Source organism: Eriocheir sinensis, chromosome 43, assembly GCF_024679095.1.
Source record: "Eriocheir sinensis breed Jianghai 21 chromosome 43, ASM2467909v1, whole genome shotgun sequence".
In the NCBI taxonomy this organism is placed as follows: domain Eukaryota; kingdom Metazoa; phylum Arthropoda; class Malacostraca; order Decapoda; family Varunidae; genus Eriocheir; species Eriocheir sinensis.
Genome location: NC_066551.1, coordinates 8,545,251 through 8,617,339, shown reverse-complemented (window position 1 = coordinate 8,617,339; position 72,089 = coordinate 8,545,251). Strand labels below are relative to the sequence as shown.

At 40.7% G+C, this 72,089-nt stretch overlaps 3 protein-coding genes across 5 annotated transcripts in view; 2 read left to right on the top strand and 1 right to left on the bottom strand.

Annotated features, from left to right (window-relative positions):
• Positions 1 to 21,710, top strand: part of LOC127010439 (PRL-1 phosphatase-like) — a 24,906-nt gene extending 3,196 nt beyond the window's left edge. For both annotated transcript variants that reach the window (XM_050884591.1, XM_050884592.1), the window contains exons 3-5: positions 895 to 1,026; positions 12,482 to 12,648; positions 13,165 to 21,710. In XM_050884591.1, coding sequence (XP_050740548.1) covers positions 895 to 1,026; positions 12,482 to 12,648; positions 13,165 to 13,279 — 414 coding nt within the window. In that variant the 3' untranslated portion in view covers positions 13,280 to 21,710. The remainder of the gene's footprint in view (positions 1 to 894; positions 1,027 to 12,481; positions 12,649 to 13,164) is intronic.
• A 10,758-nt stretch (positions 21,711 to 32,468) lies between these two features.
• Positions 32,469 to 44,131, top strand: LOC127010436 (F-box/WD repeat-containing protein 2-like). The gene is made up of 5 exons (XM_050884587.1): positions 32,469 to 32,921; positions 36,010 to 36,162; positions 36,259 to 36,485; positions 36,753 to 37,635; positions 41,444 to 44,131. The coding sequence occupies exons 1-5, from the start codon at positions 32,788 to 32,790 to the stop codon at positions 42,024 to 42,026; spliced, it is 1,980 nt and encodes a 659-aa protein (XP_050740544.1). The 5' UTR covers positions 32,469 to 32,787; the 3' UTR covers positions 42,027 to 44,131.
• A 487-nt stretch (positions 44,132 to 44,618) lies between these two features.
• On the bottom strand, positions 44,619 to 53,710 carry LOC127010437 (phenoloxidase-activating factor 2-like). 2 transcript variants are annotated; one of them, XM_050884588.1, is made up of 7 exons: positions 53,618 to 53,710; positions 50,897 to 51,210; positions 48,865 to 49,052; positions 48,596 to 48,744; positions 48,015 to 48,309; positions 47,709 to 47,909; positions 44,619 to 45,126 (listed from the first exon to the last, which is right to left on the bottom strand). In XM_050884588.1, exons 2-7 carry the CDS (start codon positions 51,162 to 51,164, stop codon positions 45,013 to 45,015), a joined length of 1,215 nt encoding a protein of 404 aa, XP_050740545.1. In that variant the 5' UTR covers positions 51,165 to 51,210; positions 53,618 to 53,710; the 3' UTR covers positions 44,619 to 45,012. The 2 variants fall into 2 exon arrangements, with proteins under 2 accessions (XP_050740545.1, XP_050740546.1); XM_050884589.1 differs by lacking the exon at positions 53,618 to 53,710 and adding an exon at positions 53,479 to 53,603.
• Positions 53,711 to 72,089: the final 18,379 nt, after the last annotated feature.

Here is a 72,089-nt window from a genome sequence, read left to right as displayed (position 1 = left end):
TATCAATGGTTAATAGTCACAATGTCCTGAATATTATTCTTTTTGCAATTAATGATATGAAATATGAATATACAAATTTGTTTTACTTCCATAAATTACAATAGACCAATCTCTTGATTATTGACTGGGTTGAACATGTAAGTAACTTGAAACTGATGCTGCATATCAGTATTAGAATCCTCACCAATGTAGATTGAACGTAGGAGACTTATCTCATTCAGTAATGGCTGTTTCTATGGTACCGGTAGTGGTGATGAGCCAGCTATTGCTTCTGCAGAATGATTTACCAGAGTAACATTGTTACATAATTATAACATGATTTTCATATTGTGGGCATTTTAGCCACTGAAGGCTTCATGATTATTTTTTGTAATATTAATTTTGGATTTCATTCTTATTGAAATTGATACTCAAATCTTTCTTCATGAAACAAATGAGTACTTTTTGCATGTGAGTTACTATTAATAATATTTAAAGTCGGCATCATTATCTCTTTCCTGATGAGGATGAAGGCACCAATCTCTCGAAATCCTTCATAAGAATTTTCTTAGAAGTAAATTAATTATCATTAGTGTATTATTTGCATTTTAATTTCATTAATACACCAGCTCTTGTATTTTACCAAAAATACAGTATTCCTCTGCATTCCCTGCCCATGCAGAGCCATTCTCACCTTTGCTCAGTTATTAGGTTATAAAGAATTCATTAGTTACTAATGCTCTGAAAGGAGCATGATCAGTTACACTTGAATCACAGCACACTCAGCTCTCCCTCCCCCCATCAGCTGACTCATTATGTATGTGTGTTATGCACCAGCCTTGGTGCTCTGCACATAATTGGTAAGAAATAAAATAGTTATTGTCATAAGCTTACTTCCGTCCCTCTTTCCCACAGGAATTGATGAAGCATGGGGTGCATGATGTGGTGCGGGTCTGTGAACCCACCTACAAGACTGATGAGCTCAAGAAAGCTGGTATTTCTGTGATCGATCTGGTATTTGACGATGGAACCTTCCCACCAGCGGAGGTGAGGGTGCTTTTCCTTTGTTTTCTTTGTTTTGCCTCTGTAAAGGTACACATAATGTGATAGAAGTGGTGGAGTACAGCCAAGCCTCGGTTTATGAGTTTAATTTGTTCCGGAATTATGCTCGCACACCAAAACGCTCGTAAACCAAAATGAATTTTCCCATTGAAACTAATGTAAATCTCATTAATGCATCCCATATCCTGAATGGTTAAGCAGATAAAATTCTGTATTTTAAAAATGTAGTGAGCACATTTTTTGGTGAACCACAAAACCAGTCCATAAAATTATGTTTGTCAAGGGTCGTCCTGAAATTTGTGTAAAATACGCGTCGTAACATCACTCCCCCTTCCTCTTGACCAGCAGCGGGCAGCGGCTGTCAGTCATGGCAGGCCAGAGAAATTTTCGGGTTGCCATCCATTTCTTAAAATATGGATTCATTGTGTATTGGAGGATGGGATGTTTCATTGCTTATTTGTTTTAGATCAAAGTGGCAGCCCTAACTGAGACTGTATTCCCAGTATTTTCTGCTTTGAGCACTCTCGTCTTGCTGCGAACAAAGGGAACCCACGGTCATGTCTTTGACTTGTACAAAGGGACACGCCAGTCCTTGTCGAAAGACTGACTTCATGAGCTGTCACCCGGCAAGTGTTTGTGGTCATGCCTCGAAGGGATGTACGTGCTTGACCATGACGGCCTCCATATAGCCTGTGTCCCCACCCGGGTGGGGTGGCAACAAAAAAAAAAAAAAGGAACAAAAAGGATGCTCGTATACTAAGTCACTGCTCGTAAACCAAGGCATTTTTTGTGGGATTTTTTTGCTCGTAAATCAGAACACTTGTAAACCGAGGTTTGACTGTTTTGAGGATTACAGTTAAAGCTTGTTAATCCAGTTTCCACTGACCTGAGCATCTCGGTAGAATTTTGTTGGTAATAAATTGCACTCTGAAAGAAACACCCGTTCATATTTTTAAGACGAAATAATCATCAAGGATATTACCAAGGAGTAGGTGATCCTCAGGCAGTATATACAATTCAAATTTTCTGTGTTGCTTTTTGGCTCGGTATAAGTATCAATTTTTGAAACTATTAGAACCAGGGATATTGATGTATGCAAAGCAGTATAGCTTAAGGGAGATAACTGGTTTGGGCTACTCCATTCCACTCCACCCTGCACTTGATACTTGCTCATGGCAATTTCTGTTGGAAAACTTCCATTTTTCATAATTCTTGCATTCAGGAAATTGTGTCTTTGTACAAGAGGATTTTGCCAATGATGTCAAATTCGTGTTTTAAAAGATGCCATTAATTTAAAGGAACATGCATGACATTTGTATACAAGTATAAATGGTTAATTTGCCTCTCCATCCCAGGACATTAACTCAATTTTCTTGTTTGAAACCCTTCTATCAAAACCTGTTTGTAGGTGAAATAATGAACCTCGATATTGAATCAACATGAGTAATATAAAATTCACGGTAAAGATGTTAATGGACTGTTTGGTATGATGGTTGTTCCAAGGCTTGCACATAGTGGGTACTGTGGCATATGTACTGCTTGCCCTGGCTCCACGCTGGCCCCTCTCACCTGGCTTACCAACTTCCAGCAACATGCCATAAAACCTGTCAAAGCTGATCCTTACAGCTTCTGTTTGGTTATAGAGGCAAAACTATTATACAGGAATGCACAAACAACTCTAAACAGTAGATTATGAAAATTTTTGAGCTAGTGTGTGACCTGGGCTCAATCAAGAATAAGAACTAATTCAATGCATCAGGTGTCATTTGTGACTGCCAATCCACATGTAAACGGAGCATTGATGGGTACTATGAATGAAAGTGCAAGGTGGCCAAACTGTGACAACAGTCATATGCAGACTAGTGCACTCAACTCGCCTGTGTGCTTTCATTTTGATCAGGAGTCACAGACGACACGTGATGCATTGTGGCTAGGTCACCCATAGCTCAAAAGTTCTCACTCTTTGTGGTTGAAAGTGATGTGTGATATTTTTGCTTCTGTAACCAATAGGTTGGGTCAGACTGGGTTGATGTATAAACAGAAGTGTGTATGTAAACCAGGCGCGAGAAACCAGAGTGGGGGGTTCTGCTGTCTACGGCAGAACACCACTGTAGCCTCCATGCACAAACCTCAAATCATTTATCACATCAAATACTTCATTAACTCTTTTGAGGTGAGCTTTATATAACTCAGTTGACTCAGTAACAACTGATGTTATTCCATCTAAAAAAAAAGAAGATAATACAGTAATAGGAGGGGTTGAAATGAGAAAAATGGTTGAAAGTCCAGGGGTGACATCACCAAAAATCCCTTTATATTGGCAACTACTACATCGTAAGATGACAGCAAACAAATGCTATCCAATATGTGTCCAGACCCTTCCTTCCAGCAAAAGATTCATGAATTCAGAGAATCCAGTTGTTATTGGAGAAACTTGGTATCTTAACTTACCATTATCACTGCAATTGTCATTTTGGAAATCATTATTGGCGAGATCCTGCTGTAGCTCTATACCTTGAGCCTTGGTAGCTTCAAGGGATGACTATTGAAGTTTTGGAGGAAGTGGCCATCCCTAAGTGCATCTATAACATGGATGATCTTGTTATTTCTTGTTTGATTGGATCATGTGCTCACATTTCCTTGTTTACTTCTGTCTTGTTAGGCAACCTCTCCTTGAAAGCTAGATCGGACAACTTTAGGACTAGTACTGTGGCTCTGTTGCACTACTTTCATTTGTTGACATCTCTTTGGATGTGGGGACCACGCTTGGTATCCTTTCTTGGATATTGAATTTGAGATAAGTTTGACTCAGATTTGCATTACGGAAGAAACATCTCTGTATTCAAGTTCATTTATGTTTTCTTTAAAAGTCCTTCTGCCGAGTTGCTGGTGGCAACTTTTACTATTGGTTATAAGTCCAGGGTGATATATACACCTAGGTCTTTCTTTTCAGTGGATAAAGGAGTGTTTGCCATGTAATATTGATAATTAGGGTTCCTCCTTATACTTTGACTCCCTGATTTTAGAAGCTATTTTCTACTCCACTTTTGATGCCTGGTGATGTCCTTCTGTAATCTGGATTTGGATCTGGATGAGTAATGTGCAGGGCACCTGCGCAGGTGCATAACACGCATATTTGTGTTGGCTGTTGGGGGGACGAGGGAGCTGAATGCAGGGGAGGGAAGTGAATCAAGTGTAATTGTTAGTGTTGGTGTGTTGTGGTGACAAGTGAGTGTGTATTTGTTTTCTGAATGAGTCTATTGTACCGCAGTCTAAAATCTGATGAGGGAGGCTGTTCCAGTTACGTATGGTGCATGGAAAGTATGAGTGCTTGTGTGTGTTGGTGTTAGTGTGATATGTTTGGTATTTATGGATGTGTGTTACGAGTACGTTGACTGTTTGCGTTGTGTAGGTATGTTTGTGGGTCAGTGTCAATGCGAGTGTTTGTGATCTTATACATGTGTGTGTGTGCTTGTCTGCGTAAGTGAAGAGGTTCCATGTTTATCTGTTGTTTTATCCAAGTTGTGATGCCAGGTGTTCGAGAGTAATTGTTTGTAATGAACCTAGCTGTCTTGGTGTTGATTTGTTCTAACCTATCAATGTTTCTGTGTGTGTAAGAATCCCACACTGTGGAGCAGTATTCAAGTGTTGGTCTCACAAGTGTGTCATAAACTATGTGTTTTATGTCAGGTGTGCAGAATGTAAATTCCTCCTCAGGAACCCCAGAGTTCGGTTGGCTGTGGCACTGATGTTGTCTATGTGGGTGTTGAACTTTAGATTAGTGGAGAGGTGGACACCAAGATACTTGTGTGTGTGGTCTGATTCTAGTTCTGAATTATGGAGAGTGTAAGTGTGATGGATGGGGTTGTGAGCTTTGGTGAATCTTAACAGTTTGCACTTGTCAGGATGGAAATGCATCTGCCAGGTGCGCTCCCACTGCTGGAGTGCGTCCAAGTCTTTTCGTAGCATTCTGCAGTCGTCAGTAGTCTTTACTGCACTAAACAGCAAACTATCGTCGGCAAATAGTCTAGTGGAAGAGTTAAGCGTTGAGAGTGGAAGATCATTATGTACAGGAGGAAAAGAAGGTGGCCTAGAACGGTGCCTTGTGGGACACCTGAAGAAACAAGGAGTGTCAAATGAAGATCCGTCAAGAAGAACACGTTGAGTTCGGTTAGTAAGAATTGTAGCGATCCAGTGAAGAATAGGTCCTGAAATACCATAGTATTTCAACTTTAACCCGTTAGCAGTGGGGATCATGTTTTTTAATGGTCCCTCCAAGCGAGAAAAATGAGAAAAAATCACCCTCACACAAACCATTTCATAATATATATCAAAGCATTTGTGACCATCTATTTTGTGGGGTTTATACCATGACACAAATTTGGCCCGTCGCTGCTACACGGTAAAGCCACAAATTTGGCCTGTCACTGCTACCAGGTTAATGTCAGTCTTTTGTGCGGGACTTTGTCGAAGGCTTTGGCAAAATCTAAAATAATAGCGTCAACTTGATTGATGTCATGTTGGTCAATTAGCCTCGTAATGTCGTGAAATGTAGTAATGAGTTGCAATTCACATGAGCGTTTAGGTCGAAAGCCGTGTTGTGAGTCAGTAAGGATGTTGTTTGTGTCAAGGTGATTCATTATGTGTTTGTGTATTATGTGTTCGAAAATTTTTCATGGAATCGATGTTAGTGAGATGGGGTGATAATTGGCTGGGTCAGTCCGGTCACTTGTCTTAAATAAAGGGTTAATATTTGCCAAAAGCCAGTCAGAGGGTAATGAGGTGGATGATAGTGATTGAGTGAATATGGCCTGAAGGATGGGGGCAAAGGATTTAAGGATGAAGGTGGGAATGTTGTTGGGGCCAGTGGATTTAGTTGTGTCAAGTCCTTCCAGTAATTTCTGTATTCCATTAGTCGTAATGATAAGGGGGCCTATCGGGGGGAAGAGGCTGTGTGGCATGTTTGGTGTTAGGTTGTGTTCTTGTGTGTACACTGATTGGAACTGTGTGTTGAGTATTTGTGCTTTGTGTTGTGGGCTGGTTACTAATGTGTTATTGTTGTCTTTTAGTGATGTAGTCATGTTAGTGTCATGTTTGCGCGCCTTAAAGAATTTGAAAAAGTTTCTTTTGTTATTTGTTACATTGTCTGCGAGGTTGCTGTGTTTGCGTTCTGCTACTTTGATGTTTTTGGCAAATGTCTTTTGGTGGTTTTTGTAGGCGGTCCAATTATCTGATGTGTTGTATGTTTGTGTGCATCTGTAGAGTCTTTGTTTCTTGCGATGTTGTCTGTGTAGATCCCTGGAAAGCCAGGGAAGTGTGTACCTTCTAGAAAGTGTTTTTTGTTGTGTATGGCGTGCTTCAGTTTGTTCCAGTTGGCGGAAGGAGGTCTTGTGTGTGGGTCTGTCACAAGAAGTCAGTGCTGAAGGCAGTTAGGTCTTGTTTGATCATGTCTAAGTCAGCTCTTGAATAAAGGAATATCTGTCTGGGTCTCTGTTTATGTTTAATCGATCGGAGGTCAGCGTCAATAATAAGCATGTCATGGTCACTAAGTCCTGGGACAACCTGAGTGTTTGTTATGTTAAGAATGTTGTTGGTGAGAAAAGGGTCAAGTGTGTGTGCTGTGGCCAAAGGGTCACCGTGGCCAGCAGGGCGTGTTACAGTATGTGTTCGTGTTGGAGTACTGTTTGTGAACGTGAAAATGTATGAATGATGTCAATGAATGTGTCTTGTAGTTGGCGTCTGTTTGTGTGAGGAATAATGGGGTTGGGGACATCGGCATCGGGAGGGTCAAAAGGGGAAATTGCAGTCCAGTCAATGTCAGGGAGGTTGAAATCACATGTGATTCAGATGTGTTTGTCTGCCTGTATGCGTGAAAGAGAAATTTGAAGATTGTGTAAATAGTCTGTATTAGTAGAAGGTGGTCTGTAAAAAGCAGCAATAAGAAGAGATTTACAGTTGAAGGTTTGTAACTGGACCCAGGTGATTTTGCTGTCTGTGTCAAGGTCAGGCCTATGCTTAACACAAAGACCTGGCTTGGTGGTGATGATGACACTGCCACCTTTGCCGAGGTCTGTCGGGCAGTCTTTATGGAAAATGGTCATACTGAAAGGGGGAGGGAAAAGCTCACTACTGTCAATATCAGGAGTCAACCAAGTCTCAATCCCTACTATTATGTCAGGGTTATGTGTGGTGATTAGATGGTGTAATTGGGCTATTTTGTTTTTAACCCCTAAAGGGCCGGAGGCGGCTATAGCCGCTTTTCCACGGAAGGGCCGGGGGCGGTTATAGCCGCTTTGCTTTTTTCGCGCTAAATTTATTTACTTTTCGGTAATTTTCGATGACCATTCGTTGGCAACACTGCCAGAGATATGTTTAGGCTACTGCTTCAGAATCTTGCCCGCTCTCACGATGGACAGGCGTACTGACACGGATTCTGACGCGTCCGATTTCCTGCCAGACCCTGCCGAGCCCAGCAGAGCAACACGAGAATGAGAAGAGTATGCTACAATGACTCCCAAACCACACATCACAAGACTGTGTTACATAGAGAAAGCTTAGAGTATTGACTATATATAAGAATTAGAGCATGGGGGCATCCGTTTTCATTACGCACTAGTCAAGGCCACACAAGCGAAACGAACGCAGAGCGGGCAAGAGCCTCGCTAACTCCAAAAGTCTCTCCTCTTCAACTCAATATTTCTCCAAAACCACAGCACATAGAAACGTTTTCATGCAATAATTAAAAAGAAGAAGAGTTGATGATGACTATGACGACAAAGTAATTTGTTATTGCATTGTAGTTCAGCAGAATCAAGTGTGTGAATATAGGCTATTTTCGGTGTTTGGTGCTGAGGTGCCGGTCCTGTGGATGTTGTAGATGACCACCCAGGCCGGCCCTTTAGGGGTTAATGCTACGGAAATTAATTGTTTAAAGTTGGAGGGAAGTGTGGCTATGACGTGGTGGTTGTTGAAGTAAAGGGATAGGTGAAGTTGGTGATGATGAAGAAGAAGGAACGTAAAGGAGTGAAGAAGTAGAGGAGGGAGGTGAAATGGAAGGCGATGAGCGAAGGGAGGAAAAGGAAATCGGAAATAGGGGCTGGGGAAAGTGGAATGGTAGAATAGGGTGAGGGTGATAGGGCAGGCCTAGGATTGTTAGTAACGGAAGTGAGAGGTGAGTGACGAGTTGAGTCTGGCGTACGGAGGGAACGCACCGATCTGTGTGGGTTGATGGGAGTGGATGGAGCCGGGTTATGAGAGGAGAGAGGTGTTGAGTGTTTGGGGTTCAGGAGGTGAGTGTGTTGTGTGTCAGGGTTGTATGTGTTGTGTTGACAAAGCGTGTTGAAGGAGTTGAATAGTGGAATAGGATTAGCTGAGAAGAACGAGGATGAGAAATTAGGAATGCCGCTCTAATGAAGATCCCCGAGATGCTATTGTCAATCAATCCAGCGTAAGTCTCCGTGAAAGACCCGATACAGCTGACGTCGTGGTACCAGCCAGCACGCTCGGATCTATCACGACACGAATCACACTGGATGGCCCTCTGCCCCCACCTCACCGCCTTGCCACAAAGTTGGCAAGGGTACTTGGGGCAATAAGGGCCAGGGTTGACCATTGCGCCTGTGTCTCCACAGAAGCAGCAAGAGAAGGATGGTGTGCCATTTGTGTACCTTTGTGTCGTTGTTGGTGTGCCGATTGAAACACTGAACCATGGTGTGCGAAAACGATTGTTGAGTACGAGTGCTTGTTTATGACTGTTGTGGGATTGTTGTTTGTGTCCTCGAATGTGTTAGTGAGTTTATATCCTGCTTTCTTGCCGATCTCAAGCACTTTTACCCATCTTCAAACTCATCAATGCCTATATCACTCTTTGGAGCTTCAACCAGAAGCATAATGTCATGAGTAATTCATATGAACTCCCTAAAACATGTATTTGGGATACTTGTCACGAAATATGTGTACACGCACAGATGATGAGTCTACATAGACTGGAGGCATAAGCACTGAATTGACAATTCTATTTACTCGTATTATCAACTAAGTGGTGCACTTTTTCTTTGTTAGTGGCACTGTTGTGCGGTGGTAGGAGAGGGAGAAGGATGATTGGTAAGAATTGATACTCTGTTCAAAATTGTCCTATGAAAAACATTAGATTATTTTGCCATTTGTTTAGCGAGTGTTGGGTAGAAAAACATGATGTACCCTTTGGTGATTTTTCGTTGTGTGAACATTTGTAAAGTGAAGTTTGTCTGCATGAGAAAACTGTGTCGGCAAAACATTAATTGATCACCATATCAATGTCTTCTGCTTACCTATTGACACATATTTGTACATGTGGATTTGCTCAACTCCTCAGAACCGTGGCACTCGACAAAAAGTGTTCACAGCCACGACGACTAGCTAAACTCAAGTGTAAAGTGCCTTGTCTGCTGCTGAGCACTTCCATAAGGAACTTTTATATTTCTATGTCAATTTTATAACGATTTTTAATATTTTGGCTAAGAAAAGTAGTGTTAGGAGGACTTCAAATGGGAAAAATGGGTGAAGGTCCTGAAGTGGCAGCACCCATAAACCCTTTATACACGTATTTTATTGCCAAGTGAATAATGTAACTCATTACTTAATTGGGAAAATCAGGACAATAAATGAGAAGAAAGAGGAAGACTTACAGTTAATGAATAAAACATGAAAACGTAAGGAGTCTGCAAGAGGCTGGTGGGCCTGTACAAGGCAGCTCCTGTGAACCAAACCCCATCTAACATGAATCTATCTAATCTGTTTTTGAATGTGACTGTTGTGTTGTCACTCAAAAGACACAACATGTCTACAAACCCTACTACTCTGTTGGTAAACCAATTTTTGCCAATGTTCTTGTTGAATTTGAATTTATCCAGTTTAATCCCATTACTCTATGTCCTACCTGGCTCTTTTACCATCAGAACCTTATTAATATCCCCATTATTAAAGCCCTTCATCCATTTATAAAATTTTACCAAGTCTCCTGACACCCTTCGCCTTTCTAGAGATTGCCAGTTTAATTGTTTAAGTCTTTCCTCATATGGCAAGTTTCTTAACCCTTTCAATACAGTGACGCAGACATCGGCGTCACAGTATGGAAAGGGTTAAGATGAAATGGAAGAGGGGTAATCCTCTTCAAAACATCTTAATCCTCTTCCATTTCCTCTTTAGAGATTTAGACGAGGAGGTTTAGAAGAGGATTAATCCTCTTCCATTTCCTCTTAACCCTTTCCATACTGTGACGCCGACGTCTGCGTCACATATTGAAAGGGTTAACCTGTGAATCATCTTTGTCATTCTCCTCTGTTCTGATTCTAACATTTTTATATCCATTTTATAGTAACGTGACCAGAACTGAACTGCATAATCAAGATGAGGTCTAACTAATGCTAAATATAGCTTGAGGATGACTTTGGCGCTTCTGTTGAAATGACTTCGGTGCTTCTGTTCAGATGACTTTGGCTCTTCTGTTGGATGACTTCGGCACAAAGGAGTGCCTCCATGATGTAGGAGTTAGTATGCTTAGTTATGAATCCATGGGCCAAAGAAACGGACATGAGCACTGAGGCTACTTGCAGTTTATCGTATGCCCCCAACTTTTACTTTTACATAAAAAAGTGCAATTGAAGAATTACTGAACATTTCATGTATAGGACAATAGATGTCTCTTTGGGATGATTACCTCTAGGCTTTCTTGGCATTATTGCTGACCTGTTGGTGACTCCTTATTGAAACTACTGAATGTTGATTAGGTGGCCAGGGTTTGGGAACTTCTTGCCCACCTCAGACCCAAGGGCCAGTGCAATGGCGATGAGCAACGCAGCCATGCGCAGCCATAGCATATGACCCCCAACTTTACCTCACCTTCTACTTATAAATACAGCTCTTTCTGTGACTGTTTTATGGCACCCATGCTGTCATCTCATTTTGTAATATCCTATTGCAAAGGCAGGCAAACTTTTTAGAGCTAGGGCCAGGTGAGACTTTCGGGAGCAGCCTGCAGGCCTGAGTGCCAAATAAGAACTGAAAAGTGACTATATACAAGAATTTTATTGAAAAACGTTCATATCCTTTCAGTGGTGGTTTTCATTCTGGTTTCATTCATCAGTCATGTGTGTGATAATCACCAAAACGGGTCCACACTGAGGAACATTACATTGGGTGCATCTGCTGGCTGCATGTGGCTGGCAGATGCTATTTAGCAGATTTTGGGGGAGGCTGAGGTGTTTACATTATCCTTTGTTGGACTCGTTTGCCATGGTGCATGCATTAAATTTTCAAAGAATGGTGTAATAAGAACTAAAATATTTGAAGCGCAGAGAAAAGTAACAGCATTGCACACAGGCAAACACAATATAAAAGACTATATATAATAGCAGCACAGCATTGATGCAGCATCACCAATCATTATATAGGTGAACAACTGTTCTATACATGCCTAATTAGTGTCTGAATACAGTCACACCCCACTTTACATCATTAATTGGTTCCAAAAGCTGTGACAAAATTGTTTATACAGAAACTGAACATACTGCCTTGAAATGACTATAAACACTAACACATCATAAAACTAGTGTGTATATGTGTAGTATATACCATACAATACACACATTTACCATGCTGTAACAAGAGCACCATGTGGAAGGTGATCTGCTCACTTTGTTTACCTCTGGCGAGTCTTTGTTTGGTTAGCAGTGCATGGTATGTATGGACCACCACCAAATCGTTGTATATATATATATATATATATATATATATATATATATATATATATATATATATATAGATATATATATATATATATATATATATACACCATGCCTTAATGGTAGTTACATTTTTCTGTGTTGTTTACACTAGTAAGGTGTACATCATACTTTATGAGTACAAACACCTTACAACTATCATAAAAAGCATTTGGGAGAATATAACTCATTTCAAGGTCTTGGTCGTGGTCATTGGCCATGTGCTGTTAGCCAAACGAAGACTCACTAGAGGGAAAAATAACTTCAGATGTGGTTAGAGCAAGAAGGTCACCTTCAACATGCTGTTGTTACAATATGGTATACGTGTGTATAGTATGGTAGATGTATTAAAACATGGGGCTGCTCCAGACCAAGTCTTGGTCATATGGCATAGGCTACATTGCTGAGTGGCATAAAGTTGGACATAATGGCATTTGCCAAACAAACAAAAAATCAAGAAGAATGGCAGAAAATTGAATTTGACCCATCAAAATGACATAAAGCGGGATATGAGTTTATTTGTGTAACAGTGATAAATTTGTTGTGGATGATACAGTTTTGGATCGAAGTAACTTAAATGAACATAAAGAGTACCCAGGGTATATATGACCAGAAATGCACTTGTTATTGTACAGTAGGTTGTATTGTTTTAAAGTTAAGTAGTAAATATTGACCTGCAGGTGGTGGAGGAATGGCTAAGTCATCTGCGTGTCCGGCACCGTGAGGAACCTGGCTGCACCATTGCTGTCCATTGTGTGGCAGGGCTCGGGCGGGCTCCTGTCCTCGTGGCTATTGCTCTCATTGAGCTTGGGCAACGCTATGAAGATGCTGTAGAGCTTATCAGACAGTGAGTAAATACATAGAGCTTCCTCTTGCCATCAATGCTGAACTTGTGTAATAACTCTTACTTAACAAATATTCTGTATTATTGATGAACTCATTTTTCACAAAACCAGGGTGGTAAGGCAGACCACATGAAGCAAATATAATTCTAGGTAGAGGTAGTCAAGAAAGGGATAGTTTCTAGTTTTGGCCTATTGCAAAATAGAATTTATATTCTTTTATTTCTCTCTCTAAAACACAGTGAAATATTGAGACAAAATATGAATTTCCATGTATCATGATACATATGTAGACACTCAAAAGGACAAATCATGCATCAGGTTATATAAGGGTGAGCTTACATTAATCATCAGACTTGACATTAATTCTGCCTCCCAATTCTCTTCCTTTTCAACTTGTCAACCATCAGCTTTCTTTCCTCCCCATTGCCATTCATGAACGCATACTATATTGATTGTAATATGATATAATGAGTTCATCTTGGCTTGTATACTGTAACATATATATTTCATGTTTTCAGGAAGAGACGAGGAGCCATTAATGCCAAGCAGCTGGCTTACCTGGAGAAGTACCGTCCCAAGTCTCGACTCAGGCTAAAGAATGGCCACAAGACTGGTGCATGCTGCGTACAGTAAGGGTAGGGAGGAAAACATACTGTTGACATACATCACACTTTGTTGATGCCATGTTAATTTACTAAACTTGTTTTTATTTTCTGTTATTTTTGTTTTACACAATCCATGTAATTTTTATTTATCCTTAAAACTACTGTTGTCCAAACATTTATGCAGGATGCTGAGTGAGGCAAACAGAAAATTCATATTGACTTATTGTTACTCTTCATACTGGTGTTTTCCCTTAGTGTACAAAGGGAAATAATGTTGAAAATATATGAATGGGGAACTCACTATCCCAGATAGCATTGGCCTAAAGAATGCATATCCTCCCTCTGTTCCCAGCCAGCTGGCTTACTAACACAACTGTTTCATGTTCCAAAGTTGTTGTGTCCCTTTCTCTTGGTATAAAGAGGTGAAAGAATAGTGCCATGGGATGTTGCCATGCGTGAAGGATGTCCTTTTATGAGTGTGTAGTCATTTGGGGAGGGGGGTGGTACCTTAGAGCTCCTTTGTTCCCTTCTTGTTGAGGGTCTTATCTTATATAAATTTCAAAAGACAATTAAATATGGCTTAATGTAATACTATACCAAACCTTAGGCCTCAAAATTCCTTAGTTTTAATTTAAATTTCAGCAGTATATTATGATCTGCAAGTGACATGGAGTAGAGTGAGCTTGTTAAGTTAGTCAAGACATTTGTTTCATCCAAACATGCCAGATGGCCTAAAGAAAATCTCACACTCCTAGATTATTTTTGTTATTTGCAGAGTAACTTCTGCTGATACTGCATAATTAATTAAAAATGTAATGTTGACACAGTATTTAGGCAGACTGCAAATGAGTGTTAATGTTTGCATGGCAGGTCATCATTTGTGTGATTCCCACATATTTTGTCATGTTAGCTTTGTGTGTGTGTGTGTGTGTGTGTGTGTGCATGCATCTATATGTGTGTGGGTACATGTGTGCCCACATAAAATAGTGTCCTTGCATATGCACTTACATGTTCAAATGTGAATGTTTTTGTGTGCCTGTGTGCGTGCTGAGTGCATGCCTTTGCATGTCCATGAATGTATGCTCAGTTGCCCATCAGCAGGTGTAAGTTGATTGCATGCGCATGTGTGTGTGTGTGTGTGTCTGTCTGTCTCTGTCTGTCTGTCTGTGTTTTGTAGGAGTACAAGTGTGCATTGATGAACATGAATTTTACTGTAGCAATCCTGCAGCATTCATTCTATGCCCTTTCTTTAGTGGTCTTAATATCCCCTGGGCATATGTAAGTAGACGTTTAGTTATGTAATTTATGAATCACACAAATTTACACAAATTTGAAGGACATGGGTCTATCTTAAGTTTTATGAAGGACTTAAATGGATGGAGGTAGTACTGTTAGGGAGACAAGTCTGAAAACTGACAGCTTGACGTAAGAAATTTGTAGTTGCTAAAAGTAAGTTTACTAAAATCATATTCAGTCAAAATTGGGCTGTTGACATATAATGTATGAGTGTTCTATAATTTCGCTTCTAAATTATGCATGTCTATATCTGGACAATTTTAATGGCATGGATATATTGGCCGTACCATGACTTTTGTTTTCCTTTATTCCATGCATTGATCTGTGGACACAGGAGGGTGGTCCTTAAAGCACACATATGAAAGACCCCAGCAGTTGCAATTTTACTGCTGCTGTTTTTTGTTTCTTTTTAATTTGTTTAGATTATTAAGTTGGTTCTTCTTTGCTTACATATCATAACCATCTCCCTTACAGACCAACTTACGATATGGTTATTATGTAGTCTACAGATTTGTATGTAACAGTTTGCTTGCAGTTTATATTTCATACAAAGAAAATTCCTGTACTTTTTACCTTGCAGATGAACCTTAATGAGGGGAGCAGACCAAGATAAGAAATGTCTAGATGTGAAAATTGTATGAATGAAGATAGAATGGTAATGGGGAATGCAAGAAAGCTGGAGTAGTAAATTTTAGACAGAATGCATGAACATGCATTCCAAATATTTTTAACCTATCTGACCTCAGTTGACCTTTAATGAGGTGTGGCACATCATGAGGTATCAGTGATGGTTTTATGATCACAGCTAGTGTCAGGGTCTGGGGTGGCAGTACTAGTGGAGTTTGTGAATGTGTAGTACTGTCCATTTTACTGCAGTCTTCTCTTAATCCATTTTATTTCCTGAGGACTTTCCCCTCACCCTGCAGAAGTGGAAAAGGGATGTTATGATGATGAACTCTGCTTGCCGATGTTACATAAAGTTTTGTTGTAATAAACATGTCCAGGTTTTATGTTTAGTGGACTTTTTTTATCTTAAGAATAAATATAAATTTTAAAGTTTTTGTTTGTATACTATTTTGTCATTTAGAAAATTCCTAAATGTGGCTGATACATTGATAAATCTTGAGAAATTATGAGAGTAGAGTTCTTTTCGTGTATATATATATATATATATATATATATATATATATATATATATATATATATATATATATATATATATATATATATATATATATATATATATATATATATATATATATATATATATATCGTGCCTATTTGTAACTGCAGCGAAGTATATCATTCTTCAGCCTGATTTTCTACAAAGAATTTGCTGTCTTTGCTACCAAATTTACAATAATTAAACGATGTGACCCCTGAGCCCCCTTCCGGAAGAATTTGTTCACAGACAGATGTGGATAATAAATGGTGACACATTTGAATATCAGCCACTTGATACGTACCACTTGCTCAGCCTTATCATCTTCTGTATCAGTCTTCTATAAGCATCCTGCCAGAGAATGTAAATTTACTTCAAAACACTCGAGAAAACTTAACGTTTTCCCACTCCCCTTCATAGCTATTTTTGTTCAATCCTTAAAGTACTTATTGACAGTCTACTCTTTTTCTATTTTCTTCATCTCTTATTACTCTTATTTTATGTTCTCATCTCAGAGGGCATCTTGATGAGATGGAGAATCATATTCATGGGATATTTATATATTTTTAGCAGTTTAACCTGATGCTTCTCTGTCAAGAAAATGCCTTCATTAGGACATTCTGGAAAACATTTCCAGGCCAATGAAGCACAGATGATAGTAAGAGGCATGCACTGCATACTCAAATCTGGTTTACTTTTCATCTTGGCATTCTCATTCTAAATGTTAAGGAAGTTGAATTAGTTACCAAGTACAGGACACTGCCAAGTACTCTCTCCCTCAATTTTTTCCATTTTGTTTTTAATTCATAACTGCTCTTCTTTCTCCTTAACTTGTATATCTTCTTGTTTACATTATTTTCACACAGAATTTTGATTTAGTTTGGTTTGTTTGTCTTGGAAAATACAAGTTGTTTTGTAAGCACTAGTTCATACTGGTGGCTTGGAATTAAAAGCTGCTTCTACACCATCAGGTCTCCAACAGAGTTTTAACAACACATATCGAACTAGTGGCAATAAGAGGCACCCTACAATACATTCTTGAGAAGAGACCTATAATAGTGCTCATAGCATCAGAATAAAGCCTCCCTTCAAGTCTTATTCCACATCAACCCCACTGATGTCAGCCTCGTCACCCCCGTCCACTACCTGGCAAGCACAAAAGCACAATTAATGCTATGGAAATTACCATCACCCTCCTTTGGGTACCAGGGCATGCTAACACGAGGCAATGAACTGGCTGACTGCTGCTCAGGCTGTGGCCTACGGAGTGATGATAAATGCGCCCAGCCTGGCAATGACAAAGGCCGTGATCCTGTTACCAAGACCACGAGGCCTAAGTGGCCAACAGCTTGTCCTCTGGTATGTGGTATGCAAGAGCCACTCCATGAACCCCTCTCTCCCTCCCAACACCCATCGAAGTCTGTGTGCCTACCTGCACTGTCTCCACTTTGGCTACAAGTGCCTGGCAGAGCTAACAGATGGAGCCGCTGCAAAATACTGGATAAACTATAAAAGCCAAAATTGATTATTCCCTCCTCCACAACATACTAGAATGCACTGCAGCCTCCACCCTAAGGAACCCTACATGATGATACCTAGGCAGTAATGACTCCGCTGCCCCACTGATAGCTGCTAACTTGGTAGCTTCAATGCCAACACCTGTACTCCCAACTCTTTTAATAGTGTTGTACCTTCACAGACAATGGACTCATTAACCTCTGTGGGGTCAAAATAGCCCAGTCAGTCAGCTTACTGGCAAACATTAAAGAAGAGCAGGTATTGGTTGGCAGGGAAAGTGAAATATTTGTCATGCAGGTCTGTTATTTCTGGGGGGGTTAGGGGGGTCTGTAGCCCCCCCCCCAATGTTTTCTATATTGGCCTCAAAATGACCCTAGAAGTTCTTATTTAAAAAAAAAAAAAAAATAAATAAATAAAAAAATTCCGATTACCTCCTCCCCCCACCTCATGAACCCAAGATGCCCTCTAGCCCCACTTGAAAATCTGCCAAAATTACGGGCCTGTCATGGCACACACTGCGACAACTGAGAGGTAAATCATAGGCAGCCTGTGAGTGAGATGACCAACTTATTGATGGTTTAACTCCAATCCTTCACTGTCAACACTTACTTAAATCTCTATCCCTCCATATACAAGTTTATTGCTTCAACTATGTTGCATTATTGTCTTCAGTTCATGTTTGACAGATATTCTTAAGGAGGCACTGATTATTTGAAAGGCCATCCATAATGATGACAGTATCTTCCAACGCTGAAGCTATCATCACTTGTAGATTCTCTGGTTCTATGGACTGACTATTAATATGGCTGAGACAGCATGTAGAAGTTGGATTTATCCCACTTATATACATAGGTGGATGAGTAGTTTGGTGAAAAGGGGTACCCTCACCCCTTTTCACCAAACTACTCATCCACCTATGTACAGGCCTGAGGCCTGTTTTGAAAAGCTGTTTTGGGAAAAAAAAGCATACTTCCTCAAAATGCAGACAGTTTTTATTGTGCGCCCTAAACCTTTGCCATGCATGTTTCACCCGAGGTTTCGGGTTATCAGGAATCCTGAGTACATATTTCAACCCATGCACATGACATTTACAGTTTTGCTGAAAAAGTTTGATAGTGTTCTGATAATGTTACTCCTGCTGTGTCTACAAAGGCACCTAATCTATGAAACAAGGGCTCCTTTGCAGTTTGGAAATCATGGTGAACTCTTTGTTGCCTGTCTTGTGCTCAGTTGTCATTCCCATACAACTTTTGAAGAATATTGGTGCAGCTCTTGGTGTTCCTGCTCTTAGTGATGTATGAGGTTTTGAAGTGATAGGCTCTGGCAGTGGCAAGGAGGGAGGTGTGACAGGTAACAGTGGTGAAAAGTGGACTTTTGTTACTTTTGATGGCATGCATAGTCTGGACTTCCCAGTCACATCGGAATCCTTTCCCAATTTCCTTTCCAATCTCCATGTACTGTTGCTTCTGCATCAGTAACTTAAACCACTGTCGCATCTTGCTTAAACATAGACAATAAGCTGAACTACAGACAAGCAATAGATATTTGGAGGTGAGTGGAGTGACTATCTACCAATAGTTGTTGACTCATTGACTCCTCCAGTCTGTGCTTGGGATGATGATATGATCACACGAAATTGAGATGGTAGCAACTGGCATGATAGTGGCTGAATTTCTGATGTAGTCTTTTGTGAATAAAACATTGATGGCTGGTATCCTGCATATTTTATGCAGATGGGGTTTCATAAATGCTAGAATGTTTTCTGTTCTGTACACTCGTCATGGGAAACTTCTTACCCACCCACAATATTGGAAGTTCTCAGATTTTTGAGAAAATTTTCACTGAAAAAGCACAGGAATTTTCTTTTTTGCTTGCAGTTAGTTTCACTTAAATGCCTTTTAATTTATAGGTGTCTTCAGTATTCAGCTTTTAACAATGAAACATCAAGAATATGAAAGTGTTAGTGTTAGTTCTTACATGGTGTAAATGTCTATAACCACTGATGACTTAAACTGTGCAATGTTGCACTGATCTGGGAAAATTATAAGGAATGCCTGTTCATTGTCCTTATTAACTTCAAAATGTCAAGTTTTCTTGGCCTTAGAAACATACAGCAGCTTTCCTGATTTCCTGTAAAGTGTGGCTTTGGTCTAGACTTAGCATTACAAATTGGGTAACAGCGGCAGTCTTCATCATAACAGTTTGTCTTGCTAGTATTGCATATTATTTTTCTTTCCCATGACAGATATGTAGCTATATAGTTCATAGTGGCATTTATCAAAATGTGGCCATTAGTGGGAGTGGCTTGGTGTTCCCAGTTCCAAAATGGTTTATTCAGAGGATATTTCTACTTGTTTAAATTAGTGTGAAGAAGACTAATAATGGAAAATTAAAGTCTGACTTACTGTTTGGCATTTCACAATTATCTGAGGGTAGCTTGTTCTGCCTTTGCTCTGAGGATGAATCTTTCATGGCTGTGACTATAGGCCATACATTATTAGCCACTAAAATACTTTCTTTTTTCTTAAGGGTGTATGGAATGTCTGCCTGTATAAAAGTTTGAGTGGTATTTTTTTCAGCATCTACAGTCAAACCTTGTTTTTTCTAGCCTCAGGGAATAAGGATAGAAATAGGAAAGTCAGGGCACGCTTTGTAAAGAAAGGTATGAAATGAAACTAGTCCTGTCAGGATTTATACTGAGTTGAATTAACAAGGTCTGAGTGTTTATTGTCATGTCTGGGTCGAGTAAGCCACCGCAGACAAAGCTTGCTGCACAAAGATGAAACTACCATGAGGCATCACAGAATGCCAAGAACTACTTTATATTATTATTGACTGGAATTTAGAGGTAAAGATGTTTTTTTCTTTTTTTTACGGTTGTATGGACACTCGACTTGCAGTCATTTTTAAGCCAGAGAAAATTGTCTTCTGTGCCCTTTTTCTTCTAATGGAAACTCATTCACTAACATGGAGTTTATTGAAAATGTGCAATTTATTCTAATTGTTTTATGCAAACAGGTTAAAATACTTTTTAAGCTGCTGTATATGACTTTGTTGAGTTTTTACATGGAGACAGAAGCTGGCCATCTCTGGTAACCTTCCTTGACTTGGCACTGTAAACTGGTGTAGCAATGTACTGGGTTACAAGCTAAAGTCCCAGACTCCACTGGTAGAAGTTTGTTATGCAGCACTGACTCTACAGTAGTATGGGTTTGGCGCATTTTATTTCAAGTTTTTATGCTGTCATGTAGAAAAGATGACATGGAGTATGCACTTCACATCAGTCTTAATTGGGAAACTACTCTAATATTCTCCCTGGTTGTATAACTGCTTTAGTATTTATTTGAACTTGGGTTGAGTTAATGTACCATTTACCCACTCTTGGATGAGTGTTTTACACTGATGAAAACTTAAGCTCTGACATGGCCTCAGTAAGGATTTTCATCTTAATGTGTATTTTAAGATCATGTCTTGTATATTTTGGATTCAAATTCTCATTTTGTAAACTTCTATGCAAGACTGGACAAGATGACTTTCTCTTATTCAAATATTTTACCAAAACTTTTCTTCACTGAAAATGAGTCTTAGCTCCCCTGTTACACGTTCAGGGAAGACTGGATAGGTATGTCTTTACCTTCATGTTTGAAACTTGTGATGTGTTTCTTCTTTGGGATTTTGGTGATCCCTCAAACTTTTTCCAGAATTTGAACATGATGGTTGACTTTAACTGAGGATCCCAGTCTTTCCCTGTTCATCAGTGTGAAGTAGGCCACAGAGATATTTTCAATTAGGTTTTAAAACTTCCAGAAGAGAGCTCTGTATAAGTAGTTTTTGTGACAAGTCCAGCCAGCTATGTAGAGAATGTCTATATTAAGATCTTTGTGGTTTTAAAAGCTATGGTGCCTAATTTTATCATTTAAAGGCCTGCCTTGCATTTTATCACATAGTACTCAACTATATTTATGAGCTGTTTTATTTAAAATCATTTATGGTATTGTAAGAAACTGTATTTATCCCATGACAATTCATTATTTTTTTCCCACAAGGTCATGGCTCTCTGGCCTTGGTGTTGGGCACAGAAATGATTATTTTTCTGCAATGAAAAAGAAATTCTGAACTGCAGTCACACCAGGTCCTACATGCAGATCTTGTTTCCTGTTATTTTGCCGCCTTATGGCCAACTCCCCCACCTCTCCTCCCCCCCTGAGACAGTCTCCTGGTTAAGTTACAGAGTGTGGCCATGGAAAGTGTGGTGGCCAGCTCTTGCATCACTGTGTATTACATTGTTGGCCCTCGCGTTATAGATGCACTAGGTGACCCAAGTGTTGTCGTTGCGTGAGGGTCCTGGTGGCGCTGCTGTGGCATAATCTGTAAAGCCCTTGTGGAGCTGGCCAGGCCACACACAGCCTTTGTAAGTGTCTGTATTTTTGGCTAACGATAGCAGTGTGAACTTGTTCATAATAAAGTATGGTTTTTTGGTAAATGATTAGTCATTACCCAATAATCATTAAATCTTCTCTTTGATTGGTATTAATCTTATTATATAGCACTTGCTCTGTTTGACTTTATAACAAATATCAGCATGATATAATGGAAACCTAGTGTCACTAATCTTGAGAGAAAGTTGATGGAAAATCTAAGAAAAATAATAGAACTGTTACAGCTTTTGTGATTCCTACATATCATGTTTAACCTATACATGTCAATGATTCATTGATGGTAAGCCTCCACAACAGGGCAGGGAATGCATCCAGTGCTGTAATGAGGTAGGAGATTGCTTGCCGTCTCTTGCTTTCAGCTGCAGCTGCTGGATAGCTCCAGCGAAAAGGCAGAGTAAGACCTTCCTGCTGGTACACAGCCTCTTCCTTGTCAAGACCTTCAGAGTGCCTCCTCGTGGCATCCTTGGTAACTGGGTCCCAGGCTAAATCTCTGGAGGATCCCAGAGCAGGTTGGAGCCCCAGAAGTGTTGAGTGCATGGCCCACTGTCCTGTGGACCTCCACTGCCACTTCAATACAACCCTGACAGGTGGGGCATGTAGCCATGGTAGGCAATCCACCTAGCCTGACCTAGGAGAGGAACAACTCCGACAACAAACTCAGGCAGGTGAGTTTTGTTAGCTATGGTAGGCAATCTACCTAGGCCCTCAGCTAAAAACAGGAATTGTGTCACAAAGGGCATCCAAGGCAGACGCCCAACCCCACCTCTCCACATACAAAGCTGATCGAAGACAATGTTGTATTGTCAACGCTCTGATCTCATGAGATTATGGGAAAATCTGTCATTAACCTGGTAGCAGTGGGGATCATGTTTCTTAATGGTCCCTCCAAGCGAGAAAAATGAGAAAAAATCACCCCTCACACAAACCATTTCATGATATATATCTAAGCATTTGTGATCAGATTATCTATCATCTATTTTGGGGGGGTTATATCATGGCACAAAATTGGCCCGTCACTGCTACACTGTAAAGCCACAAATTTGGCCCGTTGCTGCTACCGGGTTAAACAGAAAATGGTAATATCAATAAGTCGTGGACAAAACTGCTGAGAAGTAACATACAGTTATTGTATTTATTAGATTTACAGAACAAAAGGGCTTGTGTGGGATGTGGCTAACAATGTGACTGATTTCAGTGGACATATCCTCTTCATGAACAGTTTCCTTGTTCCTTAGGTTTAGCTCTATCCTTCTGTTGAGGCAAGATCAATAGGTTTTGTTGATGATAACAATGGTGACAGCTCATCAAACATGGCATTAGATAAGGCCTCCTTTCCCCGTTAAAGCCTTGGTTGCAGTTTCACATTAAGATTTTGTTTTTTTCAATATTTTTAAACTGTTCTTAATGAGATGTGTATTATAATAGTAACTTTATTGTAATTATCACTGTCATGACAATGGAGCTCCATAATTCCTTTGAGCTTCTAACATCGAAGTCATCCAAGGCAAACTGGAAGAACATTTCATAAGGGCATCTCTCTCTCTCTCTCTCTCTCTCTCTCTCTCTCTCTCTCTCTCTCTCTCTCTCTCTCTCTATGAGCGGCGAGTTGCGGGCTTTTATATATATATATATATATATATATATATATATATATATATATATATATATATATATATATATATATATATATATATATATATGCCTGGATTTAGGGGGGCACAAGGGCCAGTGCCCAGGGCCCCTGCTTTAGGGGCCCCGCTGAAGCGTTTTTTTTTTTTTTGTTTTAAGGTTCTATACCGAGGAGGGGCGCAATCGATGGGGTTGTTACCACAACATGATATCCCCCCAATATTTCTGTACTTTAAGTACCCCTTTCTAATTTTCTATTGATTTAATCTATATGTGGTTTCGCCGTCCGTCATGGACGAGGTAGTTTGCTCGCAAACTATTCTCCTTGGAGCAGGCAACATTTCCACGCCAAACATACGTAGTGGTGCCGCTACTTCGCAGCAAATTAATATACCTGTGTTACGTGTATCTCGTTGTTGTATAGGGTTTTTATTCTTAAGGAATCTAATTAAGTGCCGTCAAACCCGTCATTCGTAACTGTGAAGTTAATCAAGTAAAATAAGCATCTGTATTAGTATTAGCGAAGCGTGGATACATGAGAGTCTCATGTATCCACCTGTAGAATCAAGATCAAGATCAAGCCGTATGTAAACACAAGCACGCAGCCTGCCCTGCCGCCCAAGCGAAGCGGAAGCAAGCTTCCTGGTGCTGCTGCTTGGTGTTGTGGTGGTGGTGAGTGTGTGTTTGTTCGTGCGTGCGTTTCAGATTTGCGCACGCCGCAAGCTTGAAGATATGTCACTGTGATTGGCTCTTTTGTTTGAAGATGACCAATTAAAAAAAGCGTAATTAATTCAGCCAATCATAGTGCTTTATTTCATCGAAGGAAGGCAGAGCTGTTGAATTTGAATCAGTTTGAGGAAGATGTCAGTGTGCGAAGGATGTCAGGTGACTTACTTCCAGTGCATCGCAAGATTTTTTGAGAAAAACGTCCCTCTCATAGATGACGACTCCAGTGACGACGAATAAGGTAATGTAACCGTTAGGTTAGGTTAGTTTTAGGTTAGGTTAGTGTTAGGTTAGGTTAGTTTTAGGTTAGGTTAGTGTTAGGTTAGGTTAGTTTTAGGTTAGGTTAGTGTTAGGTTAGGTTAGTTTTAGGTTAGGTTAGGTTAGGTTAGTTTTAGGTTAGGTTAGGTTAGGTTAGGTTAGGTTAGTGTTAGGTTAGGTTAGTGTTAGGTTAGGTTAGTTTTAGGTTAGGTTATGTTAGGGTTATGTTTAGTTTAAATGCACGTGAGTTGTGGTGGACTGGTGGTGGTGAGTGTGGTGTAGTGGTGGTGGTGAGTGAGTTGTTGTGGTGGTGGTGGTGTGTGGTGTTGTGGTGGTGGTGAGTGAGTTATTGTGGTGGTGGTGAGTGTGGTGTTGTGGTGGTGGTGAGTGAGTTGTTGTGGTGGTGGTGTGTGGTGTTGTGGTGGTGGTGGTGAGTGAGTTGTTGTGGTGGTGGTGACCGTACCACAACACCACACTCACCAGTGGTGAGTGTGGTGTTGTGGTGGTGGTGAGTGAGTTGTTGTGGTGGTGGTGAGTGTGGTGTTGTGGTGGTGGTGACGTTAATGAGAATGATATAATGAAAGAATTGTTAGAAGAAAAGGTTGATGCAAGTGAAGCAATCGAAAATCTGATAAAAGAAGATGTGGAAATATGGGTAGTTGCAACAGCTTTGGTCCCAATTACATTTTTCCCTATAATAAGTTAACTTCGCATCTTGAACGGTGAATCTGACAGGTGAATAACACATGAATAGCTGATCACAATGGGATAATTTTCGATAATATCCCATGGTTAAATTAGGAGATATACCCGAGCATCATACCAAGCTGGCACATATACAAGTCCCGATTTAAGGAAAAAACGACCCAGCCAGCCATTTTTGCTGAGCCTACATGGCTTCTTGTCCACACATGTATACATACATATACATATTATGTAATACTGCAAACTCATATTTTACACACATATTTTTCACGAGGTTTGTTGCACCAGTTATACACATGAATTTTCCTACTGAACTGAACAAAACATTTTATTTAAAAAGTAATGATTTGCGACAGAAATGGTTTCAGATTCATTCAAACCACATCGAAATTTACTGAAATAGAAAAAAAGTTTTGTACACCAACGTGAGAAAGGTGTTTTCTGGAAATTTACCACCTAACCTGCCTAGTCTAACCTAGTTGGAAATTTACCACTTTCACCTATCTACTATACATTTCAGCGGCGGACAAACGCTGTTTTTCGTAAATATCTCCTAAACGAATCGTTGGATCAGTATGATATTTCAGCACACTACAATTATCGTCCGGACCTAATTTATGGCTAACATACCACATTACTATATGTGTTATGGGAGGAGTTTACTCGTGAAAAATAACACAAACCCGACGAGTCATGTTGACGCATTCGAAGGAAAGTGTGCCCCCCGAACACCCTCCCAAACTATTCCTGACCACAACTACTTCTCCCCTTCTCGCTCTCATTATCCCTCCTCTTCTCCTTCTAGCTCCTCGCCTCCCTCATCACTCTTGTGTCCCTCCCTATTTCTCCCATCACTGTATTTATTAGAATGTTATGTAGGTGTATATGTATATATATGATTATTAACTAAGAGCATGGTACAATTCCACGGAGGCAAGACGTATTTCACATTGATAATTACTGTACAACACCTGGGTGCGCCTCGGCAGTCAATGAGTTATACCCTGCCTCTGCAAGTCATAGCCTCGGGCTGGGGAAGGGGGATGGTGTGAGTAGGGGGGTGAAGAGGGGAACGAGGAGGGGGATACTGCAATATAGGGGTAGGGAAGGAGTGGTCTGGGGGTTGTTCGGGCCGTTGGTGGAGGGGTTAGACGAGTACCCCACACTCGTCCGATTCTGTATAACACCTTAGATATGATGACTGGATTAGGCTTAATATCAGTCAGTAAACTCCTAACATAACACATATTGCAATATGGTATGTCAGCCACAAATTAGGTCCGGGTGTTAAAGGTAGTGTGCTGAAATATCATACTGATCCAACGATTCGTTTAGGAGATATTTGCGAAAAACAGCGTTTGTCCGCCGCTGAAATGTATAGTAGGCTAACCTACTTTTATTTTGTTTCATTCACAAAACTGGAATAGCCTAATACTATTGGCTCTTAATCTATGGTAGCCTAGCATATACCTTCCAGTTGTGTGCTGAATTGCTCACCTCGCCACTTAGTATTTGAACTGTATTTCTTTTGTACAGGCCGACAGCTGACTTATCACTGGACTGGACCATCGGTTACTGAAGGAGAATACTGTCACTCCTATAAATGTGAAAGCTGGCAACCACTTCCAAATGTCATAACAATGTCCGGACGAGAGCGAGATAAGGGAAGGAAGTATCAGTCAGGCTCAGCAAAGCGAAAAAAAGTTGTGCTGCTAGAAAATGAACAAAAAAAGCTACCAAAAATCACAGGATGGGTAAAGAGTACTCCACTAGATGAAGTTAATGAGATACCCTTAGAGCTAGGAGAAAACAAAGATGAAGCCAGCATTGATTCAGAGGCTTCCATTAAAGCATCTAACGAAGCACCTTCAAGTGAGCCTGTTACTACAGTCGCCGCAAAAAAAAATGTTACATCATGATTTTTTGGTTACGTAAACACAAAAATACAAGCTAAATGGGTTTTATTCACCTTTTCATGATTACAATATTTATACAAAATTGTTTACATTTTAGTATTTTGTCATATTTCCTTTCATCTTGATGACCCTCTCGATCCTCCTGGGCATGGAAGTGGCGAGAGTGGCGAAATACTCCAAGTCCATCGAAATCCACTGCTTCTTCAGGGCCTCCTTCAGGTCTGGTATGCTGCTGGGTCGTTCCTTCTGCAGGGTGTTCTTCACTTTGTTCCATGCATTTTCGATTGGATTGAGATCAGGGGAGTTACCAGGCCACTCCAGAACGTTAATATGGTTGTCCTCGAGGAATTTCTTCACCGCTTTTGATCTGTGTGCTGGTGCGCCGTCGTGCATAAAAAAGTTGCAGTCGTGTATCTCCCAGAACTTCACCATGTGGTCACGCAGAACATCGATGTAGTTGTCTGACTTCATAGTGACGTTCTTGGGTAGGAAGAATAAGCCACCTCTGCCCTTATTCCCGCTGAAGGCACCCCACACCATCACGCTGTCGGGATGTTTCACGGTTTTGACTGTGTACTTCGGGTCGTAGCGGGAGGCATCTCTCGGGCGTCTGACGATCTTCGAAGTACCCCTGATGAGCCGGAACGTACTCTCATCACTGAACATGACCTTCTTCCACTCCTCTGATGTCCAGTGTTGATATTTCTTGCAAAACTGCAGCCTTTTCTTTTTCATGTTCTCAGTCAGAAGAGGTTTCTTGGCGGCTCGACGTGTTGGCAATTTCAAGTCTTTCTGAAGTCGATGCTGTATCGTTCTGACTGTGACCTTCTTGAGCAGCTCTGAATGGTTTTCTTTTAGTTCTAACGCCGTTATACTAGGGTTTGACATCACTTCTCTCTTCAGAAGTTGGTCTGTGCGTGGCGAAGTCTTCCTTGGCCGGCCAGAGCCCTTCTTCCGTCGTGGAGTGGTACCCAGGGGCAGTGCGCTACTTGCTCTCTTGAGGCGGTAAATCGTCATTCTTGCGACCTGCAGCTCAGCCGCCACGCGTATCACACACATTCCTTGTTCTAATAGAGTCAGGGCCCGACTCTTCTGCACCAAAGACAGGTGACTTTTTGCCATTGTGACTGGTAGAAGTGGAGATACAGGGCGGGAAAGGTGGGGGTCGAGTAGAAAATGGTGCGCTCGGGAGCGGCACACATTTGCCCCTCTTTCGTCGAGCTCCGGGAGCTCACTGAGGAGCGAGGCGTGGGGTGGGCAGGGTTTCCACAGCCAAATAAATCTTTACCCTGGAATTTTGTGAAATTTACCCTAAATAGCCATATTTTACCCTAAATCTCTCTCTCTCTCTCTCTCTCTCTCTCTCTCTCTCTCTCTATATATATATATATATGTGTGTGTGTGTGTGTGTGTGTGTGTGTGTGTGTTATTGTGGTTAATAAGTAAAAGTAAGTGGATTTGTTACAACACACATAGGCAACTTTCCTACTCTTTACTTGTAAGGGAAATTTTTTTCTATATATATATATATATATATATATATATATATATATATATATATATATATATATATATATATATATATATATATATATATATATATATATATATATATATATATATATATATATATATATATATATATATATATATATATATATATATATATATATATATATATATATATATATATATATATATATATATAATTAATTTGCAGGAAACTTGCATAATTTATAAACAAAATATGAAGAGAAAAGATTTACACCATCAATATGTTTTAATGATTGAATATAAATCCATCATCTACAAATATGTTCCTGACCACATGAACATTTTGCTATGAACACAAAACTTTGTTCTCTTTTAATTAAATTCCAATAAAGAAGTAAAGATGTACGCACCTGTAACTCTGCATAAAATCAAACTTGCATATGAACAAAATATCAAAAGAAAAGATTTACACCATCAATATTGTTTCAATTATTTACCATAAATCCGTTTATAAATATGTTCCTGGCCACATGAACATTTTGCTGCTAACACAAAATTTTATTTTTTATTAACCTAACTGTTCCATTAAAGAAATAAAGGTGTACGCACTTGCACTCTATAAAACATCAAATAATTAATTCCACCATATAGCCATAACTTCATTATTCAGGTTGCAAAATGATCATATAGTAATTGGAATAATTTCACCATAAGTAATGTATTCTATATCTATTACACTTCACTGCAAGTGGCATTGCTTTTGATTGCCTTAAGGGCTGAAATCATTTTTTCTTCAATAGTGAAAGTGTCTGATGTGGCATTTTTGTTGCTAAGGTAATATACCATGTGCATTAGTCCACAGAGGGTTTCATTTTTTAGCCTGGACCTCTGAGGAGTCTTCGTTAGGTTTAACTTGCTAAAAAACCTCTCCACCACTTGCATTTGAGAATGGAAGAGATAACAAGACAGAGACCACTACTTTTAGATTAGGGTAGCAAGGAAGGTTGGCAGAATTTCTCTTATTAAGTATTGTATCCCAATACTCCAAACATGGTGTTTGAGCTGTCAACTCTTCACAAAAGCAGTGAGACCTCCACTCCTCATCAGTTTTCTTTTTGTCTGCATATTTACAAAGCTGTGGAATTGCATCAAATACAGGTGCCAAAGATTTAGGTTGCAGGTTTACAGCATTCTTGGGATCTAGACATTGCACTATAGAATGGATGGGCTCTTCAAATGAAAATCTAGTCTGGATCTGTCTTACAGATTCAATGAGAAAATTCGCTTTCCACCCCAAAATAATAATAATCCATGCACAGTAAAAGCACAATATTACCCTTATCATATACCTTCCCCCAATTCCCCTAGATTTTGCTTATTTTAGGCTTACCCTAAACTTTACCCTAAAGAGGGTCCAAATCCCCTAAAATGGGGTATTTTACCCTAAAGTGGAAACACTGGGGGTGGGAAGGGAGTAAGGGGGGACCAAGCGCACTACGTCAGCACAAGCTCCGCCCACTTCTCTTATGGCGGGAACGTGAGTAAAAATGTTACGTTGATTCGCGTGTAACATTTTTTTTTTGCGCTCAAAATGTAACATTTTTTTTCGCGGCCACTGTAGTGTCAGTACGTCTGTGGCTGTCAGTACAAATGAGCCTATTGCTAGTTCCAGTACCTCAGTAACTGTCGGTGGTAATGTAAGTGACTCAACTTTAGAGAAAAATCAAACCGTGAAACTGACTTATGAAAATGACATTGGTCTTTGGCCTGAACACCTAAGTGAAGACTTTAGAAGTTACTGGATTGAAAAGGGAAGTGCTAAATGTCGTAATTATGTTGGCAGTGACTTCAAAAACTCAGCAGTTAAGGATGGAGAAAAAACTCGCTATTGTTCAAGAAGCCTTTTTACTAGAAAGCACACATTATCTGGGGAAGATATTGATCTTGGATGGTTATGTTACTCAGAAAAGACTGGCTGTGTTTTTTGCTTTACATGCCGCCTTATGTCACAAACAAAATCAAAATTTACCTCTGGTTTTAAAGACTGGAAACATGCAAGGGAGGCCATTGAAAGTCATAGTAACTCTGAAATGCATAAATATTCACTGACAAGCCTAGCAATTAGAAAATCGCAAAGAGGACAAGTGAATGAAGAATTAGTTCGCCAATATCAATCTGAGCATTACTATTGGAGTGAGGTTTTGCAGCGATGCGTGGATGTACTCATTTTTATTTGTGAACGTGGGCTACCACTCAGAGGTGATAATGAAGTTATTGGATCACCTCATAATGGAAATTATCTGGGTATATTAGAGCTCTTAAGTAAATATGATCCTTTCTTGGCAACACACATAAAGAAGCATGCAAATCAAGGGAGTGGACATGTAAATTACCTTTCATCCACAATATGTGAGGAGTTGATAGAAGTTCTTGGAAAGCATGTTATGTGTACAATAGTTCAGGAAGTTCAGAAAGCAAAGTATTACTCAATATCTGTAGACTCTACACCAGATATATCACATGTAGATCAACTATGTCTAACCATTAGATATGTGCTGCCAGAGGGACCAGTTGAACGCTTTTTAACATTTGTCCCATTACTTAATCACACAGGCAAAGGAATAGCAGATTTAGTTCTGAGTTTTCTTGAAAGTAAGAACATTTCTATTTCTGACTGCCGTGGCCAGTCTTATATAATGCCAGCAACATGTCTGGCAAGTACAAAGGAACTCAGGCATATATTAGAACAAAGTGTGAATTTGCTGATTTTGTCCCATGTATGGCCCATTCTTTAAACCTGGTAGGGGTTTGTGCTGCTGAATGCTGCAGAGATGCTGTCAATTTATTTGGCATAATTCAAAGACTCTATGTATATTTATCAAAGTCAACATATCGATGGCAGAAACATCGACAAGCATTACAGGAAAAGCCTGTTGTTAAGTGTTTGTCTGACACGTTGGTCAGCGCGTGCAGATGCTGTAGAAGCACTATCAAAGGGATATGAACAAAGTATGAATGTATTAGAAAATCTAATGAATGATGACAATCTGAATGGTGAGGCTAAATGTGAGGCTTCTGGTATTATGAAAGAGCTTGATAAACTAGAAACAGTAATTTTACTGGTAACATGGGAAGATATTCTAACTAGATTCAATGTCACTAGTCAGAAATTGCAGACCTCAGGCCTTGACTTTAACACAGCAGTAAAATTGTTAGGGTCACTAAAAGATTTTGTTCATGATTTAAGAGATCGCTTTGATGAATATGAAAAGATTGCTGTAGAAAAATGTGGACACAGTGAGTATGAAGGAGAGCAACGGCGTATTCGAAGAAGAAAGCGGCAGTATGATGAGAGTGATAGTGCAGAAGATGCTCATTTACAACCGAGAGAGCAATTCAGAGCCATGGCGTACCTACCTATCATTGATCAGCTAGCAACAGCACTTGACGATCGCCTTAAGGCATATGAAAAGTTAGGAAAACGGTTTGGCTTCATGTCGCATATAACTACCATGGAAACAGAAGAACTTCGAAAGTCTGCTTCAAATTTGGTGAGGACTTACCCTAGAGATTTGGAATCATGTTTGGTATCTGAAATGGTGCATTTTCAAGCTTTTCTGCATAAAATTGATTCTGAAACCACTTCACTGATTAGTCCAACTTCAGAATGTAATATGTATTCAATACTACATGAATGTGATGTTGTATCAGCCTTTCCAAATGTAGAGCTAGCATTCAGGATATACCTTTCCATGTTTGTGACAAACTGCACTGGGGAAAGATCATTTTCAAAACTAAAGAGGATTAAGAGCTCAATGCGAAGTACAATGAATCAAAATCGTTTGGCATCTCTTACTTTATTAAGTGCTGAGTGAAATTCTCAAGAGAATTGACACAGCTGAAGTTATTCAAGACTTTGCAAGAATGAAATGAATATATAATATATATATATATATATATATATATATATATATATATATATATATATATATATATATATATATATATATATATATATATATATATATATATATATATATATAATTTTTTGCGCGAAAAAAAAAAAAAACGCAGAAGATTGAAAACAAGTGATTCAAGCAATAAAAGCTGGAAAATTATAGTGCGATAGTGCATCACAGTGAGGAAAGTCAGATAATATAATGCCATTGAAAAGGAAGGAGATAAGGAGAGGACCGAGAGGGGGACCCAGCAGGAAGCGATACAAGCGATGCAGTCAGAAGAAGAAGAAGAAGAAGAGGTGAACGGTGTGTGTGCCGCGGAGGGCCTGCTGCTGCTGCTGCTGCTGCTGTGTTCAATGCCGGGGAATGCCTCAGGACCACTTGATACAGACGAGGCGTCCATGTCCCTGAGGCTGGCTGTTTGAGGTGTCGGCATGGAGCGGCTCAGGCAGCAGGTGGAGGCCCTGGAGGTGCAGGAGCAAAAGCAGCTGCTGGTTGAGCTTGTGGCAGGAAGCCCACCGGAGGTACAGCTCAACCTCCTGCTGCCGACTGTCACTGCCGCAGCAAGGTTAGTGGGTGTTATTCTAGTGTTTGCCCATACTCACCCCTCGCAACCAAAATTGGCTAGGGGGCCACCGCCGAACCGGGGTGCGGCCAACCTAGGCTGGGCATGGAAGGGGTGACCCGCAGCATGCCAGCCAGGCCTGCTAGTGGATAGGCAGGAGCAATACTAGTATGTCTGGTAGAGTGAGTCCTCCAGATAGTTTTACAGGCACATGGTCAGAATTCAAGATTATGTCAGGGGTAAACAAGGGTATAAGAGTTGGGTCAGTTGTCAGCTTGAGTCATTTATAAAGAGCTCAGCTGCAAGGGACTAATGGAGGCGCCGTTTTAACATGTTAAGACGGGTGTTTCAACTATATGGGGCAATAGGGTATTCCAGGGTTGCACTACACCAGTGGTTACTGTTACTGTTGCTGAGGCTTCAGGCCCTACTCTGCTGCCAACGCAGCGCTCAGCAGGGCTGTCAACAATATAATGATGTTAGCATCTAAGAAATTGACCTCAATGCACATGATTGTAACACTGTAGGACTTTGTGAATGAGTGATTAGGTGCTTTCTTGAAGGTTACTGGTGTCATTTCAATATTCTTGGCATTATCATAGTCACTTAGCAATGTTTCAAATTGCGCTAAATTATCAAGGGTAATACTTTCTAAGAAGTCCGCCTCCCCCTCCGCCACTCCAGCCCCCCTACCTCCCTAGACAAGCCTGGGGAACCAGGGTTTGGGGGGGGGAGAGCCAAAATCACTGAAAAATGGGCTTCCAAAATTCCCATAGAAAAATCCCTAAATTAAGGAAAATTCCCTACATGTGGGGGGGTCCAGAGGGGGCACAGCCCCCCTTGGGTAGGAGAGGGGTTGAGGGTGGCGAAGCCCCCTCGTTAGCAGGTCGTAAAGTTCGGTTGGAGTAGTTTAAATATGCTCCCAACCAAAAAAAAAAAAAAAAAAGATTTTCTGGCACATCATACATGTGCGGGGGGTCCAGAGGGGGGCACAGCCCCCCTTGGTTAGCAGCGAGGCGAGGGGGGCTGTTAGGTTATAAAGTTAGGACTTTCCTTACTTTCGAGACTAGGGAATTTTCCTTCATTTAGGGATTTTTCAAGGGAAATTTTGAAAGCCCAGTTTTCAGTGATTTTGGCTTCCCCCCCAAACCCCGGTTCCCCACAGTTCCCCATGCTTGTATTGGGGGGTAGGGGGGGCTGGAGTGTTGGAGGGGGAGGCAGACTTCTTAGAAAGTATTACCTTATCAAGATCATTTATAGTATGTATCACAAATATCAATGTTTTACTTATTATTTATCAAGACCATTTCTTTCATAGTATCACAAATATTCAACATTTTATTTCCAACTAACTGAACATTTAACAGACACAATCTATCTTTGAGTCCCGTCTGAAAAACTACTCAACATTGGTCATATGCTGAGTGATTACTTTCAGGCTTTTTGTACATCATACAATTTATGCATTTCTTTTCAGCCATGGTGCAATCCTATAATTTATGATCTCTCGCACATTTGGCATTGTGGAGCCTCCCTATTGCTCTTGGCAGTACAGTTGGCCTCAAGGTGGCTGTATCTTTGACAGTGATACATATAATAGGCGTACCTAACAATCACCAAATGGGGGTGTACAAACTTGGTGGAGGGACTTTTTTGGCAGCCATAGCCGGTAGCTGGCTAAAGAGTAGCCTATCCAGATATTTTGTTTTTATTTATTAATGATCCACGAGACATCCTAGAGTTAAATCAAAGTATGTGCTTATCTTTGTATTCATTCATACACACACTGGTAATATTTCTGTGGGGTCTGATTTACTTGTTTGAGTGAAATTCTGTTGTGATAAACAGGCACCAGTTCGGGTCACTAGTAAAAAATGAAACAGGTAATGTAGGTTTTGCCTCCGTGAAATATACACAAATAGATAAATATGAAAGCTCACAAAGTCACAATAAGTGACATCACCTGCTTTGCGCAGTATAAATATGCTATTTCAGGTATCTGACACCCATAAAATAGCGTGCGCGCTGCCTCTGGCCTCGGAGCTACAGCCTTAACATTGCCAGATTGTCGTACTCAGCCGATTATATTTCCCGACTTCCTACCTCCAAACTGTCTTCTGGGCTCCAATAAGGAAACTAATTTATAGTTATTGTTAGAAGAGTTAAATTCTGATGTTTCTTGGCAATAGTTAGGCGTCAGAAACAGGTAAATACTATGCTCTGAGTACAACAATCTGGCAACTGTAGCTATATGTATTTTCATATTATTGTTCTGTTGTTTATTCAATGTTGTGTTCAAGAAAAAGAATACTCATAATTTTACTTAGTTTTTGGGTATAAGGATTCTTTACGAAATACAGTTATAACATTACCTCCTACTAGTTAGGAAACGTACTGAATCCTGGATCGGCTATGGTGATGTTAGGTACGCCTATTGCATGATATCTATTTCTCACAGTATACATTCCCCATTCTAATTTTATCTTGTCATGATACTTGTGGATCAGCTGTCAAATTTCAAAATAGTCATACCTCGTTTACGAGTTTAATTCATTCTGGAATTTTGCTTGCAAATCAAAACTCCTAAAGCAAAACAAATTTCCCCATGTAAATTAATGGGAATCCCACAAATGTGTCCCATATCCCCAAAAATATTAACATGAAAATCAATTTACATATTATTTTATACAGAATAAAAGTTATTTTACTTACAAATAGCAATGCTAAATAATATATAATGTAGTATAATAATTTAAATATAAATAATATAGTATGATGTATTGATAATATAGTGCTGAAAACACGAAGATCACACACTAGGTGACTAGAGCACAAATGTCGGACTAAAGGAAAAAAATACTTTTCTTGAGAGATTTTTGACATTATGAAAGTGTCTGAATAAGGGAACTACCTCCCATCATCATACAGACCAAGCTTTAGATATTCAGCTTTTATAATGATCTCATTTTTCAGCCCAATGGCGCTTAGTACCCTTCTGTTGTTCTGTTGCTTTATGTACATGCATCTTTCTTGTTTGTATTATATTTGACCCACAGCTACATGAGCATAAGAAAACTTAAATATTTTTCAGCTATGTAAAGTGGCATTTAGTAACAAACCTGCAGGGACAAGACACTCCTGATCTGCTAATCCTGCTGCCTCCAGAGCTTCAACTCGCTGTCCTGTCATTTTTAGATGGCCCAAGTCTGTTGCGTGCCTCCCAAGTGTCCAGAACATGGAATAGGTAATACTAACAGACAATCTTCCTTGCAGAAATTGATGTTTGAGAATTTATTTGTAGACATATCTTTTTCATTGTCATTATAATTTTTTTTTCCAGTATCATAAAAAATCATGATGAGCTGTGGGTAAAACAGTGCTGCAGACTAGGGGTGAACATGAGCAAGGTTCCTGGATGGATTGAGTGGCACAAGGTGTACATAACATCCTTGCGGCAGCAGGCGTCACTAAGGAATGGAACAGCTTTCACTGAACGATTTATGCAACTCCAAAATTGCAAGAAAGCAGTCAAAGCAGTAGATTACCAAGATGGATTTCTTTGTACTGGTAAGAAATAATCAGGTCATCATTAACTTAAGGTTCTCATCTCATGAGTTTTAGAGAACATTAATGAAATATGCTTTTATATCACACATTTCATTTTCAAGTATTTAATAAGGGGTCCAGGTATTGAGTATAGGCCCCCCTGTTTTTTCAATCAATCTTCCATTTATTTCTCAAATTTCAAAGTATCTTATTCATAAAGGTATACCCACAAACACATTCTCTTAGCCTTATTCCTATGTGGTTTATTCATTTTTATTATTATTTCAGTATCAGAAGAGGATTACATAAATATCTGGCAGCTGGACCTTAATATTCCAGTGTTGACCTTTCCTGTTGAGCGTGCAGTGTCTTGTATCAAGTTCCGGCCCAACTCCCTACTCCTGTGTGGTCACTTTGTCGGTATCCTGACCTCCTGGGATCTGTGTGGCATGAGACAGTCCCGGTATACAGTCTGGGAGCATTCCGGTAACAGAAATCAAGACTACTTGAAAAACAAGTTCAAGATGCATGCTGGTCCAGTGTTCAGTTGTGACTTTTCAGAAGAACTAGACCTCTTAATCAGTGGAGGTGCAGATGAGTGCCTCAAATTATGGTCCCTATCGTCAGGGCTTCAAGTCAAGTCCTTGTCCAACCAGGATCACTGGGTCTTGAAAGTCATACTTAAACCTGACTTGTCCTTTACCTCCAACCATGAAATTGTGTACATGACCAGAGAAAATGTGAAGAAAATTTCATGGCCATCTGCAACAAAGTGTGATTCAGAGTATGATGTGGGAGAAAGTGTTGACAGCTCCACTGACTCAGTGAAACGATATGGCATGATTGAAAAGATATCTGCTAATTTTAAGATTAGTCTTAATGAAGGCCACTGTAACTTTTTCACTCCTGGTTTACAGTTTAGTAGCAAATATATTGGATTAATAAAACAAGATGTGGAAGAAAAACATGCAAATTTGTGTGTATTTGATATTGAGACATTTAAATTGAAACACAATATATCATTGAACATTAAAGTGAAAAAATTACTTGCTCTTGGAAACAGATATGCTTTGTTGCTCACTATCGGCAGTGTCCTCTACTCCTCCACGCTGGTCATCATTGATTTATTCACCCAAAAAATCATTGGAACTCGTTCCATACCGCATTCCAAGTAAGTTGAAAATTAATTTTCTTGTTTTTAATGTTTGCATCTCTAGGTTATAGTTTAAGGATACTGGCATTAGGAAAGTGTTTTCAGAAGTTAATGGTTGTTTACATTTTAGTACTTGGTCCATGCATTTAAAGATGTAGTAATGATGCACTTTATACCAAAAGAATATGAACAATAATTAAATCATCAATACAGCTTGAAATCATCCAAAATCAGTTATTAAGAGTAGGGCAATATTCTGTTTTGTGTACTTCATAAGTGTATTTTTTTCAATATATGTAGTTCTAGTAGCCTAGGTTTAATAACACAGGCAGCCCTTAACATTTATGCTAAATGGATTATGTATCTGAAAATATCAACCCTAGGTTACTGGGAATCCAAGAATTACCCATCCACAATGTCTTATGTTTCTATCTGGCCTTGTGTATTGTTGAATTTGTCAGTGAGTCATCCAAATTCTCACAAAAATGTTTTTTCTATTCTTATTTTCTCACATTTTCATCATCAGAGCACCTGCATGAGCTGTTCCTTTTCACCTGTCACTAATCCATCACAGCTGGTGTTGTATCTTCTCTGTACAGTACCCTCTCGAGTTTCGCGCTATCCGAGTTTTGCGATCCTCGAGTTTAGCGCTTAGTCCTAAATTCTTACCGTCACGACTTTCGCGCATTACCGCCACGAGTTTTGCGCTCCTTTGATATGTACGGGTCACGTCTACCTACCGTCGGTGTCATGTGTGCTGCCTTATAAGGTGGTGTCCAACCATTGGGGCTATGGGCAACCGCGGTTGCCCGTATGCCCAACTGGGAGCGAGTTGTTGGTTGTCCGTATGAATGGAAAACGGTTGTGAGTACGAGCGTGGGTACGTGGGTACCTCACGGCTGCATGTAAACAAACAGACGACGGCAGTGGCTGAGGAGTGAGGAGCAGTGGAAGATGGCTCACCAAGAGACTCGTAAAATGTACTGGCAGAGCTGCTTTGCTTACTACTTGATTAACAAGATAAGAGAACACCCCTTACTGGGGAACCACAGTCCAAAAAACTTTTTTCTCGAGTCTATGAAAATTGTAGATCTTCCAGTGTTTTTTTCCTTTTCTTCTTCTTCTTTTGACCTGTAATGCATGGCAGCGATGGTGAAAAGTAACCGTGGAAAATAGCAAAAGGGCATAGAAAACCAAAATCAGGGAAAGAAAAGAACAGAAAAACACTTCAGTTTAGGGTGAAGTGTATAAGTGTGCACTGTGAAGTAAGTAAGGGCCGCTTTCACAGTCACTGTTTGTTTTGATCGTTACCAATGGCGGCGATCGACGCTCTAGTTTTCCACGTCCCAAAAAAAGTAATTTTTTTCCACGGGCTGGAACCAATAAGCGAGTTTCGCGATCCTTGAGTTTAGCGCTATACCATCGGAATGAAGCAAGCATGAAACTCGAGAGGGTACTGTAGTTCAGTTTGTAACTTTGCCCTATAAGGTCTTCATTCCAAATGAACACCACTGAGTGCCAGGATTCGAACCCAGGCCTTCTGACTAGAAGTCAGGGCAGCATACCGACCAGACCACCGATGGGCTAAAAGGTTACCGCGCCAGAGGCCACTTCTGCGGCCATTAACTGACGCCCCAGCCCCGCACTGTGGACATGAAGGTGAAGATAACCCCGCCCACACCCGTGACTGACCTTCACCTACACCTTCACCTTCATGTCCACAGTGCGGGGCTGGGGCGTCAGTTAACCCCTTCAATACAAGCAGACAAAACATAACCTCCATGCCATATCCTGGTTTTACAGACTACGTAGAATAGTCCAATGACCATGACGCACATACAGCGTCTCTAGGATATGGTTCGAGAGATGAAATGACTCATATACTGCGTCATGGTACTGAAGAGGTTAATGGTCGCAGAAGTGGCCTCTGGCGCGGTAACCTTTTAGCCCATCGGTGGTCTGGTCGGTATGCTGCCCTGACTTCTAGCCAGAAGGCCTGGGTTCGAATCCTGGCACTCAGTGGTGTTAATTTGGGATGTTTTTCACTGTGTTAATACAGTTGTGACTTAGCCAGTACCATTGGTGACCAGAGAGCATGAGACCATTCCATCAAAGCTTCACACAGGCCACACAACCATGAACACTGGATGTGTTTTTGATTACTGAGTGCCTTAAATGAAGGAATGGAACACGGTGTTGGAGTTAGTAAGTTGTTTGAGATTTTTGAGTTCAGTGTCTATAAAAAAAATTTATTCATTTGGGCAAGGCCACTCACGGTAGCTTAGTCCCAGCGACTCCACATCCCCCTTCTGGCTGGGTAGCTCCGAGCAGGATGATGTAACCTAGTTGTCATGTTAAGTAGTCAACAAAATTGCCAAGAGGGGCTACATGCCAAATTACAGCCTTCTAGAGGCAATAGCAAAGCCACACTAGACAAAAACGGCAAAATGTCTGGAGTTCGTCCAAATTGCTCTCGGCAGGGTTTACGTTTCAAGATCTAGCGACGAAACTACTTGGAGTAGGGAAGCGTTATCCACCATTTTGGAAAGCACATTGGCAGGGCTAAATCATTTGTTAAATAAGTTTTTTGAAATTCTCAAAATAAATGAGTGGGTTTCAAGGTTGGGAACTCAAAAATACTTTTTTTTTCGATTTTTTTTTGTGAATTTATTCGATTTTCAACCCTTTCCAGTCGGTTTTCGAGCCCGGTCGCTAAATAAAAAATATAGCCCTTGCATTTTACTGTCGATTGATACAATTAACTCTTCCGTAGCCCCAGAAATAAGGGAGTTATGGTGATTCTCACCAAAGCGGTTGATTTTTTAATATTCGCTGCTTATGACAAGGGCGCCGCAAAATCAAAAGAGAAAGACATCCATTACTTGAGATGGTTCTGCTACTACTACTACTACTACTACTACTACTACTACTGCTACTACTATATATATACCTATATATACAATATGGTATGGTATGGTATGGCGCCCATCTTGTATATCAGCCCAGCCCCCCTCCTTCCCCTGGAGCTGGATCTGCCACTGGTGTGTCAGGATGGTATAGAGAAAGTAATGTTAGTATGTATGTGTAAAAGGTTTGGTATGGTTATAACAGCAAAGGTAGAGGATTGTATGGTGGTTGAAAGGATAATGCTTGGTGTTGTAAGATGGTTTAGATATGTGATAAGAGACTCTGTAGAGTATATAAGGGTAGGATTGATGGAAAAGCGTCGGAGGAAGACCCACTGAAATGGATCATGGACGAGTATTGGAAGGAGAGACTTGGTAGGTGAGGTATTAACTATTCTGAGAGGGAGTGCCGGAATGGAAAGTTGGGAGATATTTCTGCTGATGCCCACCTTGAGGGAAATCCCAGTTAGGGAACGTAATGTCTGAGATATGGACATAATGATAAAGTGCCTCAATTTTATTTATGTGGTAAGTTTTGATGTGGACATTTATAGTTATCGTCTTTACTGGCTGGATTCCTAGGATGTTTTAAATCTCCAGACTTTTGATGAAAGAGATTTGTCTTTTTTTTCAATTTCTTTCATATATGGAATTTTGTCGTGTTTCTCATAACCTTTTCTGCATAATCATTTCTACTTTAATGTTTTTCTAAGTATGACTTATTTGATTCCTGCCTGACTACAGGTGCCACACATATTGTGTAGAATTGAGACCACTGAACAGAATAATACCTCAAAAAGAAGTGTATGTTGACAGCTGCCATATTTATAAAATCATGCCAGATTTCAGTCAGTATGAGACTGTTAAATAGTGAGAATTTTTTTTTAGATAATACTAATTGATGTCACCCTCTGTTGCAGAATGACCACCCCAGATGGTGCCCAGTTAGTGGTTGGGGATGTTGAGTGGCTGGATGGCCTGGGAGTCCACTTACCTGGACCACCTACTTCACCACCTACTGCCCATGTTGAGATTTCAAATTGTGATGAGAGTGCAGCAGTCAGTGCTGGAAAAACTCAGAAGCTTGCCAGTCATGGCAGTGAGACAGAGGTTAGTGAGACCTGTATGAATACAAGTTTACAGTGTCACGACAAAACAAATTTATCACAGAATTTGATGTCATGTACTGAAAGAAAACATGAATCAAAGGAATTTTGTAACCAACGTATTGATAATGGTGAAATTGAAGTGGACCAGATGTGTATTGATGCTCCTTGTGTATACAGTGATAAACAAACTACCTCTAGTGCAGCCATGCAGTGTGAGTGTGCTAGTGATCAGTGTAAGTGTCTTGTGATGGATCGATCCTCAATGTGTATTTCCCAACAGCAGGAGCATCCAAGCTTTCTTGTGCTGGCTGCTGGGATATTGAATGAACCTGGTCGTCTGTTTACTCTGTGGTGGGCTTTATCAAGGCACACACATAAATGCAAGAAGGAGTAGAAAGAACCACAGATGCTTTGTTGAGTTTAAGGAATTTTATAATAGGTAGTAAAGCTACCTGGGGAAACCTGGGGAAGGTAAACTGTGCTAACCCAAATGTTACACTGGTCCTGCATCCCAAGGTAATGGGTTCTTATCCACCAGAGGCTCAAGGGCCAATGCGACAGAGATGAGCACCAAGGCCACGTGCAGTCATAGCGTATGCTCCCAGTGTTATCTTTACCTACTAACACTGTAAAAAGAGGTTAATGTGTTATCTAGAACTTGAAAAGAATTACACTAATTAATGGATATTCTCTGTTAAGGTCAGGAAGCGATTTTCATTCAAAAGTAAGCTCTTGCAGAGTATGACAGAAATTAAAAAATATTAATCTCAAGATTAAGACATATTGATTACCAGTAATTTTCTGGATATCTAGCCATACATGAATATCCATTTTCCAGTCATATGAATGAAAATAAGCATCATTTGTTCCTTTTCCTGCAGACAGGATGAGAAGTGAAAAATGAGTTTTGTTAAATTGAAAATGAAGCCACAACAAAGCATTTTTCCTATTGCTATAATTATTCACATTTGGTGAATTCTAATTTGGCAAGCTTTTTTCAGCACCAGTTAGTTGCCAAATGCAAGACTACTGTACTGTTTGTAAATGAGTACCATGTTTTTTGGCATTGAAGACATACTTTTTTTTATCCAAATAAGGTTAAAAATTTGGCATATGTCTTGGACACTGAATGTTGCATTACCTGTAGGCATAACTTAGGCCTATAGGAAGGGTACAGATCATATAAGATGTTGTTGAGACCCTACTCACCCTGGCAGTGTCCTGTGATGACAAGGAAACACTTATAGCAGCTATTGTTATGGTTTTGGTGTTGGTCTTGTAATGAGAATCACCAACTCCCGCCAAATCATGTTCGTGGGGTAATAAAAAGAATTTGTAGTAAAACCGATAATCCATACAGTATTGTAATGGTAGGTAGTGTGAGGTTTTACCACATGCTTCCTCTACCAAGTCTTGATCTTGATTATAAGCTGAGTGCTGCTAGTCAATGCGAAAATTCGTCAGTGGTTAACAAGCCTCCAGAGTGAGCAAAAAGTCACCTTCCAAATGTTGCTGCTGTTACGGTATGGTATACATGTGTATTGTATGGTTTATATATTACAATATGGTGCTGGTCCAGTAGTATATGGTAGACATGTACTGCAAGTCATGAATCAACCAACAAAACATATTAGTGAAATTGGTGAAGGTCAGGATAGTATGTTTATTTATTCATATTTTTAAGATATAGCACTTGAAAATGGGGGGTGTCTTCAGTGTCAATGAATATTGTAAGGTTTACAATAATGTTGAAAATTTTGACAGTTTTGCCTTGTCATTAAAGTGTACAGCAGTCTTGGCACATCATATTCTTCCCTGGATATTATTAGTCACACTCACTCAAGCAGAAAAAAGAGGTTTTATTGTATGGCAACATTTTACAGTGTTATCATAAAAGCCTATTATAGCTAATAGTCACCAGTTACATCATCGACCATAGGGTTTGAATACAGAAATCCTATTTGCTTCAGTCACTTTGTTCCCTGAGAAAGCTGACCATACACCTGCCAGACACTGTGAAGGGGTCAGGGGGAGGCGCTTTGTGGTGAATATTAGCTCAGAAACAAATATCCAATAATGAGCTCTAAAAAGTACCATATCTTCCCCATCTTTTGTAATAGTTGGGCACCCATACAAGAAGTTTTCTTCAGTCAAACAATTAATATAAATCATTACTTTTGACTGTACCCCCTGTAATAGATCTCCATTTTCTATGTTTTTTTATATACTAAATTTGTAACTTCTCCCAATTTTTATATATTATTTTATTAAAATACTATATTGTCTAATCTTGGCTTTATGCCTGACGTAGCAGGATACTGCATGGATTTTGCCTCCCACCAGAAAATGTCCATATCTTGAATACAAAGTTATTGTTACTTGAGAGTGTAATAATTTTGCAGCATATTGAATTACCAAAGATGGCTGCATAAAGGGGAATGATGAGTGAAATTTCATATGCACAGTTTTGTTTTGCAAATAAAAATATTTTAATTTTTCGATTTTATATTTTCAATAGTGTACCTCTATTTTTAATACTTAATATTTTTAATACTTTTTGTAAGAAGTGGTTTTATACAACCTCTTAGATTACTGCAAGTTGACAGAATATGTATGTTACCATCTAAGTAACTGGTGGCTCCTCACCTTAACCCTTTCCATCCGTGACGCAGACGTCAGCGTCACAGTATGGAAAGGGTCAAGAGGAAATGGAAGAGGATTAATCCTCTTCTAAACCTCTCAATCCTCCTCTAAATTTCTCTTAAGAGGTTTAGAAGAGGATTAAAAGGAAATGGTTAAGAGGTTTAGAAGAGGATTAAAAGGAAATGGAAGAGGATTAAGAGGTTTAGAAGAGGACTAACCCTTTCCATACGTTGACGCCATTGGATGCCGACGTTGGTGTCGCCGGAGTGAAGGGGTTAAGTTTGACTAATTTCCCTTTTTTCTTACACCAGAGAAAGCAATAAAGGGGAAAAGAAAAAAACTGTTAGTGTTGCATATTTTTATTGTAACAGTACAGTGCACTGCAATGAGCATTCACATATCAGCAGTTTCCATCAATGTGAAATTATAAGTTAAATTACAAAAAGCTGCTGAGCCCAAAATGTCTGTACAGTCACTCTCATATCAGATCTGTAACATGCTGAGAGTGGCAATACATACTCTGAATATTAGGGAAAATATTGACATTGTAATGATATGTGTCAAAGTTCAGAAAATAATAATAGTTTCAAAGGTTTGTCAAATATGCAGTTCAGTGTCTTCTGGTGAACCTATTTATTCATATGACAGTACCAAATGCAACATATTTTGGCACTATCGAGAGAAGTATTGTTTAGCAGAAGTATAAAAGTATTTTATTTGCCACTAAATCTGACATGTTAAAACTTTTCTGCTATCACTTTCTCAATCCATGGAACAGCTTTACTGACATCTGCATAGACTCCTGGTACCCCTTCTTGTCCACAGCCAATGCCCCAAGACACCACACCAGCCTGTAAAAGGAAGAGCAGTGCATGTCAGCCTTCTAGGGCCTCATAAACCATTGTATGACAGCTAGTGAAGACGTAAGGTAAGTACACTTAACATTGAAACATTAACACCACCATCATCATCATCAGCCATTAATAGTCTAGTGCAGTACAAAGGCCTTCCCAACATCTTTCGTCTCTGTCTACTGTTAGTGTATTCCATTCTTTTGCTCTCAGTGTATTTCATATTCTGTTTCAGCAAATTCTCTCATTTCATTTTTCCACCAGCTGGTTCTTTGAGTGCTATGACTTCTACAATTTCTAGGTTTTCTCTCCTTAGTTGTTCCTCTGTTGTCAGTTTTATGCATAACATGGCATGCCCAAGTCCACTTCTTATTCCTGATTGTCTATAGGAAATCTTCAACCTATATCTATTCCTTATCCATGATGCTCACTTCCCATTTCTTCATGTTTTACCCAGAACTTTTGTGTCCATTCCTCTTTTAACAATTCTCAACTTTTCTCGAGCTTTGGTAAGGCACCAAGTTTCTGAAACATATGGTAGGAGTGGTAGGTGATTTGTGCCTCACTTCAATGACAGTGGTAGGTTGCTATTCTTCATATTACTGTGTTTACCAAAAGCACTTCATCCCATTCCTGCTCTTTTTTTTTTATGGAATGGGTTTGCATTAATTGTTTGTCTTTGATGGGTTTATTCCTCTTTCATTGCTAATCATTATTTGTTGTTTTACCAACTGATTGTATTCAACATTACACTCATTTTCTTCATATTCATCTTCATCCTACTCTCTGACTATGTTCCTTGATAATTCTTTGTAAGTTTCCCCCTAAATTTTTAGTAAGACTATGTCATCTGTGGATCTAAGGTCATTAAGGTATTCAGTCTTTCCTGATTCCTATGTTATCCCACTCTAATTTCTTAAATGTTTCTAAGCAAGCCATGAATACTTTTGCAAAAATTGTGTCACCTTTCTTAACACAAATGCTTGAAATATTTCTCATTTCCTTGTGGAGTTTGATGGTTGCCATTCTGTTTACATATATGTGATAATGTGGGAGGAACACCTTGATTTGGTGAACAGGCTTGTTTGCTGCAGTGACCTAGTAAGGCCATGACAGACAGGTGTTAGCAAACTGTAAGGGCCTATAAGTAGTAGCCTGACAAAAACATTTCCCCCACCACCTTACCATCAGCCAGTAGGGTTGGGTATAGGCTGTCCCCTCCTCAAAATGACCACACATCAAAAGTGGAAATTAGTGGCACAAAACAGAAACAAATGAAAATGTTAGGGCCTATTTTCTGCAGTGAAATGATGCAGACTGACAGTGATGGTGAACTTCCAACACTTTTGTAAAGTTCATCTACATTCTACACTCATCAGTGTATAAAATATAATGGAGAGACTAGTGTTTTTAAGGGGCGCTCCAGAGGTAGGAAATTTCAACAAAGTCTGCAAAAATTGTAAAAATTATTTGCCAATGATTAAAGTGAATGAGTTATTTATTCACATTTTTGGGTCATTGGCAAGATCCATTCTGAGAGCAGTTAAGGTCACTGCTCCTTTAAACTCCTGGCGCTAAGCTCCCTGCGCCCTATCCTCTTCCCATTACTAGGCTTATTTTTTAAATTTGCATTTTCTATTGTGCTGACACTATGCCAACTGGCTGGTGTGTTTCAGTGTATGAATGGCCTGCTTGCAGGCAGTTCAAGTGTACTTTGCCCCTCCAGGCACCTCTCCCTCACACTACTCTATCCATATACCTCAGGCATCCTGATTTAGCCCGTAATAAACACCACTGAGTGCTGGTGATTGAACCCGAGCCTTCTGAGTTGTAACTCAGACTGACCCTGACATCTACTCAGAAGGCTCGGGTTTGATCCCCGGCACTCAGTGGTGTTCATTACGGGATATTTTCACTGTGTTATTGCAGTTTCTCTAATCCTGATTTAGCCTAACATTCCCCCATTTTGCTCACCCCAACTCTCTCCCATCATTCTCGGGCACATGAGAGCCCACCACACCAATGTGGGTTTGGGCTGCTTTTCAGTTTAAACGTATTCATGAAATATAAAAATGTGCACTGATATGAAGAGCACCTGTCAGCCACACATCCTCAGACATGAACTGGTGTCTGGGGGTTATATTAATTGTCTTAATAAGAAATTTCAGACATGTATATATGAGACATGCTTGTAATATATGAATAAGGAGCATATATATTTATCTTTAGAAGTTATCCATACTGAACTACTCTTTCATCTTATTGAAACATTGAGGAAACTGCAGGAGAGAATGTGTAAATGCATTTAGAAAAGCCTTCTGCAGTCCTTCAAACCCACTATATACCCTACAAGGAGTATCTTACAACCATTGTAGTGGGTGTCTTGCCACTTAATCCTTCTATAACTGCAATTTATAAGTACGCATACCAGGCACAGTGTATGCATAACTTTGTAAGTTTCTGCATGTGTGGATGCACATGTATATGATGCAGCCAATCAAAAGTGGTAGCTATCATGGATTATTTTGTCTGTTCATGATTATACATATATGATGTGCATTATGAACAGGGAATTGGCTCACCTGGTAATATTTATTGGGGTCACCGGGCTTATGGCAGGCCAATGGGGAGCCGCCATCACCCTCACAGGCATCCTTGCCTTTCTCTCCACCAGCACACATAAAGCTTTCATGGAGGTGGAAGCCTGGGCCCAGACGTGTCCCCCGCATAGCCAACTCGCAGGAGGCACGGCTCACCGCTGGCAGATCAATTGATTTCAGGATCTGTAGGTTAACAGTTGCCATTAGAAATTTTCAATATGATGAGCAAAGAGATGTGTTTCCAAGTCATTCTAGTTGTGAATTATGAACAGCTGACTTGGAACTTACTTGTTGGAATTTACCAGTTTCACTGAACATATCTTTACCCCATCCAGAAACAACACACAAGTGGTCTTTGAAATCATAGAATGGGGGTGGAAGACAGATAGTGTCAACAGTGTGGCCTAGCTTTGCTGGCTGGTCCAGGATGAGAAGGGCCACATCATAGGCCAGGAGTGATGGCACATAGTTTGGGTGCACGAGTATCTCTTTAACCAGGTAATCTTGGTGTGGTACTGATTCAGACTGCTCCTTGAAGTTCCACTCGCCAAGTCTTACTGCCACTTCACGAGCTGTTCTCTTTCTGTAACAAGAAGCATATTGATCTTGTTTTTAATATTTATGTATTAAAGAAAGTGGAGGTTTATTTTGATCTCAGGATATTAGTGGCACAAGAATTTTAATAATCAGACATAGGTGGATGTCTGCATATAAAGGATAATGAAAGGTTAAATAAGAAAAAGAACACTGCAAGGCAAGCAGCCATAAGAATTCTAAGTTCATGGAAGGGAGTATGAAAAGTTACACATATCATTACTTTATCAATGCTGCTAAGCTATTAACAGGCTTGTCCTAATGTAGCTACTTACTCATGTACATAATGGGCTGCTGTGAGCACCACCTGGCTGTGAATGAGTGACCCACCACAGATGTATAAAGGTGCATTGATGGCGCCAAACTTCTCAACTGTCATTACGGCTGCCATCCAAGGGAACTCTCCAAACTGAGACTGGAGCTCCTGTGAGAATTTTAACTTTGATAGATATTTTTTTTAGAGTCCACATATACATCACTCAAAAAATATAATCTCTTCTGAAATAAGTTGTTGGCATGCATAACCAAACTACTGGAAAGCCACCTGAAACCCAACAAAGTTGGTGACAACTCCTTTAATGTTCCTCTTGCCACAAGAGGGACTGAAGGGTGGAGTCTTGGGCTGCAAATTGGGGTCTATGTTAATGCAGCACACCTCCTCTGGCGTGGGACACCCAAGGCTGGAGCGGACATTCACTTGTGTCAGGAAGTTTCCAGTGTCAGTCACCAAGTCTGCCAAAAGGAGAATGTTATGTGACCTTGTCTCTTTAATTTTTTACTTTCATCATAACCTTTTCATATTTTAAGTAAGATTTATTTTACAGTGCTAATGCTATGTTCTTTATAATATTTTGAAGTAGGGCACACATCTGAAGTATTGAAGTTTTCTGCATAGTCCACCCCCTCAAAGATTATGTTGGAAGTACTGATGATCATAGATATACTAGATAGATATTGGTTGATCAACTGCATTGCATGTAGGTAGTTTTGTGTTGTGTAATGTCCTTTGCAAAGCCAGTTCTAGTTTTTAGGGATTGTTTTGGGGCACCCTGCTGCATGCCTCTCCTGTATTTACACTGGATCAGTCACTGTACAGGACACAGTATTGGTAAATGTTGCTAATGTAAATCCACTTGTGGAGAGATCACTATCAACTAGATTAACTATATTTTGGCTGTCCAACTTCCCAAGTGTTTGGTAGTCATCTTAGGGATTGACTGTGTGAATGTACTCCTATTTGCTTTCAGAAAGATGCACATTATGAGAATGATCATAGAACTCGTCTACTAGTTTTGAAAGTTATGTTTATGGCTCACCCAGATAGCAAGTGGTTATCAACTTTGTGGTAAAAAGCATATAATATAGCCTATTGCCCAACTTAGAGGTCTTAGCTGTAATAATATTCTACACATACACTCACTCACCCACCCACTCACCCATAGCTAGGCACGATAACAGAAAACCTTATTCCTGATAACCGATAACTGATAATGAAAAACATTATCGGTGATAACCGATAGTCGTTAACTGGAGACACAAATATTGGCAATAACCGATAACCGATACCGATATAAATCCACAATTCCGATACTAGCTAGCGATAAGTCCGATAGGCGAAAACGATACTATATTGATATTTCAGATAGAAAAACATAGATGAATTCAAATTTTCATGATCTGTATTTTAGATAACCTACAAAACCTGAAAACCACACGTTGACGCGAACATATGGACGGTAATACTAGAAACGCCTGAACTGGTGTTGTGTTATTTGGCGTCCCCACCATCAAAAGCTGGCGCTTTTGTTTACAAACACTGGTCTCTCGTGAACTGCGCATGCTCAGACCAGCAAGCGTAGACCTGTACAGTCTCACAAAGCTTTTTAACTGTAATTAAGAGATGCTGGAAGGCTGAATCAGACATACAGTACCACTACCACCATCCTCGCTGTTTCTAGACCAACACTCGATCTGTACGAGTTGTATTTATATGTACAGAGTGTCATTTAAGAAACAGGGAGGATGGTGTTACTGTATGTCTGATTCAGCTTTCCAGCAACTCTTAATGTGTTAAAAAGCTTTGTGAGACTGTACAGGTCTACATTTACTGGTCTGAGCATGCGCAGTTCACGAGTGACCAGTATGTGTTTGTAAACAAAAGCGCTAGCTTTTGACGATGAGACACCAAATAACACAACACCGGGTGCCTTCAATACCATGGCATGACATAGTGTTTTAATGTTGATGATCTAAGTATGAAATCTCTTCACCGAAGATATTTCATACCCCGAAGTTTTTTCATCAGGCTATGCATGCGCAGTAGGGAGGAACAACTTTTTTTTTTTTTTGAGAGGCGGAAAAAAAGTAGCGATTATCGCTAGTTTGGTTACAAAAGTAACGAAGACACCGATATATATTTAAATAGGTAGCGGATGGCCGATAACACGATTTTGTTATCAGCGATAATGTATCGCGATAACGCCCAGCTATGCACTCACCCACTCACTTGTCACCCAATCATTCATTCACTCAAGTCACCCAGTCACTCACACTCACTCATTCACTCACTCTCTCACCTGTGGGGCCACGGTCATCTTTGCACTGCCACACAGGAGCACATTTGCAGTTTGCTTCTACAGGTGAGTTGGGGCCAGATGGAGCATTATCCTTACAAGGTGCACCATTTAATGAAGATAGCAATCCACACAAGAGCTCTGCATCGGTAACATCTGATGTGTCGACTTGTCTTTTACGCCTTTCATGGGCATTGGGAGTGGGGTTTGTGAGGGCCTTGGCTGCCACCACCAGCAGCATGAGGCGCCATCCCAAGGTAGACATACTCATGCTTTAGAAGAGCTTGTTCAAAGTTGAAAGCTCCTTCCACACTAACCTGTGCACAAGGAAAGGCTTGGGTAAAAAGTAATAGTAATGTTACATAGACTAGTAATGCAATGCATTGAGCTCTCATTCAATCTTGGTCATGAATCCTAACAAGCCTGGCAGCATTCTTCGATGTCTCTTCCAGGGCAAAATCACTCCTTGACCTTGGGCACTCTCCATTTCACTGCTTTGAGGCTCATGGGTGCCAAGCATATTTTGAATCAATTTGAAACCTACTGCATACTACTCATGGGTACACACCTAATCTTTCAGTATCCTAAGATGAAACACAGTGTGATTGCATCTCAAGATTCTTTTCGACCTGATATGAAGCTTTAGTGTAGTAACAAGTCAATGATCAGTTGTAAAAGACTTTGCGCTCCAGAAAACTGCAGTTCTGAAGAATCCTTAACGAGTACTTATAATGTTACTGTCTCCTAAGCTACCCATATTGTGTTCCTCTAATATGTCCAGCAGTGCAGCTCTGATCTCTGACACCAGGAACCTGGACCTTTAAAAATTCAGGAGAGAGCTGTTTGTGTTACTGGTACCCGAGTTTCGGGGACCACCACGGAACTCGTAGCCAGATTCAGTTTCAGTAGAAGAATTGAAGTACAGAAGGGAGGTGAAGGAATTACTTGGAAGAACAAAAGTAGGAATAGAAGGAACACGTACAGTGCTGGAGTGAGGAAGGTGTTGAAGATTTTTCAGAGTTCAGTGGCCAGGACATCAAGGGTAGTGGGATGTAGGGTGTGTTGAAGAGGAAAGAAAGGGTGGGCAGATGAGATAAAGAGGCACTTGAGAAAAAATTGACCTTCAAGAAAATGAGAAAATGCTACTCCCTCAGCGTATCTCTATATTGACTGACTGATTGAAAAAAAAAAAAGTTACTGAGAAATGTGCCAGAGGAGGCTAGAGATACAAGAGAGAAAGTACAGGAAGAATAATATAAGGCATTTATGGGATGATTAGTCAGGGAAATAAAAGAGAGGGTAGGTGAAGGTTTCGTCAGGGAGATATCAGCAAAATATCCAGAGAACAAAAAACTCGTATGGAAAAAAAGTTCAAAGGGAACTGGGGGTAAGAAAAATGATTGCAGGATGATGGGAGGGAATGGTGTACTTAAGAAAAGGAATGAGGAGGTATTGAAGCAGAATTTTAAGTTGTAATGAGTGTGTGGAAAGGAGATCATAAGTGGTCATTATAAAAGTGGAAATTGATGAAGGGCAACCACATCCACAGGTAGAGGTGGAGAGGCGTGAGTATGGGCAAACACTAGAATAATACCAAAGGGTTAAAGGCAAGAAAGGTCTCTTGCACTGATGGCATAACAGCAGAAATGATCGACTGTGGAGATGTAGTTGTGGAGTGGATGTTATGGATATGTATTCAAGCATGGCAGCAGGGTGAGGTGATGGAACATTTGAAAGACCATCATTATGTCGCTGTACAAAGGGAAAGAAGTAGGCTGAGTAATAGTTATAGGGAATAAACTTACTCAGAGAAAGTAATGAATGTTTGCATGAGAGATTACGTAAGGATTTAACAGCAAAGGGAGTGGTTTGTATTGTTGAATGGGTGAAGCGTGGTACTTTGGGGTGCTTTGGACATGCAGTGAGAATGAATAAGGACAACTTTGTGAACAGAGCCTATAAAGGCAGGTTTGTGGGAGAAAGTGTCGGGGAGACAACCAGTGAAATGGATCAGTAGAGTGAATAAGTGTTGAAACTTCTCAATGAGGCTCATTCCTTTTTAACACTTTAGGAGCATTGCTTCTGAAGGCTCTTCCCCCTTGGTTGCCTCCTCTGCTACAAAACGAAAAAAAAAAAAAGTAACATGGGCTCAATTGTTAATGAGGAAATGTCAGTTTTAATATTCATAAGACCAATACTTAAATAAACAGCAGAGCTATGAAACTCGCATTTTAAAAAAAGCATGTTCAGAAGATTGGGAAGTACAAAGAGCAGCCACAAGATAGGTTCGAAGCCAGAGTGATTTGAGCTATGGAAGAGACAGAAAAATAGTATATGCTGTATAAATGTGTTGATGGAAAAAAAAAGATTGACAATGAATATATAGATCTTAGATACTGGGCGGTAATCAGTGGAAGATTACATAAACAACTAGAGAATGTCGACAAGTGTCCAGGCGTGCTGGCCTCGCCGTCGCTCTCATTTCCTGCTTTTTTTAAGGCACTTATATTTGAAGTCTGGAAAAACCACCAAGTTCTTGGGAAGCACCACCACCACCACCACCACCACCACTGCGTAAAACAAACCAGTCTCTTTCCGGGCTGTGTTGTTACTTCCGCGTGTCCCAAGGCAGAGATAACTATTGTAACAGGCACATGGGAAGTGACGCGAAGAGAAATCCGCGCTACTTGAAATTTCCTTGACAGACAGGCGTCCCGGGCTTACCTAGGCGAGGCGACACACAACACATCCACCCAGCGCGGATTCACACTCACCACTGCCGGATACATTGAGCTTTGAGGCCCCGAGCTTCATCGTCTCCCCCTCAGAGTACCCTCCCTCCTCCTCCCTCCTTGTACACTGTACCTGGCCAGGGGTAAGGAGTTGCCACACACTCACACACACACACACACACGGGTCAGTCGGAAAGTATGTAATAAATAAGACGGTTGCTGTTTATTCTAAACCTACTTACACACTTTTTCTTTGTTTTAGATGAGATCAAAGACAAAGGAAGGAAGGGGAAATCCCCCTCCTGACACACACACACACACACACACACACACACACACACACACACACACACACAAACAGGGTTTTCCTACCTTAAAGAGGAGATAGAGGGTGATGAAGGAAATATAAAAAATCGACATTAGAAATACAAAAAGTTACGGAATGAAATTAAGGGAGACAAGGTGCCTGATATCTATATCTATATCTATATCTATATCTATATCTATCTATCTATCTATCTATCTATCTATCTATCTATCTATCTATCTATCTATCTATCTATATATATATATATATATATATATATATATATATATATATATATATATATCACTCACTCAATCACTCAAACTCTCTCTCTCTCTCTCTCTCTCTCTCTCTCTCTCTCTCTCTCTCTCTCTCTATATATATATATAGATTGATTGATTGATTGATTGATAGTTTACTGTTGCAAATAAACAACAAAGGAGAAGGGAGAAACATGCCATCCCAACCCCCAGGCAATACATAGTGTGATTATACAACTAAGGATACATGTGGAAGTAGCACCAGGAAACTAAAAAGATACAATGGTAGGGGCATATATATATATATATATATATATATATATATATATATATATATATATATATATATATATATATATATATATATATATATATATATATATATATATATATATATATAACATAGCTTTCCTCATAGTTGAGTCGACATCTAGAATGACCTCGAAAAGGAGATAGTCGAAGCCAAAATTATTCATGAGTTTATAGCTAAACTTAATAACTGGGACCCCTCGAGTGTAGCTCAGTGTATGATCACAACTACGTAAACAACTAGGGACACACACACACACACGCGTCATTGTTCTGCATTTTAATATCTGAATGGTATTTATTTTCAATATTGTGTGCATTGTTGTGCGCATTCCTGATGAACCGCTTTTATTCGTTCTATAACTTTCAGAACGTACACTAGCGCGCGCGTTTGTGTGTAATTCACATCTTGGTTTGCTGCGGGCCTCTCTCGAAACAGCCTGCCGTTCCCCCACGGAAGAGCACAGAGCTCGTAGTACCGATCTTTGGGTAGGACTGAGACCACTCACAAACAACACACCGCGACAACGAGGTCACAACTCCTTGCCTGACGTCACGTACCTACTCACTGCTAGGTGAACAGGGGCTACACGTGAAGAAAGATAAACCCAACTTATCTTCACCCGGCCGGGGAATTGAACCCCGGTCCTTTTATGTGTGTGTGTCCTTCAATGTCTTTTTCTGTGTGTGTGTGTGTGTGTGTGTGTGTGTGTGTGTGTGTGTGTGTGTACCCCCAACCTCTCCGTTATTTACTGATTGCTTTTTGCTTTCAATTATTTTGATTTTCTTTGGTACCATTCTGAAAGAATGGCAACAAGCTTCTTAATACTTGTTTTATTTATTTGTTCTAATCATATAATTTCAGTTTTTTTTTTTTTGGCTGTCAGTTCCCTTCTGTATTTCCCAGGGGGATGACCGTATCCCCTTTATTACTCACAACAGGTATTTCCAAACACATTCACGACACACGACCATCCCCAAACTCATCCCTCACTCATGTCCCCCCATAATGTTACTCTCCCCCTCTCCTTGCATGCCTCCACCAACACTATCCTTCTCTCACTCCACTTGCTATTCTCCCCCTCATTCACCATTCGCCACATCAACAACCCCCCTCCCCCACCCCTCCTCCTCCTCCTCATTCACCCCCATCACCAACATGGACTAACCACTTCGATCCTTCTCCCCACATTATCTTCACCATCACCACTACTATGCCCCAGTCATCATCCCAAAAGGCACTCGTTGCTATCGTCATCATCACCATCATCATCATCATCATCATCATCATATCTTCTTTCATAAGGAGTTGTTGGGTGTTATTTTTTACATTTCCTTTTCCGTGGTTTGATTGACGTGCTTTTCAGCTTCAAAAGGGAGCAAACGGAATATACATGCATTTTTTTTACCGATCGCCCACTTATTTTTCCACCATTTACTACCTATTCATATCCCCCCTCTCTCCATTTCTCTCATTAATCATTAATAGAAACTTTTCATTCAAAGATTAAGATGTAATACTTTGTACAGTAGTTTAGTCCGACCCCACTTGGAATATGCAGTAGGTGCAGTTTTGGTCTCCCCATCACGTGAAGGACATTGCTAAATTAGATGTTCAGTGTCTTCCTTGCGCAACAAACCTTACGACAAAAGACTCTCATCTGTTAACCTTTTTTCCCTTAAGAAACGTCGTTTCCGAGGAAAATTGGTCGAATGTTTATGATCGATGACACGTTTCGAACAACAAAATTTTATAATGACACATACCTTATGTGTAAACGAATAAATTGAAACTGGACCAAATTTTACTTCACCAACGTTGAAGTGCGAGAATGGAATAAGCTTCCACCTTCAGTGGTCCAGTGCAACACGATCGACTCACTAAAAATAAGCTCGACCGACACTTCCTTCAACTTCATATTTACTAAAGTAGAAATGCAAAGTCTTGGTGACTTTTGATTTAATCTGATCTCATTTAGGTTTAAGGACAGACCACTTAGTCTGGACCATAAGGTCTGCGTGGTCTAAATATCTAGTTAAATCTGTGTAAAGTCTCTCTCTCTCTCTCTCTCTCTCTCTCTCTCTCTCTCTCTCTCTCTCTCTCTCTCTCTCTCTCTCTCTCTCTCTCTCTCTCTCTCTCTCTCTCTCTCTCTCTCTCATTTATCCTGTGAGGCCGGTCGGCGTTTTTCCCACGTGCAGCCTTGATGGGCCACGCTGAGGCGCAGGTGGCCCAAGGATACCGACATTTCCTAGACCGGAAGCTGTTACATCTCCTGGGGCTCGAAGGGACGTCATGTTAGGTTAGATTCTGTGTCATATTTCTTTCTCCGGCCAGCCAGCCAACCGCTCCTCCGACCGATGAGCCTGGATCCGTGTTGCGCGCCATGCTGGTGGCTGCTCAACAATTTTAAGGCTCCGATGCGAGAAAAAAAAATCACCCGAGGAAAGCATAGTAGTGGAGGTCTCTCTCTCTCTCTCTCATACCCAGCGAGGCCGGACGAATCAAAGTTGTGGCGGTGAATGGAGGGAGCAATGGGGGAGTGTGTGTAGGGGGGGGGAGGAGATGTGAACTGAGGCGACTGATGCAGCGCTGGAAGCAACTTAGCGGTCGGATATAACGAGCTTTATAGAGTGGCCGGGCATTGTGGGGCGGGGGGAGGGGTCAGGTTAGGGCGGCATTTATCACCAGAGGCTGTCATACAAGAAGAACTGTACTGTTGTTTCTTTCTCCATTCTTTTCTTTTTTTCTTTTTTTTCTTTTACGGTAAATTAAGAGGCGGACCAAAGGGTAGATAAGAAGTGGAAGAAAAGGCAACAATTACGTGCATTCTAAAAAAAAAAAAAAAAAAAAAAAACGGATTAGTCATGCTGTAATGTAGTTCCCTTCCTCCGTGGTCTTCTACGTCCTTCGTTCTGGTTATTTCTGCTTCCCACTCAACTCTTCCATCCAAGTTCCAACAGTTCACTCCACCTTTCCTTCTTCCCTCTGTCTCCCGTCCTGTGTCCTTCAGTGCCCTTCACTTCCACGGACACTTGCTCACCTCTCTTCCTCTCTTCCTTCCTCCTCCGCTGAATGCTTTCTCTTCTTTCATATAAGTACATTAACACTGAGTATCTACCTTCACCCTTGCAGCTGATCAAGTGCCCCCCCCACTCACCTATACAGAATGAGCACACATATTGGCAGAGTTCCAAGATTCTCTCATTTTTTCTTCAATGCACTTAAATCCCATTCTTATTTTTTGTTTGGTTTGCAATTCTGGCCGTTCGTTTCTCTCTCTCTCTCTCTCTCTCTCTCTCTCTCTCTCTCTCTCTCTCTCTCTCTCTCTCTCTCTCTCTCTCTCTCTCTCTCTCTCACACACACACACACACACACACACACGCACGGGGGTGGTGGTTCCTGGAAGAGGGAGCAGGAGGATATACACGTGGGAGTAAGCGAGGGTGATGCAGAAGGAAGTCAGGGTCTGCAGCGTTGCAAGGCCACCGACTTGTATATATATAAGGGTGCTGTAAAAGTTAACCTCTATTCAGTCAGTAGAAAATAAGAGCTGTGGAACTAGGATAAAGACGTATGGATTGATTGATTGATAGTTTATTGTTGCAAGTAAACAACAAAGGAAAAGGGAGGAGCATGCCATCCCAACCCCCAGGCAATACAGAGTGTGATTATACAACTAAGGATACATGTGGAAGTAGCACCAGGAAACTAAAAAGATACAATGGTAGGGAACAAGTGCTATGGAAATTTTTTAAAGTAATGAAGATAAATTTCGAGGAAGAGGAGAATGAATGCTGATGATATATTGATCTCTGAATAACAACCCAATGAAAATACAAAACTGTGCAAAGCGTGCTAAAATGTGTACATCTCAACAGAAGAAACACGAAGAAGGGTGATGGAGGAGATATATAGCTAACGAAACAGGAAACTCTAGTGCCAATATTGAGTTAATTAAATGGGGCGTGATATGAGAAAAAAAAAGATAAGAGTGATAATTCGATTGTTCTTAGGAGCCGTAGAGGTAGTATGTATAGTAGTACACGCATTTTATTGCATTTTCTAACACTGATTAAGATACTTCGAGGGAGGAGATTGGTTTTTGGCTTCAGACAGTAAATATAGACATTGAAAAAGACATGAATTCGACTGCTGTTTGTAACACTCTCTAGTTCATTAGATAAAACAACAGAGGGAACTAAAAGCTGCCAGATCGGTGGTCACACCAGGTGGGCGTGCACGTCAGTTGCCCCAGCCTCTCCCCGCCCCGTGCTCTCCCTCTGATGTAAAATAATTATTGATGTTAACTCTTTGGATAAACCGATGCTTATTTTGCTGCAGGACACACACACACACACACACACACACACACACACACACACACACACACACACACACACACATATTCACACACAAATTCACACGCGCGCGCGCCTTTAAAAAATAATTCTCCATCCTCATGAGGCAAAATATACAGGGAATAGTTATTTTTCCATCGGAGAAATAAACTATTTTCTCTCTTATGCTGCTGGTAAATAAATGTAAGTGGTGAAAAGAAACAATAAAAATGATTATAACAAATCTAACTAGCCGGAAGCATACGCCAAGGAGCGCATTGCTTCACCCACCCGCCGCCTCCACCCTCCACGGTCCCTCCGAGCAAGTCCCCCTCGGAGTTTTAATCCTGCCCTTCCTATTCCAAGCCACTCATGGCAGGATCGATCAACTTGCCACTTCCATGAGTTACGTGGGCGTCCCTTTGGTCTGCTCCTCTCAGGGTTGTCTCGTACAGAAACAACCTAAAAGCAGGATCGACGTCTGGGAAATGTGCCACGTGCCCATATAGCCGGAGTTGGCGTTCACGGACTAGGCTGGTAAAAGACCTCGATTCAGTTTCATGGATTTCGCTGGTTCGGCACGGCCGTTCCAGCGATACCCCATGATCCTGCGAAGGCTCTTGGTACCAAAGGCATCGACACGCCTTTTCAAGTCGCTATTCAGTGTCCATGTCTCAGAGCCATACAGCAAGACAGGGAGCACAGGTGACTGCAGTATGAGTCAATACAAAAAGTCTACTTAGCAGCTGTCATGCAGGAAGAACAGCAGATGGGGAAGAGGAAAGAAGAATAGGAAGTGTTGCTTTGAAGAAGAGTTACTTGTTACATTGTGTGTGACGGGGCAGGGGGGGGGGGGTGGGGCGCCGGTTAGGAAGGTTGGGAGTGTCTTGTTGCTCAGGTGTGGATCATGGAGCAGAACTTCAACTGCAGAAGCATGCAGGCTCGTATTCTCAGACGCTTTCGGCTCACAACAAATATTTCCAAAGGCCACGAAGGAGATGAGTCAGGTTTTCACGAGTGTTTTTTCACATACATGACGCATCACATTACATTACAATGCTCATAAAAATACCCATGAAAATGCCCAGAACCTCTACTAAAGCCTTATCAAAAGTGACTGTGCAAGCCCCGAAATGTTCGAAAATTTAGTCCCGACATACAGCAAGAATAGGTTAATGATGATGATGATGATGATGATGACGATGATTGACAACCTTGAAATACCTCTATGCGTAAGGAGCTCTAAGAAAGAAACAGGAAGAAAAAATAACGAATGTGAACAGCCGGATATACACTCATGAATATAAATGGCTTGACGGACCTTAATTTCCTTTGTTTTGTACTGGAATGTTTTGGTCACGTCAACACTAGGAAAAGGCGCTGAGAGAGAGAGAGAGAGAGAGAGAGAGAGAGAGAGAGAGAGAGAGAGAGAGAGAGAGAGAGAGAGAGAGAGAGAGCACAAATATATACCTTTTTTCCTAGAATGGTAGAGGGAGTGGAGGAGGGGAGAAGCGACAGGTAAAATGTGTGTGTGTGGGGGGGGGGGGGGGACTGAGGGAGGGGCAGGGAGAGGCCACCTGCAATGAGGTAAGTGACCCGACGCGAAAATATCCCCCCCCCAAAAAAAGTAGGAAACGTGACGAAGAAGAAAGAATGAAAGGAAAAAAAGTGGTCGGGTGAGGGAGGAAGAGTAAAAAAAATGTAAAAAAAGTTGAATACGTGTAGAGTATACAGGAAACATGGAACAGAGGTTAAAGAACAGTAGGAAATAAATGAAAAGTAAAAATGTAAAGTTAAATGCGCGTTGAGTATACCGGAAACATGGAACAGAGGTGACGGAATAGCGGGGAATAAAGAAAAAAAGTCAGGGGAAGGTGGGGTAAGTTGCCCCCCTTAAGGGAGATTGGCTGTTGTAGCCACATTTTTTGCAATAGAATTTTGAAAAAAAGTACTCTTGAAAACTTAGGCTAAGGCCTATCTATGGAATATATTATATCCACTCATTATGAATCTGACTTTATTATAATGACAATTTTAAAAAAAATAATAAAGGGGGCTTCTTACCCCGCATGTGGGGTAAGAAGCCCACTGGGTAGGCCTTTTACCCCACTCTGGTTTACAATAATAAAACTCACAGAAACATAAGGAAATTTTTTTTTTCACATTATAAAAAATATAAAATGTATTCCCTTTTTGAAAACTATACCTTATAAATCTCTCTTGGTGTGAAATATAGGAACACAGTCAAATTTGTGTCTCCTAATGAATAGAATGTAAAACTAAACAATTAATTAATTTTCTAAAAGGTATCCCCTTCTTTTAGACTAGTAATATTAGACTAGCTTCCCTTTCTTCTGAATTTTTGTAACAAAAGGAACATCTACTTTCATGAAAAATATATGGAACTAAATATTCAATTAATTTGATCAAATATGTCCTTTCTGATGAATATTGATATCTGAAACAGTTAAAAACACCAACTTCCTTATAGTCTCAAACTCAAAAGTGTTCACTTATGGATGCCTTTCAAAAACTTAAACATGCAGAATGCACAACTGGAGTAGGCCTAGATCTGTATGTATGTCAAACTGCGAGTCTGATTAGGCATTACAGTATTGCTATTTTTTATTTATTTATAGCAATACTGTAATGCCTAATCAGACTCGCAGTTTTGACTTACATACAGATCTAGGCCTACTCCAGTTGTGCATTCTGCATGTGACCAATTTCTACAACCCCGACATTGGACCCATTTTTCTGAAGGTCTGCTATTAGCAAATGGTTCCCCACACACCAAACAAGGCCATTCATCCTCATCAGACGAAGCTGGAGATGGAGTTTTTTTCTTTGTTGCTGATAATGGATGAGTTGCTGATAATAAATGAGAGCTCTGAGATAATTACACAAGATAACCCCACATGTGGGGTAAAAGGCCTCCCTGTGGGCAACTTACCCCAAAGGCACAGGGGGCCTCTTACCCTGGCAACTCATATGTACACAAAATGTCACCATCTTTCCTACAAGTAAGTAGAGAGAGTATAATCACATGCAATATGGTCTAGACATCTTAGAGCAAGTATCCATATCCATCAGGCTAACTCTACAGTTCTTTGTCGTTAATTAGGTATCATTAAAATCACTGAAAACTTACAAGAAATTAGTCAAAAAGAAGAAATGTCCCCTTGTGGCCAGAGCAACTGTCCAGTAGTTCCTGTGAGCACAGAGAGTTGGCGTTGCTTATTTGATCATGTGACTGGTTGAAAAGAGAAAGAAAGACAAAACCAAGGGGGGGCCTTTCACCCCAGGGGGGCATCTTACCCCACCTTACCCTACTCTTGATGAAGGTGCTATATATAAACACAGAATATGAAGAAAGGAAGGAAAAAAAGGCAAGAAATATTAGGAAAAGATCAAAAACGTATCACGCGTATAATAAATTAGATAGAGGAAAGAAAGGTAGGGAAAAAAGAGAGTAATAGGAAGTGAATGATATAGTAGGAAAAAAAGAAAAGGTTACTACTGACGAGGGTGGTGAAAATAAAAAGGATAGTAAGGAAGGAAGGAAAAAAAAGCGAGAAATATTAGGAAAAGAAGATCAAAAACGTATCACGCGTATAATAAATTAGATAGAGGAAAGAAAAGTAGGGAAAAAATAATAATAGGAAGTGAATAATACAGTAGGAAAAAAGAAAAGGTTACTACTGACGAGGGTGACAAAAATAAACAGAATAGTAAGAAAGGAATGAAAAAAAGCAAGAAATATTAGGAAAAAAAGATCAAACACATATCACGCGTATAATAAATTAGATAGAGGAAAGAAAAGTAGGGACAAAAAGAATAATAGGAAGTGAATAATACAGTAGGAAAAAAGAAAAGGTTACTATAGTCAATCCAGGAGGAACTGGAGGATTGGGGGGTGAGAGGTGCGGGTCATCCCCGCACCGCACCTTGCCACACACTCTCACAAAGGAACACAAAGGAAGAACAAACAACAGCAGACCTGCTGGTCCTTACGAGGTTGTTTGTGACAAGCTACACTAACTATCTAATCAAAGGTGGAAGATGAAGGACAGCAAAGGCGAAGGCTCCTCCCCACCCCCCCATCCCTCCAGCCAAAGCTGGCAGGAAAGGAAAAAGAACCATGCAGCATGGAAAAACTGCATGGAAATTATGTAGGAAAGAGGAAAGAACTACCATTACTGCTACCACTAAGCGGGCGATAAAAGCGGGCAAGGACACCAGTATTCGAAAGAACTTAACGTTATTACGACAATGAGTAATATCTTAGTTGCTGGTTGGATTCAAAACACTTGTCTAATCTATTCTTGAAGGCCGTAACTGTTGTACTATCAACGACATCACAAGGTAGAGAGTTCCAAACATTAACAACTCGATTGAAGAAGAAGTGTTTAGCTTCGTGCGACGAGAATCTTTAACCACTTATCTTCAAATTGTGATTTCTTCTTGTTCTATTTGATCGATCAATTGTAAAGTAATCTTCCGCATTAATATCACTGAATCCTTTAAACATTTTAAACACTTCTATTAGATCGCCTCGCATTCTTCGTTTTGATAGGCTGAATAAATTTACTTCTTTAAGCCTTTGTTCATATGACAAATTTCTCAACCTAGGAATCATCTTTGTTACTCTTCGTTGGACCCGTTCCAACTTTTCGATGTCTTTTCTGTAGTAGGGAGACCAAAACTGTACACAGTACTCTAGACGGGGTCGAACCAACGAATTATATAGTTTTAATATTACTTTTTCCGATTTATTATTAAAGACTCGTCCGATGAAGCCAACCAATTTGTTTGCAGTTTTAACTACCTCTGAACAATGCCTACCGGGCTTTAAATCGCTTGATATAGTGATTCCAAGATCCTTTTCTTTACTTACTGCAGAAAGTTGTTGGCCATTCATTACGTACCGAACGTGATTGTTATTTTTTCCGATGTGCAACACTTTACATTTGTCAACGTTAAATTTCATTTGCCATTGATTGGCCCAACGTGCAAGTCGATCTATATCTGATTGTAAAGCTTCTTCGTCGAGTGTCGCAGTTACTTTACTAGCAATTTTTGTGTCATCAGCAAATTTTGATACTTTGCAAGTGAGCCCATCATCGATATCATTAACATAAATTAAGAAGAGCATGGGGCCAAGCACTGATCCTTGAGGTACGCCGCTTTTGACATCGAGCCAGTTAGATGTAACACCGTTTAGAACTACTCTCTGTTTCCGCTCAGAGAGCCAGTCCGCAAGCCAATTGTGAATGTTACCCGAGATACCGTGCGCCAGTAGTTTGCTGAGCAATCGTTGGTGGGGGACCTTATCAAATCCAGATATATGATATCTACGGATCTGCTTTCATCGAACACCTCAAAAATATAGTGAAAAAAATCAAGTAAGTTAGTCAAACACGAACGTTTACTACGGAAGCCATGTTGCGAATTATTTATTATATTATTGTCTTCGAAGAATTTCACCATATTGTCGCGAATGATAATCTCTATTAACTTAGAAGCAATAAATGTCAGGCTAACACTTCTCGCTTCCTCTCATATGTCAGCTATTTACTATCTTTAAATTAATTTAATTAAATAATTGGATAATCCAATACGGTCATATAGCGTTAAGATTGTTTCGTTTTTAAGATAATAACAAATATTTTGTATAAATACCACGACACTTGACAGCGTTGTATTCCAACGTTGTCACTCTACACATCCAGAGCCCAGGTCACTTCTCTCAAGGTCATGGAAGGGTCAGCAGGTGGGCCCATGGGTGGCCCGCTCCCGCCTCTGCCTCTCCCCTCCCTGCCTCTCCACGTCGTTGGCTGCACAGCCGCGAGAAAGAACTCATTTACAATGTAAACAAGTACTTTTTAGACGAAAAAAACAACAGAGGATTTATCATACCACTCACAAGAGTAACTGCAAGAACAGCAAGAGCCACTAATGTTAGTGAAAGAACTATTGAAAGAGTCTGCGCCAAACTGGATCATGAGTGCATGACAAACAGGTCACCAAGACAGCCTGTATTCTCGTCCCCGAAGAAGAGAGAGAGAGAGAGAGAGAGAGAGAGAGAGAGAGAGAGAGAGAGAGAGAGAGAGAGAGAGAGAGAGAGAGAGAGAGAGAGAGAGAGAGAGAGAGAGAGAGAGAGAGAGAGAGAGAGAGGAGGAGGAGGAGGAGAAGATTTACATAGATTTACATAGAAAATCAGACCACACAGACCCCATGGTCCAGACTAGGTGGTCTGTCCTTAAACTTAAGTGATTTTACATTAATCAGAAGGCTCCAAAACGATGCATTTCTACTCTAGTTGATATTAAGTTGAAGGAAGTGACGGTCGAGCTTATTTTTGAAGAAGTCAATCGTGTTACACTGGACCACTGATGGTGGAAGCTTATTCCATTCTCGCACTACAACGTTGGTGAAGAAAAATTTGGTGCAGTCTGAATTTACTTGTCTACATCTGAGTTTTACGCCATTGTTCTTCGTGCGCAAAGTGTCATCGATCATAAACAATGTTGATCTGTCTACATTCGTGAAACCATTAAGTATTTTAAAACATTCGATCAATTTTCCTCGGAGGCGACGTTTCTCAAGAGAGAACATGTTAATGGTAGAAAGCCTTTCTTCGTAGGATTTGTTGCGCAAGGAAGGGATCATTTTCGTTGCCCGACGCTGAACACCTTTTAATTTAGCAATATCCTTTGCATGGTGGGGAGACCAAAACTGTACCGCATATTCCAAGTGGGGTCTGACTAAACTATTGTAGAGCGGGAGTATTACATCTTTATTCTTGAATAAAAAGTTTCTTTTAATGAAGCCCAACATTCTGTTCGCTTTATTTGCTGCATCGATGCATTGCTGTAAGAATTTGAGGTTTGACGCGATTTTGATCCCCAAGTCCTTGACGCATTGAACGCTTTTGAGTTTAACGCCGTGCATTTCGTAATCGAACTTCTTATTCCTCGTTCCAACTTGAAGGACCTGGCACTTGTTTACGTTAAAGGGCATCTCCCATCTATCCGACCAAGCTGAAATTTTGTGCAAATCCTCTTGGAGGCTTTGTCTGTCTTCGTCAGTGAGAACCGAGTTACCAATCTTTGTGTCGTCTGCAAATTTACTAATGCGGTTATTGAGTCCAACATCCAAGAACCGAGCCCTGAGGGACGCCACTAGTGACCGGAGGAGAGACCGGAGAGAGAGAGAGAGAGAGAGAGAGAGAGAGAGAGAGAGAGAGAGAGAGAGACCAGGGTGGCCCTGACACTCCCCCCAGCGGTGGGCCGTTGCCCGCTCATCGACATACATGTACCCATTTACAATATGTAAGATGTAAAAATAAAGAAAGAAAAAAGAAGAGAGAGAGAAAGGAGGAGGAGGAAATGAAGGGAGGCTAATGGTGGTCCACTTAACACCTTGACTCTAATCCCACAATTGGAGACAAGAGATGTGGCAGCGTGGTACGGGAGGAGAGACCCCCGCAGAAACCCCCCAATCCGCCAGTTCCTCGTGGATTCACTTTATACTGACGAGGGTGGTAAAAATAAACAAAGAATAATAAGAAAGGAAGGAAAAAAACAATGTAAATTAGGAAGAAGTGAAGATCCCAAAACGTTTCAAGAATATAATAAAGAAGGAAGAGTGGAAAGGGAGAGAAGGAAAAAAAGAAGGAAAAATGAAGATCCAAGAACATTTCAACCGTGTAATAAAGGATGAAAAGTGGAAGAAAAATAAAAGAAGAATGAACAAAGATGACGAATATGAAAAAAAGACAACCCCAAATTCAAAAACAACCACAAGTAATAAAAAAAAGCCACGAAACAAAAACAATTGAAGGTCAGAAAGAGAAGATAGAGGAAAGGAACGCTAAAAAGTATATATCTATCAAATTAAACCTGTGTAACTACTGTGAAATAGACGAATAGAGGAAAAAAACCCCATACCATTAACATTACACATTTGCATCAAGGGAGGAATTATCATTGTTAATATATGGGCCGTATTTTTAGACACCATCGCTTCTCACATCAACTATTTCTAAAGGTCAAAGAGGGGATCAATCTGTTTTTCATGAGTGTTTTTTAAGATTCATAGCACAGAAGGGTCAAACTACCACCAGGGTCATAAAACTACCCCTGGAAAGGCCTACAGCTCCTACGAAAGCCATGTCAAATATGTGAACTTGGGCGACGAAATGATTTAAAATACGACCCTATATCCCCTTGCCGCTTATATTGTTGTGGTCATACTTGCACATCTACGTCACCAGGTTGTCGGAAGTCGTACGTCACTTACCTTACAATCTTTGAAGTTTTTCCTCTTCTGTCCTGTTGCAATACAAGGATACAGGTTTTGGGGGCGTCGGGCAAGGTAGGTTGAGGTGTGGCCTTGGGCGGAGGGTGAAGAGGAGGAGGGGGAGAAGAAGGAGAAAGGAAGAATAGGAAGATAATGATAAGATAATATCGTGGAAGAAGAGGTACATGTGACGTTTTTATTTGTGTGGGAGGTTGGAAAAGGTATAGTGTTAGTTTTTTGTTGTTGTTGTTGTTGTTGCTGATGTGAGAGGAAGAGGAGGAGGGAAAAAATAGGAAGATAATATTACTCGCTTGGAAGAAGAGGTGCATATGACCCTTTTTTTGTGTGTGTGGGTGGTTGGGAAAGGTGTAGTGTTAGTTTTGTTGTTGTTGTTGCTGATGTGAGAGGAGTAGGAGGAAGAGGGAAGAATAGGAAGATAATATTACTCGCTTGGAAGAAGAGTTACATGGTACTTGTGTGTGGGAGGTTGGGAAAGGTATAGTATTAATTTTTTTCTTGTTGTTGGTAATGTGAAGGGTAGGAGGAAAATGGTGTTGTTGTTCAAAGACTGCACCCTCCCCATAGGGGGGAGCATGGGCCTTTGCCAATGGCGGCCCGTAGCAAGGTGCCGACAGATCGACTCTATAGGTTGACGTCAGCCCAGTCGACCAAGTCGCTCTGTCGACGAGGACTGACGTGTCTCTGGGGAGGAAGAGGGAAGAGCAAAAAGATAATATCACTTGCGTGGAGGATGAGTTGCATGTGACTTTTTGTTTGTTTGTGTGCGTGTGTGTAGGGGGGTGGGGGTTAGGAAAGGTATAGTATTAGATTTTTTTCTTTTTTGTCGTTAATGTGATCTTATTACTATAGCAAAAATTGGAACATGGAGCAGGATAAAAAGAAAAAGCCAAGAGGAAAGAAGATGAAACTCAGTGATCCAAGCTTCCTATGCGCCCCCTGTCTCAGCCACCACCACCACCACCACCATCACAATTACCAGTCCCACCACCCACCGCACACCCCAACAAGCTGGAGTAGCCTAACGCGAAGTCGTCTCACGCGCAGCATAATAGGCGTTCGTACTCTAGGGTCTAGGCAGTCTAGGGCAGGGCTACTCAACTGGCAGTCCGCGGTCCGAATCTGGAACTTCTGAGTGTTTTAACTGGACCCCGGGCTCCAGAGGTAGAAAAAATATAATTAAATAACATGTTCCTGGCGATGGATTCTTGCAAGTACATTTCCTCGATTGCAGTCGAGGAAATAAACTTGCAAGAATCCATCACCAAGACCTTCATATTATTTGATTATATTTTTCTACTGGAGCCTGCGGTCCAGCTATAATATTTATCCGGACCTCTGCATACATTTGAACTTGTTTAACCGGACTTTTGCTCATAATAGTTGAGTAGCCCTGCTCTAGGGATTGGAGCTCTTTTGAGTATGGAAACAGAATATCCGTGGAGATCACTATACCTACTGTTTCTGTGAGGACTGAGCTTCATAGTATTAGTGTTTTACGTAGCCATCATCATCCGTATCATCATCATTATAGCTCTTATCATCAGTCATCTTTGTAATAATACACTCCGGGATACCCCCCCCCCCCCCCACCTCCACAAAATGAAATCACAAGTAACCCGTATCCTGTGCGAGTAATGTTCTTTTCCTATTCTCCCCTCCTCCTTCTTCCCCTTTCTTCTCCCAAGATTACTGGGGCTCTCACACATTCCCGGTCCCGGTCCCGATCGTCCCCGATGATTACCGATAAGCCGGTCGCCCGGCTGTAAGATCGGGGATTGTCGGCGACAGACCGCCGGTCTACCGCCGGTCGACCCTGAGGACCGTAGACGCAGCCGACCACCGCCGGTCAACTTTAAAATTTTCAAAGATATCGGCGATGCGCCCGGTCGACCGGCGGTGTCGAAAAATATCGCCGGTCGACCGGTTGTCGACCGACGGTCAACCGCCGACAACCCACGGCAGACCGGCGGCAGACCGGCGGTAGACCGGCGGTAGACCGCGAGTGAACACCTGTGTCTGACCTGGGGATTAGCAAGGGAGGAAGGAGGAAAACGAGGAGGAACAGGTAGGAGCGAGGGATGAAGAGAGAGAGGGAGATGAGATAAAGGAGGAAGAGGAATGGTGAGAAAAAAAAAATATGTAATATATATATATATATATATATCTATATATATATATATATATATATATATATATATATATATATATAGAGAGAGAGAGAGAGAGAGAGAGAGAGAGAGAGAGAGAGAGAGAGAGAGAGAGAGAGAGAGAGAGAGAGAGAGAGAGAGAGAGAGAGAGAGAGAGAGAGAGAGAGAGAGAAGGAAGGGAGGAGGAGAGAGAGGGAGGGATGGAGGAGAGTGAGGAAGGAAGGGAGAGAGGATGGAAAGAGATGAAAGAAAGGAGGAAGAGGAATGGGTGAAAGGAGAGAGAGAGAGAGAGAGAGAGAGAGAGAGAGAGAGAGAGAGAGAGAGAGAGAGAGTTAGTTTTATGCACACGAATGAATTTAGGTATGAAGCTGTTTATGAGGTAATTATAAATATCTGTAAATGCAAAGAAAGTGTTTGCTCGTCGATGTGCTGCAGGTCTGCCTCCGGTAGGCCGGCGGTCTACCGCCGACTGACCTGCTGCAGTCGCCGGTCGTAGAAATCGAAAATCGTATATTGTCCCCGGTCTACCGCCGGTAAACCGCCGGCTTACCGGGGGTAAGCCGCCGGCCCCGGGATTATTGCCTATTTTGTTGGCAGTCAGGCCCCGATCGGTTATCGGGAGTCATCGGGGACGATCGGGACCAGGAATGTGTGAGAGCCCCTTAATGGGCGTATACTCCGACCTACCCTGCTTTCTCTTTTTGTCCTCTGTCCGCCCTGACACTATTCCCGAGTTGCCACTCCGTTACTTTGATTGTCCATCTGTTATCAGCTCTACGCAGACATGGGATGGTCGACCCAATTCCATTTCTTGTTCCTAATCGTCGTTGGAACACTTTCAACATTTGCTGTTATCTAAACCACAATGCTCGCTGTTTCCTTTTTTATGAAAGCGCTGCCACTCTCACGGACAAGCTGCCGTGGGTCAGGACAAGGTAAAGCGATGGAACTCGCAAACTTTGGGTCGCGATCCGAGCATTGCACCCACCCGACACCCAAGAGCTTAAAAAAAGTGTGATTAATCAAAGACCCGCCTGAGCTAGGCAGCTCAGACTATATAGCTCAACCAAGGGTACAGGAGACTGCTGCCTCTCACCAATAAACGGCGTGAGCTGGGATCGAACTCACTTGTCGGTCATGAGTCGAACACCGCACTCACAAAACTACTTTGCTCCTCAGCAGTCGCTGAACAGCAGATAATAGATAAGAAACATCAAGTCGGGCATAGTACAAACATCAATGCTTCTGCCCGGCCTTCTTTCCTTCTTCCAAAACTACTGATACAAACACTAACAACTGTAATGTCATGTATTGTTCATCATAATAACAGTTTGCTGACTTGCTTGTTCTCTTCGTATGTCTTCAGCATTCCCTTCCAGCCGGGGGGCGGGGATCTAATTTTCTCCAAAAGCCTTAGACCATAAGAAGGAAATAAGATCAAAAGTTAAATCGTTAAAATACTATTGAGTTTAAGAAATAAAGCGTCCATGATTCTGAGAAAAAAACCGATATATGCCGATACTTATTTTTTACGACAGATGATTGATCGAATGATTGGCTTTACTAAGCAAGAATTAGTTCACCAGGTAACATCTTTGAGGTACATTTCATTAATATTAATGACTGATGAGATAAAGCAGCAGTGAGTATGCTGTTTCTCACCGTGACGGCCCGCAGAGGTTTCCCAACTTATTTCCACTGGGGTCCCACTTCTCTTCAGTCGTCTGCTTCTTTATTCTTCTTTTCTATATTTCATTCCATACCTTCCCTTCTTTCAGCCCTGCTCTCCACTTATATATTTATGTCTTTTCATCCTCTCTCTCTCTCTCTCTCTCTCTCTCTCTCTCTCTCTCTCTCTCTCCTCTTCTCTTCTCTTCTCTTCTCTCTCAAACTTTACTTAGCACTAGTTAGATCTCATCTCGATTATACAGTTCAGTTTTGGTCACCCTGCTATAGAATGGATATCAAAATGTTAGAATCTGTACAGAGAAGGATGACAAAAATGATTCAGGGGGTGAGAAACTTGCCTTATGTGGATAGAATGAAGCATTTAATCTACACTCTCTAGAAAGGCGAAGGTTCCGCGGAGACCTGATCGAAGTTTATAAATGGATGAAGGGCTTTAATAAAGGGGATGTCAGTAGGGTTTCGGTTGTTAAAGAATCAGTATAGGACACGTAGCAATGGATTAAAGTTAGATAAATTCAGATTCAACAAAGACATAGGCAAGAATTGGTTTACCAATAGTGGTGGATGAATGGAACAGGCTTGGCAGTCATGTTGTGGGTGCCAATACCATAGATACATTCAAGAAGAGGTTGGATAAATTCATGGATAGTGAGGTAAGGTGGGGTTAAGATTACAGGAGCTGCCTTGTGTAGGCCAACTGGCCTCTTGCAGACTCCTTACGTTCTTATATATATATATATATATATATATATATATATATATATATATATATATATATATATATATATATATATATATTTTGTCAGTACATTTTAATTAATAACGAATGCTACCACATTTTGAGTTTCCAGTTAGTAAATAATATCAGCGGCGCGTTCCCCTTGCAGGCAAAGTGTGAAAGGCTCAGGGATGGTCGCCTCCCTTGGCACTGGTGCGGTGGCCTGGGACGGCCCGTGCTCGTCAGCGCCCCGAGGAGCGTGCCTTCCAGACGTCCAGGGAGGCAGAGGAGAGCTTGCTGAGGCTTGGAGGAGGGTGAGTGAGCGTCTCCTGTTCCATCCTGCCTCCTGGCCCATGTGTCAGCGGCCGCCA

Coding starts and splice junctions, on each gene's coding strand:
- LOC127010436 (XM_050884587.1), top strand. CDS start 32,788: ATGGAGCGGCTCAGGCAGCAGGTGGAGGCCCTGGAGGTGCAGGAGCAA. Junction 36,163..36,258: donor GTGTCCAGAACATGGAATAG/GTAATACTAACA, acceptor TTTTTTTTCCAG/TATCATAAAAAATCATGATG. Junction 37,636..41,443: donor CGTTCCATACCGCATTCCAA/GTAAGTTGAAAA, acceptor CCTCTGTTGCAG/AATGACCACCCCAGATGGTG.
- LOC127010437 (XM_050884588.1), bottom strand. CDS start 51,164: ATGAGTATGTCTACCTTGGGATGGCGCCTCATGCTGCTGGTGGTGGCA. Junction 48,745..48,864: donor CCAACTTTGTTGGGTTTCAG/GTGGCTTTCCAG, acceptor AAATTCTCACAG/GAGCTCCAGTCTCAGTTTGG. Junction 47,910..48,014: donor AAACTGGTAAATTCCAACAA/GTAAGTTCCAAG, acceptor GTTAACCTACAG/ATCCTGAAATCAATTGATCT.